Source organism: Trachemys scripta, chromosome 4 (assembly GCF_013100865.1).
Source record: "Trachemys scripta elegans isolate TJP31775 chromosome 4, CAS_Tse_1.0, whole genome shotgun sequence".
NCBI classification, from domain to species: Eukaryota; Metazoa; Chordata; order Testudines; family Emydidae; genus Trachemys; species Trachemys scripta.
The window spans coordinates 123,902,213-123,972,306 of NC_048301.1; the positions used below are offsets into that span (position 1 = coordinate 123,902,213).

At 44.9% G+C, this 70,094-nt stretch overlaps 3 protein-coding genes across 6 annotated transcripts in view; 2 read left to right on the top strand and 1 right to left on the bottom strand.

Annotated features, from left to right (window-relative positions):
- The first annotated feature begins 1,414 nt into the window (after positions 1–1,414).
- RBBP5 (RB binding protein 5, histone lysine methyltransferase complex subunit) lies at positions 1,415–20,579 on the top strand. 4 transcript variants are annotated; one of them, XM_034767189.1, is made up of 14 exons: positions 1,415–1,545; positions 3,259–3,284; positions 4,175–4,347; positions 5,151–5,291; positions 5,920–6,082; positions 6,668–6,777; positions 7,880–7,999; positions 8,430–8,583; positions 8,695–8,766; positions 9,392–9,509; positions 11,296–11,365; positions 12,075–12,304; positions 13,220–13,414; positions 17,639–20,579. In XM_034767189.1, the coding sequence occupies exons 1-14, from the start codon at positions 1,527–1,529 to the stop codon at positions 17,665–17,667; spliced, it is 1,620 nt and encodes a 539-aa protein (XP_034623080.1). In that variant the 5' UTR covers positions 1,415–1,526; the 3' UTR covers positions 17,668–20,579. The 4 variants fall into 4 exon arrangements, with proteins under 4 accessions (XP_034623080.1, XP_034623081.1, XP_034623082.1 ...); XM_034767190.1 differs by having other exon boundaries at positions 17,642–20,579; XM_034767191.1 differs by having other exon boundaries at positions 13,220–13,297.
- Positions 20,580–20,707: 128 nt separating this feature from the next.
- Positions 20,708–23,527, top strand: TMEM81 (transmembrane protein 81). Its single transcript, XM_034767193.1, has one exon. It carries the CDS (start codon positions 22,604–22,606, stop codon positions 23,399–23,401), a length of 798 nt encoding a protein of 265 aa, XP_034623084.1. The 5' UTR covers positions 20,708–22,603; the 3' UTR covers positions 23,402–23,527.
- Positions 23,528–44,293: 20,766 nt separating this feature from the next.
- Positions 44,294–70,094, bottom strand: part of CNTN2 (contactin 2) — a 54,042-nt gene continuing 28,241 nt past the window's right edge. The window contains exons 3-23 of the mRNA XM_034767194.1: positions 66,240–66,384; positions 64,987–65,162; positions 64,075–64,170; positions 63,505–63,714; positions 60,780–60,879; positions 60,276–60,451; positions 59,153–59,289; positions 58,405–58,534; positions 57,113–57,263; positions 55,554–55,681; positions 54,925–55,100; positions 54,556–54,676; positions 54,029–54,187; positions 53,752–53,901; positions 52,415–52,485; positions 51,657–51,891; positions 51,072–51,187; positions 50,125–50,311; positions 49,225–49,337; positions 48,959–49,127; positions 44,294–48,032 (exon numbers count right to left, since the gene is read on the bottom strand). Of these exons, the coding sequence (XP_034623085.1) occupies positions 47,923–48,032; positions 48,959–49,127; positions 49,225–49,337; positions 50,125–50,311; positions 51,072–51,187; positions 51,657–51,891; positions 52,415–52,485; positions 53,752–53,901; positions 54,029–54,187; positions 54,556–54,676; positions 54,925–55,100; positions 55,554–55,681; positions 57,113–57,263; positions 58,405–58,534; positions 59,153–59,289; positions 60,276–60,451; positions 60,780–60,879; positions 63,505–63,714; positions 64,075–64,170; positions 64,987–65,162; positions 66,240–66,384 (3,056 nt within the window). The 3' untranslated portion in view covers positions 44,294–47,922. The remainder of the gene's footprint in view (positions 48,033–48,958; positions 49,128–49,224; positions 49,338–50,124; positions 50,312–51,071; positions 51,188–51,656; positions 51,892–52,414; positions 52,486–53,751; positions 53,902–54,028; positions 54,188–54,555; positions 54,677–54,924; positions 55,101–55,553; positions 55,682–57,112; positions 57,264–58,404; positions 58,535–59,152; positions 59,290–60,275; positions 60,452–60,779; positions 60,880–63,504; positions 63,715–64,074; positions 64,171–64,986; positions 65,163–66,239; positions 66,385–70,094) is intronic.

A 70,094-nucleotide genomic window follows, 5' to 3' on the forward strand; every position in this document is an offset into this window, starting at 1 on the left:
AATGTCTTTGATCTTACAGGTAAGTTAGTAAAACGTACCTCCTGCCTGTGTCTGATATTAGCACCATTGTCTCGTCTTAGTTTCTCTTTTTGTATGTGTGTTTGGGGGTGGGGTAAGGTATCGTGTCACCTAGTGAGTGGGAGATCTTGCCCCTTACTTTTACTAGTTTGTCAAGTTTCTTAACTTGTCCTTCAGAAATGGCCCTCTCCGTCTTTTTAAGCAACTGGTCTGCTGGAGAGCAGAATCCTCTAGCGCAGAATCCTATAGCAACCTATTGGAGGAGTGATGTGAGAGCCACTTTACTGTATGAATGGAAGCTGCTTATCAATGTCTCTAGACGTGTGCCTCATACAGGTCCAGCTTCTCTTTCAAAGCTGGAGTTAGTGTCACTTTATCTAATAAGAAAAATGAGGAGTCCAGTGGCTCCTTAAAGACTAACAGTCTGTGGATACAGACTAACAGGACCTCCCCTCTGATTCTTTAACAAGCTCCATTACAGACCTTGTTAACCAGGGGCAGGGTAGTGCAGTGCTAGGTTGCTTTTACCAATGAGTGGGGTTAGCTATTTAGGGTGTTTTTTTTTTTTATATATATCACTTTAATAAAATTTTTAAACAGTGTAGTGTAGAGTGATATTGTTAATTGACTACGAGAAAGGGACCAAGAGGTTTTCTCCGTTGGATCATATGAACTGGAATCATTAACTCTCTGAACATTAAATCTCACCAAATGTCTGTACTTTGACCCATCAACCTTTTATCCCTAATCAGGGATATTGCAGATTATGTATTCCTTACGCCACTCGATCTTAAACCAAACTTTGCACCCTTGATAGTCTGTATGTTATTCCCTGATAACCAGAACCTTCTATGCTTAAACTCTGCGCCCTTCACTTTTTTTTAACATTATCTTAATAAATTTTTTAAATCTCTGTGCAGGAGGAGAACAGAATCAAGCTCTTGAATGCTGCTTACGCTCCTACAGCCACCCCCTGGGGCTATTGTACAAACCACAGCAATGCCCAAATCAAAAGTCTGAGCGTTAGAGAGAGCTGCAGGGCTGGTGCTGTACAGCATCTTATGAGCCCGGAGAAGAGCTTGCCCCCGCCACCTCTCGCTCCCAGCAGGGAAGAGAGGAAGCCAATTAGCATAGAGCTCCTCCCACTCTCCCGCCTCCTCTGAGCTATGCCACAACCCCGCCCCTGCCATCTCTCCCTTGTGTACCCGGAACCTCACTCTCGGCTGTCTGCTCCAGATAGGAACCTTTTCCCCGGGCACCATTGCGGGGTGGCCGCGGCGGTGCCTGACTCCCTAGTCCGCGGCCCGGCTTGCGGGGCTGTGCTTCCCTTCCACCTCGCGCTCCAGAGCCGGCCGTGGGGAGAAGCAGAGGTCTGGGTGGGAAGCCGCGAAGAGATTCGCGCGCCGGGGGCAGTTTATCAGGCAGCGCGTAGGGCGGCCCCATTCAGAGAGGAGGCCCCCGGGGTCTTTGACGGTGAGCGGCGGGGACGGAGCGAGACAGCGGCCAAGATGAACCTGGAGCTGCTCGGTGAGTGGGCGCTCGCGCTTGCCCCCTCTGGAGTCCCAGCTGCTCCCCTCCCCCCTAGGGGGCGGCTTCGGAGACGGCAGTGCGGGGCATCCTCGGTGGGGTCCCCGGGGCCGGGTCCCGCTTCTGGAAGGGGGGAGGGTCCTCCAGTGGGTGTGCGGAGTCCCGAGGGCCTGGGAGAGCTGGGGGCAGAGCGGGGGGCGGGGGGGTCCTGCAGGGAAGGGCCAGCGAGGGGGGGCACTGGGCTGGGGACAGAGCGGGGGGCGGGGGGTTCCTGCAGGGAAGGGCCAGCGAGGGGGTGCGCTGGGCTGGGGACAGAGCGGCGGGGGGGGGGTTCCTGCAGGGAAGGGCCAGCGAGGGGGTGCGCTGGGCTGGGAAGAGACTGGAGAGCTGGGCTGGGGATAGAGAAGGGAAGGGGCCCCTGCTGGGGAAGGGGCCTGCTGGGGGAGAGGGCCCAAGCCCCTTGTACTGGGGAGTCCAGGGCCCACAAGATTCCTGGGGCGGAGCAGTCTCAGCAGAGGGCCTGGTCTTTACAGTGGGGGCTCAGGTCTGGTCCCCTTTGGTGACACTGGCTGGTTTGTTAGCGTCATGCGTGGCCTGTGTTGTGCTGCTGCAGTTTGTCACTCGCTTTTACATCCTTCCCCTTGCCCAGGGAACATGCAGAAACAGCATCTGGTTTGGGTCTCACCCGGAGGAGTAGGTAGCACTCCTGTGTACGCAAACCTGCAGGCTGTTCCCATCCTCCCCACTGGCAGGGGTGTTAAGCAGGTTGAACTTTGTAGCTGTACTGCTCCCCAGAGTGTGGGGCTGTCATTCTTTGGACAGAAATAATTTCTCACCCCCCAACCCAAATTCAGTACTTCAGTTTTATTATTCTGAGAAATATTCCCATATTTGGAGTCTGCAAGTAGAAAAACAAGATTTTTTGAAGCAAAATCATGGGGCACCTGTTACAAAGAGATGGGGCGGCAGGAAGCTGCATGTTGGAGGGATTTGACAAGTGTTTGGGGGCAAGAGTGCCTTTGATTCTCCTCTTTAAACCTGGTCAAGAGGCTGGGTTGACATTAAAAAAACATCTTGCATCTGAAGAAATGAGGTTCTTACCCACGAAAGCTTATGCTCCCAATACTTCTGTTAGTCTTAAAGGTGCCACAGGACCCTCTGTTGCTTTTTAAAAAAACAGAGCATCCTAATTTTGCAGTGTAGAATGGCTCAGATTACTTATGGGTGTGGATGAGGTGTCAGCCTGATGGTGGTTCTCGTGCAAACATGCTCTTGGCCAGTTACACCAACACAGCAGTTCATTCATGTAGCCAGAGTCTGTGCAGGTTTATGAAATCTTGGGGGCAGAGGGAAGGAGGAGGGGGAAGAATCTTATTTGAAAAGTGACAGCAAATTTGGGACAGGCCTCCGTAGTCGGGTAGGTCTCATTACATCTGGGGTAAAACTTGAAGACCCACAATGACATATGCATGATTTATCTGTGTTAGCTTAAGGCATGATCCTGCTGTATGCAGAGTGCCCTTATTTCTTATTGATTGTACTGGGAGTTGAGCGTGCTTGTAGGATCAAACCATCAGTGTAATTATAAACCTAATCTATTAGAATAATGACAGCAGCCTTGTGTCTAAATGAACAACTCCACATTGTTTCCAATATGAAATATGTGATTTTCATAGAATTTCATTCAAGCATGATATTTCTGTTTTGTTGCAGAGTCCTTTGGACAGAACTATCCTGAGGTAAGTCTCTTTTTTGGGGGGGGTCACTCTTTCTTTAGTTTTTGTTGGATTACTGACTTGATTTTATTTATATTCGCTTTTAATCTGTCCCGCATCATTTAATTGTTGTTTTTAAAAAACCAAAAGCCAAACAAATAAGTCGGCAGTTACAGGGCTATATGCTTAATTGAGACTTTAAAATAGGAAAGCCGTCATGCCTTGTAAATATATCCATCCCAAAGTTAGTTGTGCTAATGGAACCATTGTATGTGCAGGTCTTGTTTGTAAACAGTCAAGTGGAGTAGGGAAGAGCTGGCTGTGTGGGTATAAATCTCTACATTGAGTATTTCAGTCTTCTTTGAGAATCAAAAAACTGTTCGTTCATGAATTGAACGTGTTACTTCTATATTATCTTCAAATCTGGCATCAGGCTATTTAACTTAGAAATCTATCAGGTTAAAATTTGTGGCTCCCAGAACTCACGAAAAGTACACTCTTAGCATAGAACTTGGATTAAAAATAAAAAGTAGTCTCTGACTGTCTTACACCTCTGCTGGCTGTTTGTTTTCTTTTGTTTGCCATTTGGCTTGGAGAAGTGGAATTTTAAATATGCTACCTTTTCCCCTTCAAAATAAATTGTGAACATATTTCTGTACTTAGTGAGCTTTAGAAAATGCCCTTTTAAAAGCAGTTTCACTCCTAATGACTGGGCTTAAACCTGGTTGAGTGTTCCTTCAAGATCTGGCTACTGATCATCCAAGCATCTGGCTCTTGGTGTTCAACTGAAATCTCGGGTGGTAGCTCATACATTTTGCACTTAAGGTTTAAAAGTAGGTAAAGTAAAGTGGGCACAAAGCTTGAAAACAGAAGTTTGGCTTCTCACAGTCTCTTCTGCCATTGTTTATTTCCAGGAGGCTGATGGGACGCTGGATTGTATCAGTATGGCTTTGACGTGTACCTTTAACAGGTGGGGCACTCTGCTTGCAGTGGGCTGTAACGATGGCCGCATTGTCATCTGGGACTTCTTGACAAGAGGCATAGCCAAAATCATAAGTGCCCATATCCACCCTGTCTGTTCTTTATGGTAAGAAGTTATCTTATAGAGGTTGAATGTGAGTTGAAGTATTATGAAATTTCTGTACTAAACCAGAGTTTATGGCAGGCTCCTAAGGGATTCTAGTACTCCGTTAATTAAAGCCTCATTCCTTATCTCCCTTCTGAATTTCCTAAGATTCTCTTTCAAGTTCAGAGATTCTCCACCCCTTTGATGTTGGATGCCACTCTTTCCTCTCTGGGTTCTTTTGCCTTCTTTTGCCTCTTTTCTCAATAGTTGTGAATGGCATGTCTTTCAAATTTGATGTGTCAAGACTACTGCATCAAGAACGCACTCCTCTAATCTAAAAGAGCTCTCTTTCTGTCAAGAGATGTAATTGGCACTTAAAAGCAAAGAATTTTAGAGGATACTTTAAAGCAACTTCATTCCAAGGTTTCACTCTATTCAGGTTTATAATCTATGTATTAGCATAATATTTCTACTTTGCTGTGAATGGAATTTGGTCAAATCTGTGCTTGCTGTGGGCCAGATACTGTGAAGTGCTGGCCATTCTCAAGACCCATTGAAGTCAACTTACAAAAGCAAATAAATGACGATCTAAGCCAGTGCTTCATAGGATCTGATTCTCTAAATGAGTTTTAAAGTAAATGATATGCATAATCAGTCTATGGAAACACAAAGATAAAAGCTACATGGAGCTGTCCAGCAGACAGTTTTATAATAGCGGCTCATAGTTCTAATAGACTATTTAAACTACTATTTTTTTTGTGAGCATAGGTTTTGTGTATTTTTTTTTTTTCCTGAAAGGTTAATATGTGTCTCTTCTCTTGCAGCTGGAGTCGAGATGGTCACAAATTAGTGAGTGCTTCAACTGATAACATTGTATCACAGTGGGATGTTCTGTCTGGAGACTGTGACCAGAGGTTTCGGTTCCCTTCACCCATCTTGAAAGTTCAGTATCACCCCCGAGACCAGTAAGTTGTATGGAAAAGATCCCTTTTTAGGAGGCTTTTATGAGCTGAATGAATGCTCTCTTCCCTATAGTTGTATAATCATGAAAACATGTTTATTAGATCTTACAAAATAATTTTTCTAAAAACCTGACTGTTGTGTCTAGTCCACCAGATGTTCTCCCTTTAATGTGTTAGCAATGCGAACAAAATAAAAATGTTTTTGTAATGACTCTAGCCTGCTGAAAAATAGTTTTGGGAAGTGGAAGAGGGTAAACAAAAGGATGTGTGTTAACAATTTATTTAAAAATTTCTTGTTGAGTTGACACACTTGATGTATAAACTTGGGAAAACATCCATAAAGAGATGTAAACAAAAAGGAAAAAATAAACACCAGATCATATTGTTTTACGATTGTTTGCAAGAATAAGTCAGGACAAGAAAACAAAGATATTAGGGCTTTCATTTAATATCTATTGCTCATGGATGCAAGAGAGAAGCCAAGGAAACAAAAGAACGTGTATCATATTCAGCTACAATACATCCCTGCTTTTCTCAAATTCCTTCAACTCTTTTCATACTTGTAAATGTGAAAATTGGAGACTCTAAGAAAAAAAGACAAACTGCTACCTCTTCCTTTTTTCCTCTGCAGAAACAGGGTTTTGGTGTGTCCCATGAAATCTGCACCAGTGATGCTAACGCTGTCTGATTCAAAACATGTTGTTCTACCTGTGGATGATGACTCCGATCTGAACGTGGTGGCCTCTTTCGACAGGCGAGGGGAATATATCTATACAGGCAATGCCAAGGGGAAGGTGAGACCACACTGCTGATGCTCAGTGAGTGAAAGAATGCAATTACTAGTCCAGGTGCCTGACTCTTCTAGGGATGAAGTCCTTTGTTTGGTCTGTGAGACATGTTCCCTGAGAGCTTCTTGAATCATTGCTACTATAATGATGCTGACCTTCCTTGGTAAAGCACTTTGACTCTATCTTTGAGATCTATAGATTAAAAAATGGTATTTAAGCACTAAGTATTACTTGTATTGCTACTGTTTTTGAAAAGATTTTTAGGGGGTCTCTTTTCCTCTAGTGCACATAAACTGCATGATAAAAAGTGCTATAGATGTATAATTCTTATCAGAGGTACTCAGTAACGTATACCTGCTGATTTAAGCCTCTCACCATGAGGTAGATATTCTCCCTATATTCCTGAGAGGCAGCATGAGTCATAGAATGGACAAGTTCCTTGTTGCTCAAGGACACAAGAATTAGTTGCAGAAACAGGAACTAGAACCCAAGAATCCTGACTTAGTCCCCGGCACTATACCTAGATCACACAACCTCACATTGTGAGTGTTAATGAAGATACTGATTATTTTCTGTTTCTTTAATCTTCAGATCTTGGTCTTAAAAACAGATACTCAGGATCTGGTTGCTTCCTTCAGAGTAACAACTGGAACCAGCAACACCACAGCTATTAAATCAATAGAATTTGCCCGGAAAGGAAGGTGAGTAGGAGAAAATTGGAGGTGAATAGAAAAGTTTTAAGATGGATGAATGGATTATAAAAACACGAACAGAACATATGTTAATCCAGAGACAGACATTGAAAGTAAATGTTTCCTTACTTGTCACCTCTAGAGTTTTGTTTACCTCTGCTGCAACAATCAACCCTTGAAGTGCAGCAGTGAATAACACTAGAAGGGATCCATTCTGCTTTAGGAAAACAACAAGGAGTCTGGTGGCACCTTAAAGACTAACAGATTTATGTGGGCATAAGCTTTTGTGGGTAAAAAACCCTCACTTCTTCAGATGCATGGAGTGAAAATTACAGATGCAGGCATTCTATAATTGTCATTATAGAATGTCTGCATCTGTTGTTTTCACTCCATGCATCTGAAGAAGTGAGGCTTTTTTACCCACAAAAGCTTATGCCCACATAAATCTGTTAGTCTTTAAGGTGCCACCAGACTCCTTGTTGTTTTTGTGGACACAGACTAACACGGCTACCCCCTGATAGTCTGTTTTAGGATTTGTGATCTTTTGGATAAAATATTCTGAGTAAAAGAGCATGAATACTTGTTGCTATGGCTCCAAAATTAGTTGCTGTGGGGGATGTGTCAACTACAAAATTCAGGGCCAATCTTAGCAGCTATACACTGTCTGTTATATAAATAGACCATATGAAGAGCTGGAAATGTGACAGAACAGTGTGTTGGTTTCACAGTTCTGGCTAGCTTTTAAAGGATAAATTTACTTTTGAATTAAAAGTGGGAGAAATAGAAGGAGATGAGATTAATACATCTCTGGCACACATTTTTTTTTTTTTTTTTTTTTTTTTTTCTGGTTAGTGTAAGTACATGTTATAGAAAATGTTTTGTTTATCTGGGGTCCAAACCTGAAAAGTGATGTGTGCCTTCAACTCTCATTGACTTCAAGGGGGAGTTGTGAGTGCTCCGCTTCTTCTAGATACAGACCTTTAATGTTGAATGTATAATAAAAATTATGGTATTTTACATGTTTAGTTTAGGATTAAAAAAAAAAAAACTTTAAAAAAGTCTTTGTTTTGATGTAATGAACTCTCTTCTTACTGTGTTCTCCTTCCCACAGCTGCTTTTTAATAAATACAGCTGACCGAATAATCAGGGTATATGATGGTCGGGAAATACTAACCTGTGGGCGAGATGGAGAGCCTGAGCCAATGCAGAAGCTTCAGGATTTAGTAAACAGGTAGGAAGCAGCAGAGAGATTGGTGGCTTGAGAGATAAAGCTATGTGCTTTAGTGTAGCATTCACTGCTCGGTGTGTTTAGACAACGAATGGATCTCATTCAGGGTGGCCTTTGGTGTAACAAGGCTTTTAAACACACTATAAGGCACGGGTTTCAAATGAATAAAAGAATTCAATGAACCTCTCACCCAAGAAAACCTAATAACTCTTTCCCGTGAAACCTTTGCTAGAATCCTGTCTTCTCCACATTGTACAGTAATGTAACAAGTTGCGTTGTTTTATGAATGGATCACTTGATGATTACCTGTTCTGTTCATTCCCTCTGAAGCAGCTGGCATTGGCCACTGTCAGAAGATGGGATACTTGGCTGGATGGACCTTTCATCTGACCCAGTATGGCCGTTCTTATGTTTTTAATTCCCTTGCATGCAGGACACCGTGGAAGAAGTGCTGTTTCTCTGGGGATGGGGAGTACATAGTGGCAGGATCAGCACGGCAGCATGCCCTGTACATCTGGGAGAAGAGCATTGGAAACCTAGTGAAAATCCTCCATGGAACCAGAGGGGAGCTGTTGCTAGATGTAGCAGTGAGTGTGTCTCCCATAATTTTTCTGTCAGTTATAATTCTAACAAACTTTCTTAATCCATTTAAAAATAAATTTTTTCTTTCTCCCCTTTTACCATTTGAATAATTCCAGTGGCATCCTGTCCGACCAATCATCGCTTCCATTTCCAGTGGTGTTGTGTCAATATGGGCTCAGAATCAAGTGGTAGGTGTTTTACAGATTAATTTCCATAGGGAATAGTAGCCAGTTAATTCTCTCTGGGCAGGTTGTATTTTGAGTATTCCGGCAGGTGATGCTCCGCAGAATTTTTCTTTCCAATATGTTACTGAATTAGGTCTTGAGTGAGCAAAATCCTTAAGCATGTGCTTAAATTTAAGCACAGCAGTGAACATTAAGGGTTTACTCATTTTCTTAAGCCTGTGCTTAAGCACCTTGCTGAATCTGGGCCTTATTGCAGACCCTGAATTCTCACATAACGGGAGCAGTGTCCTTCTCAATTTATTATTTGCAGATAACAGCTCTGAGAACATAATCACAAACAGAAATGATGAAATATAGCATGCATCCTTCTGGTTATGGGAGTCCTTATCAATGTGCAAAGATACTATGAGATTTCAAGGGATGAAGGAAATAAAAATGACCACAGAAACTCACTTTTACAGTGTTTAGTCTGCCATGTGACTATGAAGCTCAAAGAGGGGCTGGTCTTGTGGCAGTGCACATGGTTTGGAGGATTTGGGGGCGGAGCTAGAGTACAGTTACACAGCTGCTCTCATTGCAGTTGCTGCTTGTTTGCACAAGGTAAAGTTCTCTTTGAATTGCGGTTTAGGAAAACTGGAGTGCCTTTGCGCCTGACTTTAAAGAGTTGGATGAAAACGTAGAGTATGAAGAGAGGGAGTCAGAGTTTGACATTGAGGATGAAGATAAGAGTGAGCCAGAGCAGACAGGTAACATGTAATGCGAGTATGCTTGTAACAGAGACATGGCTGTAAGTGCCAATGTTTATTAAATAATTCTTATGTCTGGATAAATAGTAAAATAGAAATTAAAGATATGTGATTAAAAGCAGTGGTAGCGAGATGAGAGATGATAAAACAAGCTAGGATTATTGGTCATAGGCAAAGCAACACGCTTGGATAGCTCAGTGGTTTGAGCATTGGCCTGCTAAACCCAGGGTTGTGAGTTCAATCCTTGAGGGGGCCACTTGGGGATCTGGGGCAAAATCAGTACTTGGTCCTGCTAGTGAAGGCAGGGGGCTGGACTCGATGACCTTTCAAGGTCCCTTCCAGTTCTAGGAGATGGGATATCTCCTTTAATTTAATTTAATTTAAGGTTTATATTTAACATCCAACGCTTCATGTAAAAAATGACTTCAGCGCCTATGATTCATAAGCCATACAATGTGAAATACCTATGCACAGATAAGATATAAGTAGTAAGCAAACATGCAGTAAGCCTCTTGCAGGGGATCACTATTATTAGTGGGAGAGGAAATGTTGAATTTCAAGCAGTAGCAATGTAACTTCGCCACTTGGTGGTGCCAAACGCCCCCCCCCCCCCCAAAAAAAAAAAAAAAAAACCCACCTGAGTGAAAGATTGAAACCAACAAAAGGAGGTAGGATGTTTATCAAACCTACCCTTAAAAAGCTTCCATGCTGGAGATTCCACAACCTCCATAAGCAATTTATTCCAGTGCTTAACTACCCTGACAGGAATTTTTTCCTCATGTCCAACCTAAACCGCCCTTGCTGCAATTTAAGCCCATTGCTTCTTGTCCTATCCTTAGAGGTTAAGAACAACAATTTTTCTCTCTCCTTCTTGCAACCTTTTATGTACTTGAAAACTGTTCTGTCCCCCCTCAGTCTTCTGGTCTCCAAACTAAAGAAACCCAGTTTTTAATCTTCTCTCATAGATCATGTATTCTAGCCCTTTAATCATGTTTGTTGCTCTTCTCTGGATATTCTCCAATTTGTCCACATCTTTCCTAAAATGTGGCGCCCAGAACTGGATAATGTGGGTTTGTTGGAATTGAGAATGGAATCAAATTTGTTATGATTTTAAAAAGTTATATAAATGGCAGCAAAAGGCATTTAATGGTAGTTAAGTTATTCTTATAGATATATATTAAAAAAACACCAAGTTAATCACCTGCAATCTGTAAAATAATTAAGTCCATTTTAAAACATGATATAGGAAATAGTAAATACTTGAATTATTTACTCATATAAAGCTGCATTTTTAGCACTCATAAGATGTGGTTTATGACTAAATAGAAACAAATGTATTTTTGACATACTACCCTGTAATTTAAAATCCACCTACGGTAGGAAATGCTCTGCCACTTGCAATGGGCTTCCCCCATTTTCTCCCTCAGGAAAAAATGGTTTGGCTGCTGGTGTAGATAAGGCGTAACCCTTTGCAACCATTACAGAAAGCATGCTAGACACCTGAACATGTCTGCTTACATGGTTTTTACAGATTCCAACTTCAATCAGATTAATAAGGTAGAGGTTGGATTTTAAAACATTGTTGCTGCTGGATTACCCAGACACTTAGGGAAGAGGTGAAAAGTCTGATTCAGATGTATTCAAGAGAAATGCTCTAGGCCTTTCTGCCTAACTTTGTGATTCCAGATCTTGCATGCTAGAGATTCGGGCATCAGCTAAAGCTTCCTAAGGAGAGATCTCTTTTTTCCCTTTCAGGCTATATTGCTCCATTTCTTTGTTTTTTCAGGTGCTGATGCTGCAGAGGATGAGGAAGTGGATGTAACCAGTGTTGATCCTATTGCTGCTTTCTGTAGCAGGTAATTTTTTTAAAAACTGGAAATCCCAGATATGTGCCCAAGATTCTCTGTGTAATATATAAATTGCACTCATTCTATATATAACACGTCTGTGTTCTTATTTCCATGTGTTGGGATTTTGCATGTGTTCCCAGTAGTGCTGAGAGGAGTTACATGTCTAGAGAATAATTTACTGAGACCAGACTATATCTGAGTGTACAAAATGATTGTATTCTGCAGTCTTACATGCTAGCAAGGTATAAAACCCTAGCACTTCATGCTAAAGCTCAATCTTTAGTTGGCCTTAAGAAACAATAATTTATAGTCCTATCCCTTTGCTGTCCCCTGTTGTTTCCCCCTATATCCCTGACAAACTTCTAAAGATGCTTCTATTTCTACCTTTTTAATTTGCCTAATCTTCAAATCTCATATCATAAACAATGTAATTCCAGTCCAGGAAGACCTATGGAAATCCATTAGCACGGCTTTGTGTATCATGAGGAGCACTGTGCCTCCTAGGGGTTAAATGCTTTGCCTCCACAATGCTTCGCCTTGCCTTCTCAATCTTCTTTGTTGTTGGCAATACAAATTTTTGTTCTCTGGAATAGTCTGGTAACTGTGTAGTGTCCGTGTGTGGCTGCTTCCTGCAGAGACCATCTTACTTTAGGGACCTAGAGAAAAGTATATTAAATGTGCATGGTTTAAAACTAAAATATTTTCTCCTTTACAGCGATGAAGAACTGGAGGACTCCAAGGCGTTGCTGTATTTACCTATTGCTCCTGAAGTGGAAGACCCAGAAGAAAACCCTTATGGACCCCCACCTGATGCTGTCCAGACCTCCCTAACTGATGAGGGAATAGGCTCCGAGAAGAAGAGGCAGTCATCATCTGATGGACCTCAGCCACCAAAGAAGAAACCCAAAATGACCAACATTGAACTGCAAGGAGTGCCTAATGATGGTGAGTGAAAGTTGCCATTATTTAGTGCCCATTCTGCTTTGAAGATGGGTGTTTCATCTTTGCAGCATTCCCAGCTCCCACCAGTTTCAAGACCAGGTGTTACAAAATCAATCTCTAATCGTGCTAATAGTCAAAAACCTTTATGTTGCTTTTGATAGTAGTTGTCTTTGGCCATCACCCTGAACCAAGTTCTGTTATAACTCGTATTCTTTTAGGAATGAGTGAAGTCATTCTAAAACAATGATTTTTAGTGCTCTTTGTACTTCATTCATTCATCTGCTCATTTAGCCATAGTAAGGTAAAGTGGAAGAGCTTTGCCATTAAATAAGTCACTTCTATCTCCGCTAGCTCCCACATTGAAATAGAATTAAGAGTCTAGGCCAACGCCAACAGAAATGCAGCATTATATGGTGGTAGGTAAAGGTGGCGAAGCCCAAGTATATTAGAGTTCATAAGTAGGACCAGGAATAGCAAAATACATTTCTTCTATGTTTCTGCCACTGTATTTTGCCTCAGAGGGCCAACTTCTGCTAAAACTGAATTTGTCTCCTTCACAGAAAGCTGGCCTTCATCCTGTGGGAAAGCGTTCTCTTCAGCAGCATTGATTTAGCTGTTGGAGATGGTGACACTTAGGCCAATGGTGGCTGCAGTAATCATTACCATAATCCTAGTCCCTGTTTGCCCTCACTCCTCTGATTTCATGCAGCCAAACTGATTGGGGTGTTGGTCTTATTTCTTGAAATGACTACACTGATCCATCTTTTACAGATTTTAAAGAAAGTGTTTTCCTTCTTATAAATCCCATCCTCGGACATCAGAGATGTAAGGGGAGTGGTGGGTCAGGTGACTTCAATTTGCCACTCCAATGGTTATAATGCATGTGTGAGTATTTCAGGTGTATCTGTCTCTTTGCAGAAGTCCATCCGCTGCTGGGTGTGAAGGGAGATGGTAAATCCAAGAAGAAGCAAGCAGGCAGGCCTAAAGGATCAAAAGGTAAAGAGAAAGATTCTCCATTTAAACCGAAACTCTACAAAGGGGACAGAGGTGCTTTACCTCTGGAAGGAGCAGCGAAGGGTAAAGTGCAGGCGGAGCTGGGACAGCCTTTGACAGGTAAGGACCCAGCGTGAGCGTCGTTGGCTTGCTTGGTGGCCTTGCTTTGTGCAGACCCTGACTTGATATAGTCTTATCACTTTATCTTCCCAAATGGCATTTGCTCACTAAGTGTTTAGCTGCTGTCAAGGATAGACAAAATTTTCCTTTCTTAAAGTGTAAATAACTTTGTTTTGGTTTTATGATCAATATAATGTACAAAATGAAAACACACACCCTGTTGCATATACTGCAACTAAAGAACATACAGGATTTTCCAATATATTAATTCAATGTTATGTCAACAGCAAAAAAGGTGGTGGTGGTTTGATTCTTTAACCTAGTGCGTGACAGTTCTTACATTCATAATAAGCTTCAGTTTGCCAGTCAGGGAAGTTGTTTCTTGAAATATGTGTTAGGAAAGAATGTAAGTGCTGGAGGATTTTGAGGTGTAAGGTATTGATTGCTCCATGCCATCATCAGTAGTGGTTGATATGCCAAAGAACCTAAAATTTGCATAAGCAAAATTGAGAGAGAGGGGAAAAACTGTTCCATAATAGCATTGCTCCAAACAGTGGCTGCTTTCCCTTGGTTGCAGACACTTAACAGTGCAAAGACTATTGCTGCATTTTAGAAGCTTCTGGCTGACTTGATTTTCCTGTTCCTTGTTTTGGTATATTTTACATTTTAGGGATTATCTCTGGTTCTTAATTAAGTAGTTAGCTTTCATGTAATACTGTTCACTATACAAGCCTCCCCATTCAGTGTACACACACAGATTCTGCAAGGAACTAGCCATTTACCATGAAGGAATTTATAAATATTCAGTGGATTTCCACAAAAACGTAATTTTGTTGTTGAGGATAAAAGTATTTTCCAGTAACTTTGCTTATGAAATCTTTTATTTGCTCCACCTCTGGTAGAAACAAATTGGCAGAAACCATTTAAACACAGACACAGTACTCTGATACAGTAAGGAAAGCAAGAGTTTTGGTTGCTACTCATTCAGAAGAGTAGCAACCAAAACTCTTGTTTTCTTTACTGTATCAGAGTACTGTGTCTGTGTTTAAATGGTTTCTGCCAAAATATATTCCTGCCACTTTCCATTAGGTAAAAGCTTAATTTCCTATAAAGAAATGTTATGATCCTCCTTTTAGCAGATGTACAGCACTCTGATCTGGCAGGGGAAGATAAGCTCTACTTCATCCTTTATTTTTTTTAAAGGATATTTTAAAAAGGACACTATCAAGAGAAAATTAATTTTGCTTTCATGCCTGTGTTGGAATGTCATTGGGAGTTGTATTGCTGTAAGTGAGAGCAGGATTTGCTGACTCTACATTTTTTGGTCACTTTCTGGTTCTTGTGCACTAACATTAGGTTGTATTTGGCTTACCTAAATATGGGGGTTTAGCTACTTGACAATGCCCTTTTCAGCTGAAATTGACTGAAAACAAAGGTCCGCGTTTCACACATGCTGCGGTAGCAGATTGGGAAGCTGCTCTTCTACCTGCATATTTGGAAAGGCTCAGCTAGGTACAGAAAAGCAAAATAGGAATTGTGGTTTGCTGTGTTGTGCCCCATTTTCTAGGTGTGTTGAAGTAAGTTAAGAGTGGTGCATGGAGACCCAAAGGCATGATTGATTCATACACAAAATTTTGCATATCCTTGAGCTCAACAGCTGCTGCTATGGATTTTAGGCTGTCCAGATTTGATTTTTTTTTTTCCGCCCCCCTTCCTTCCCACACTGCTGGTCCTATGTTACCCACCTTGCTCATTGTCCTTCCTGCTCTGCTCCTGTTATGTTGCTTGTATTGGTATCAATAAGTGCTTGTTCTTGGCATATGAGGGGATATGATATCAGAAATTTGTCTGCCTTCCAGGGCAAAATCTGTCCATTGGGTGTGCAGCTTGACTGGTATTTAATCTCTTGATGTTCTGCACCTTCCAAAATGCTTGAAATTAAACTGAAGTTGTTGGCCAAAAACAAACGTGACACTATGCAAAAATTACTCCTGATGATGATGGTGTTGAATGGCTTCAAATGTCGTCCTAATTTTGGCACTTTAACATCTCTAAAATTATCCTTGATTGTCCAAGTAATGAAGCACCATATACTTTCTTTTAAAGCAAAAATATAGTGTTAAAGAGTATCTGGTTTCTGAAGATTCTAAATTATCCATGCAGGCGTCCATTGCATATCCTGACTGCACCATCATGTCATGCTGGAGGGATGGAACCAGTTTTAAAACCAAACAAATATAAGAATGAGTGTGTGCAGAATACTGTACGTTATTTTCTTTTACCACACTGCTAATTAACATAACTGTGTTCAGGCAGATATAAATGGAAAAGCATCATACACGGTTCACCGTTCACCACTATTTGCAAACAAAAGAAAAAAAAAAAAAGGGAAAAAAACACAGAAGTTGTTCAGTGCTTTTTTATAGGCAGATCACAGCCTACATTTCCTTTGCAGCTTGCCATCAGTATTACTTCCATCTCCACTATAATTCCCTTTAAAAGAAATTTCCCCGTATGTGTTTTGAATGCAGTAAAAGTTAAAATAGTCTCCTTCTTCCTTGTTCTTCCACATCATTATAAACTCCTGGCTATCAAAGCTAGATGGAACCATTATGGTATAGTCTGACAGTCTGTAGCTCCCCGGCTGTAGAATTTCACCCATTATTATCGTTGATGTTGAGATGTGCCCACCTGTATGGCTTGTGTGGAACGGTGGCTACAGGGCCAGTGGAGGACACACGCTTTTTAGAGAGCCTGAAAAATGGGGGCTTCTCTTTCCTAAAGAGTAGTGGATTTAAAAAAAAAATTTTTAGCCATTCCCCCACTAGCTTTAGCCATCTTAGTGGATGTTAATGGGCAGTGGAGCCTTTTATTTGTTTTTGTTTTTTACTTTGTGCTATCAGTAAGGATTTTATCTTTTTTCATTTAGTGCTAATTCAGATGTTCTTGAGCTTGCGTGGGCATTAAGCAGTTAATTAGTATTATTTTTACACAGTACTTATTTTCTGTTAAGATCCATTAGTGCAGTGTTTCTCAACAATTGTTCTGTGGACCGGCGCCGGTCCCTGAGATCTCCCTGACACAGTTTAGGAAGGCAGCAAGCTGGTGGTTCCTGCTATCAAAAAGGTTGAGAGACACTGCATTAGTGCACACCCCCGTGGAGTCATATGGACTTAATGGGACTCCTCCTAGATCCATGTTAGTGTATCTCAGTGTAGGACTGAGGTCAATATGAGGAGAACCTACTGGTGAATCAAGTTGATGGAGTAGCCAGAGATGCCCTGCCCGGAGGAGCATACACTCTTTCAACTCCTAGAGCCCTGTTATCTCAAAGAGAAATGTTCAGGCCTACCTTCTCTCCTTTCCCTTGTCCACCCTGTATTCATGCATGCTCCGTTAGGCAACCAGTCTTTTCTTGAGGGCGTTAGTGTATGCCACTTGTGGATAGTCACCTTCAAACTCAGCCAGTTTCCTCTCTGCTTTAGGAATCTTGCCTGCTTATGGTCTGACCCACCATGCAGAAGCAGACACTTCGCTAGCGAAGACTGATTTTTTTTTATCATACCTCCTGCTTAAAGTCACTAATTTCTTGCAGGGCTGCTTTGTGAATTAGTCAGTCAATTGCTAAAACAGCAGTGCAATATGCATACTTCCTCCGGATGCTGTTTGAATGCATCATGGCAGTGCAGCAGTCTCTGCAAGTCAGGGGCCTGGGTTGCTGAGCCCAGTACAGATGAAGCGCTGCCATTGTGCTGCCCAGTCTGATGGTAAATGCATTTTCTTCAATTTAAAATGAGTCCCAGTATAAACAAGCTCAATTGCCTGGGCCATTTTATAATTTAAGATTGAAACTGTGCAAAGAAAACTGTTCAGATCCAAAACCAAGTGGAGCTTGCGTTTGAGTTCGGTTGTGTTTTGATCTGAGTTTGGGGATTAAAGTCCGAAACTTAAACCAGGTAAGTTTGCTTAAGTTCCTGCAAAATGAGATCAGAGTTCCTCTAGTCCGTATCTGGTATTTCTGCATGTGTTTAGGATTCTGTGCAAAGACAACTTAAGTGGTGGTATAATCACCAAACCAGTGATTATGCTTCTGAAAAGTGTCGCGCTATATTGAAAATATCTGTTTTAGCCTGCTCTTCTGGCAATGTTAGCATATTTGATGACCTCCCGTTGTTTGGATTCCCTGATGATGAAATATTTTTCACCTGTCTTTGATCTCTTTAGCAGGTGGTGCAATCTCAGAACTGTTATGAAGACATTCTGCTTTCTCTTCCTCTGTTCTTTCCTGTGTTGGCACCATAATGTGGAATATGGACAAGGTGCTCAGTCAGATAATGGACTGACTTTAACTTAATACAGCAACCTGATTGCTCATGGATGCAGGGAGTGACTTTTATAAGAAGTGAATTATGGAAGAGAAAATGGCCTTCATTCCTTCTCCTCAACCCTCTCTCCCACAAACAGTGTAAGATATTGACTCTCAGGACAGGAGATTTGCAAAGAAACTGAGTGGACTGTCTCCTTATAGCATTTGCTAAAGTGAAGCACCCTGCTTTCTTCAAGCTAAGAAATCATTTTCCGTTTGTTTCTTTCAAAGATTTTAGTTCTGAAACTGAAGCATGCCAAGATTTTTATTCCCAGGACCATGTATCCTCTGACTGTGTATTCCTAAGAACTTCCATTTCATTAACTCTCATTTCAGTGAATTGTTGTGTGTTTCTTTCTTCTCTGCCATCTTTACAGTATTTTACAGTGAGTTAAAAGAAAATCTGTTAATATCTTCATACATGCACCCCTTTTGTACCACCACTGCTGGTTGTGTGCAAGGTCTGATGCCATGCCATCAGGGAAGGATTTCGGATTAGAAGCTGAGATAGTCTCTGAAGTCTGCAAAGAATGGGCACTTTATGTAGTGGTTTGTGGAGGTGAAAGATGCCAGCTTCATGACACTGTTTGTTGGTGGAATTGGGGAGGGAGAAGATAGAATAAGTCTAGATAAAAGAACCACGAATTTGACTTTGTTGCCTTTAGGCTGAGGTATAAAAGGTTGCATTTTGCTACTTTATCTCTTTTGCCTGCAGTGTTGGTTCTTTTTATATTGTCATATCGGGTGCCATAGTGTAGGCAGCTGGCTCCCTCTTTTGCTGACCTGTTCTTGCAAGTGGAGAAGAAAGAGAACCCAATCTTTATCTCAAAAGAATTCGTAGTCTAAATACTCAAGCTTTTTTTCAGTTAAATATCAAAGACCTTGAATAAGAGCCAAGAAAAGCCAATCATGAAACAGTAACACAGGTTTAAGAGCCAAGGATCCTTATATATTGTTTTAAAGTGGTCAGAATTTTTTTTCCCCTGGTGAAAAAAGGAGATGGGAAAGATGGAGGTTTGTGTGTACTTTCAAAATCTCAACCTTTTTTCTTCTTCCCATGTATGCTTTAATTCCCTTGTCCCCCAGTGACCTGTATAACACTGCCCCTGTTCTTCTGTGCAAGGAGAACTAGATGGGAACGTCTCTAAAGTCAGTCAGCATTGTTCCTTAACAACTGTCCCTGCTGATGATTAAGTGACATTGATTAATATGTACACAGAATAGCTCAGTTATAGAACATGTACACTGGGCATTGTTGATGTCAGGCTCAAGCCACCATTTGGAGTGTGCCACAGTGATGGTCAGGAGAGAACTTCTTGCAAACTAGTAGAGATAGGAAATTAGGCAGCGGATGTCTTGCAAATTATACTCCTGGTTCTTCAGTGTCCTGAGTACCCTCAGCTCTCATTGAACTCAGTGGAGTTGAAGGCTCCTAATACTTTTCAGGAAGTGCTCCGGACTGTGTAAGAAAGGACCCTACATAAATAACATCACTATCTTAGCTTGAGTAGCAAAAATGGACCGTTGGACTTGCTTCCACACACAGTCTTGCAAAAAAGGGCTTTGGGGCTAGTTTCTGTGTGCAGTCTGGGAGATCAGTTGTTACTTTAATTTGTACAGGGTTTGTGTAATATTTTTCATAAGTGCTTACTTGTTTAATACTTTTTAAACCTGAGACAGCATTATGGGATGTCATCTTTCATGGTGATATCACTTAGAATGACAAAAATTGGCAGGTGTATTCGAATGATGCTACCTTCTGAATCGCAACCCATAAGTTGTGTGGCTGCTCATTCTTTCCATTTCAGTTGTAGATGACAAACCACAGGTGACAGATACACACAGAAGTCATGGAAAAACTGACGTTTAACAGTACCATCTCCCCCAATAACCTCCTTATAGTCTCAGGATTATGTGGGCTACACACATCTGAATTTAAGGTGATCCTTATTCAGTCCCTGAGCTGAAGAAAGTCTGTTCTGCTTGAGACTTAGCAGATGGGACATTGTAGAGATTCTCTGTCTCCATCCCTGCCTACTTTCCAGGTGACACTAGCGTATTGTTGGACTTTTTATACAACAAATTAAAATAGAGCTTTCAGTTGTAGTGCCCCTCATTGCCCAGGGTGTGTTACACTTGCTCTTCAGCTACATTCATTTATTTCCTTGGCTTAGTAAATTCAACCTGTTTTCACTGCTTCTTTTAACTTCCAAACATCCTTCATACAAAAATATCCACTTGTACCAGAAGCCCAAGAGGTGAGTCAGGCAGGTACCTATGTTAGGTCTAATTTAAGCAAAACAGCCAGCAGCAACATTGGAAATAAACCATGGAAGGTGAAGGAACACTCTAAATAAATAGTTCATAGGAACAAAACCACCAGCTTTCTTAACTTGCAGTTCAGTGGCTTGCTTCATTTAATGAAACTATTTTTGATTCCACCCTCACATATACTCTCATAAGCTTTCTTTGCCCTTTGAACTCTCTGGACAGCTCATTTCATACCTTAAACTCTTAGGGTGTGTCTGAATCCATCACAAGCCCTAACGCTGCCCAAGTGATGGCTCTGAAGATTGTCTTAAGGCATATGAATTGTCATGGACTCCAGCCTTCAGTGTTGAATGCGTCTCCAATTGTACAGTATATGTCCTTGGTTTATTTTCCTCTCTCTTTTAATTCATTATTTTGATATCTCTGTAGTTTTTGTACAAAATGTGTCAGATAATGGCCAGTTATACAACAGAGCAGTGATGTTAGCTTCTGTGTTTGTAAATAAAGAGGTATGTTTTATTTCTTAAACTTGTGGGTAAGTCTTTCTCTGTGTTCCTTTCATTCTATTATTATTATTTGTGTATTGTGGTAATTGTGATAGTCCCTGGAGGTCCTAGCCATGGATCATGATCTCATTGTGCTAGGTGCCATAGAAACTTAGAAAACAACCGTCTCTGCTTCAAAGAGTTTACAGTCTTGGGATTGTTTATTTATTTTGCAGCAAGAATTTGCTTGAATAAACTTTAACAAAAACAAATTCTTAGTCTAATAAAAATATTTCCATATTCTAATAAACAAACAAAAAAACAGTGCAAGCAAATGGTCTTAATTACAAGTTTGCATTTGTGTGCAACACAAAAGTTCCTGGACAGAGAACCTGAAAGTGAAACTGACCGTAAGGAAAAGAGAAATTGACTTAATTGAATTTATGTTCCAGTACTCTGATGCTATGCTGAGCTTAGCATAAATATTGGGAGAATGTAGAGATGGAGAAAGTGAACAGCATAAATAGAGAACAGTAAACTGGATTTTAAAAATTCTTTCAGCTTTTAATAATCTAAGGTGATGGTGGGAAGAGAGGTGCAGTTATTATAGTGCTGTTCATTTTTAAGGAAAAAGTCCGTGTTCCTGCAATCTGATCTTTAGTAATATCCAATACTCAGTTTGCTGCTCAGGGATTACTTTTGTTTACTGGACTATTGTCACAATACTGTATTGCTCCATCAAAAATAAATACCGTGTTTACTTCTCATGACACACGATACTTGGCACTTTATTGCACCTGTCTTCGAAGACTTTCACAACTCTGTGAACCATTGCTTTGGAACCATTCTCTTCTCTGCCTGCACCAACACCCGTGTATCGTAAGTGGCAGTGCCCATTTTGCTAATGTATCAATTGGAATGTGAAGGTTGTGACTCTCCAGTGGTCACTCAGTGAGTCAGTAACTGAGTCCAGAATAGATCCTGGGTGTCAAATTCACAGCTAATATAAGTGGTATCTGAAATCAGTGCAGTTGCAGCCACCTCTGTTAGTGGTAAATTTAACCTTGGGCTCCTGACTCCCAGCCTTATGCACTAACACTGATACTGTCAGCTCAAATGGGGCAGCCTGGCTTTACTAACTTCAGTATTTTAAGGTGCTGTGGCCTTTTTGGAGCTTTCTTCATCAAATAATCCATTTAAGATGCTTGCCTGGATGTGTGCGACGTTCTTTGTGCCATCATCCTGCCTCGTGGAAGGCTAGCTTATGACATCATAATTGTTTCACAGTAGCATGTGTTATGGAAATTTTAGAGACTTAATTGAGCCATGGAAGGAAGTGAAGAAGCAGGTCACCTCCCTGCATATACAAAATGTCTGCTGTCCTATTTGAAAGGAAAATAGCCAAGCATATAAGTGGTTATATTAAAATATTTACCAGTTTGCCTTTTAACTCTTGATGTGCTGATGGCAATGAAGTCAAAAGCTTATCTTCATGATCTTGGAGATTTGGGGAATGCTTTAAATTTCAGGGTCCAAATATGTAAGACAGTACTCCTCACGTACATGGTAAGTACTATTTTCCTATTGTTTTGTTGGCATTGTATTGGGGTTTCAAGATTTTATTATGGATTGTGTTTTATAGTTTGGGGTTGGAGAAATTCAACTGGAATAACTTCTCTTTGCTCCAGAAGTTGTTTTAAAATCATTTTTTGAGTTCTCCTTCCTGTTCCCTGAGAGTTTAAATTAAAATATTTTTGTATCAAAGGGGGTTTCCTGTTGTTGGAGTTGAGTAGTTTAAAATGAGATGTGAAACGTCTGTTATAGAAATAGGAACCCACGTGATGAACAAGGACTAACCTATTAATAAGTTGCATTTTCTTTAGCAGCGTTTCACTTCAAGTCCTTGTTCTTGGAGGATTTCATGTATGTGGGGAATTAGTTCATGAAGGTGCTGCGGCTGGAATTTCAATAATATGTAGGATGAACACTTATGAAGAATGACTTGCACTTGTTGGACTACTAACTGCCAGTGGCTTAGAAGTGACTTATAAAATTGACTATGCAGAGATGAAGACCTTGGAAAACAGCTTTATCTGTGGGACATTAGCTTTTGGTTTCTATCTGCCTTTGTTGGCAGCTTCCCTTGAGACAGTTACCATCCCAGAGCAGCTGAAGTCAGCAGTTGCTAAGGTCTTGGTCAGCACCACATCCTGCAGTGTCACCTGTGGCCTGGGCTTCAAGGTGGAGGAGATGTGTCAGATTGATCCGCATGGGAAAAGGAGTCATTGTAACTTCCGCAGGTCAGACTGCCTGACCAACTGGATCTGTGGGTTACTCCATTTCACTGTCCCCATTGGCAAACCATTTAAGCTCAGCTGCCTGACCTCTGAGATGATTGGTGTTGGCAGCCAGGCCTTTATCTACACCTGGAGGCTTGCCAGAGGCATAATCACCACAGATGATCTGCTTTTCAAACCTTTCAAGACCCCAAGCTATGTCATCAAACTTTCCCCTGCCAAAGAATCTGATGCAGGGACTTACAGGTGTGATGTGCAGCTGATGAAGACATTCAAGCTTGTCAAGAGAATCTACTTTGGGCTTCGAGTGATCCCTAATGACTTAGTGGATCTGAACTTTCAAAAATCCTTGACTCTGGAACAGAAACTAGCAGCAAATGAAAAGGAAGGAAACCAACAGAATGGTACCAGTGTCGTAGTACAATGGCATCAGCAATCTTGGCAAAGAAGGGCCTTGTTGGTGTTCCTGATAGGAATTGGAAGTGGGGTAGCAGGAGGTGTGTTGGTGGGCACAGTTCTCTACTTTTTGCTGGAGGCTCGCAGGAAAAATAGAGCCACAGAGGAGTGAACTGCTTTTTAATGTGGTCTCTTCCGACAGAGGGATAATCCGCTTACTGCAATACTTATGCTGTCTTAGTGGCAATATTCCAAACTGATGTAGGTGTGTGATTCTGATAAACTGAGATTTAACTATTAAAGCAATAAAATAATCTCTCATGATGTGCTTGCTTTTAGTTTCATAAGTCTGTGATAAGTCACCACAGGACTTAGGCGCCAGGAACTCCTGAATCGTAATGTTAGCCCTTGTGCAAACTTGGGCAAGTTACGTAGAATCTACATTTTCAAAAGGGCCCATTAATTTTGGGTGTCCAACCGAGCCCCCGAAGACTTGAACTTTAGGAGGGTACAGATGATTGCAGATAGAGTAGACTGCTCGTTGCTCACCAGTTGCCGTCCGGCTGCCTTCTGACTAGTTCAGGACAGTGTTTCCCTAACTAGTATTCATTCCACTACTGGCTTTTGCAACTAGTTTGCTGGGTTCCCTCTCCCTACCTTAATTGTACTGCAGTAGTGCATATACGTCCTCCCTGAGATTGGAGCTCCATTGTGCTAGATGCTGTGCAAACACGTAGTGAGACAATCATACAATCGTAGGACTGGAAGGGACCTTGAGAGGTCTTATAGTACATAGTACAGTCCCCTACACTCAAGGCAGGACTAAGTATTGTCTAGACCACCCCTGACAACTGTTTGTCTAACCTGCTCTTAAAAATCTCCAATGATGGAGATTCCACAACCTCCCTAGGCAATTTATTCCAGTGCTTAACTATTCTGATTTTCCTAATGTCCAACCTAAACCGCCCTTGCTGCAGGTTAAGTCCACTGCTTCTTGTCCTAGCCTCAGAGGTTAATGAGAACAATTTTTCTCCCTCCTCTTTGTAACAACCTTTTATGTAGTTGAAAACTGCTATGTCCCCCATCAGTTTTCTCTCTCCAGACTAAACAAATCCTATTTTTTCAATCTTCCCTCTTAGGTCATGTCTTCTAGACCTTCAGTTCAATCATTTTTGTGCATTGTCTACCTTATCGCACTGCTTTCAGTGCTGGGTCTCCACTGCCTTCTCTATGGGTGTGTATGCACTCTCTTCCCCACTGGACCTTGGGCAGCTCTAAACCCCAGTCATGCAACAGTTTGGAGCCACTCAAGCTTCCTTTGCAGGCTAGAATGGGAAGGCTGAAAGCGTTAGCTGGCACAACCACAATTTTCATCTAAGTTGGCACAGGTACTGGGATCCAACCACTTTAGAGTATGGATGAGCCCTTCTTCAGCCATTCAAAAACCAGTTTATTCTTAAGGATTTTTTTTTAAAGGATTCAGTGCTCTTACGAGTCTGCTGAAGTCACTTTCCCTTGTGTTGAGAGAATAAATCACGTAGCAATCAACAGTAGGGAACAGTGCTCCACTGGTAGTAAGATCCACAGAGGTCTTTTCTCACTCTAGTCTCTGTCTCTGGTTTACTATAACAATAGGGTTTACTGGGTCTTTCACTCTCTCTGCGAAACAAATTAGGAAAGCAGAAAAACCTCCAGTACATCTAATTCAGGGAAAAATTATGACAAGCTTTAACATTTTGAAATGTATTATGCAAATCCCCACAGTTACTTCTTTATAAAAATGTGATATTTTATGGCAGAGGGGGATGAATACAAAAGTAAACAAGTTCTCTGCAGAGCATCTTCTACAAAAGCCAGTATGAAATATGTTGTTTAAATACACAGGGCCAGGTCTTCAGCTAGTTGGAATTACACAAGTCAATGGAGCTGTGCCATCTTAATTGGTAGTCACTGAGAGTGTGCATGCTGCAACCTCTTTTGAAAAGTCAATTCTTTGATTATACGGTTATAATAAATGACTGGCCGTTACTACTTTGTTTCAATTGCTGGAGCAAATTCCTACTTACTCCACAGATGTATTTGCAACAATGCTGCTTCAGTTTAAAGGCCTTCTCAGAAAAATAGGGCTAGAACCCAAGCTCTGGAAAATTAAAAACTGTCTTACCAGGCTTGGGGAATAATAGGTGTGAGGTTTCTTTAATGTACTTGCAGCATTTCCTCTCTTGTGCTAGCCCTGAAAACTGGCCCTGTGGGACTATGGTAGGTCAAGGATTTATCCATAGTCCTCGAGGGTAGTGATGAAAGTAAGACCTGTGAGTTGCTACCATTTGGCTATATAAATGAATGTAAATAGAGAAGAGGAGGAATTCAGGGTCCCCACTGGGGGTAGATATGAGATGCAAATGAAGGCAAGGAAGACTTAGGCTGAGTACCAGGAAAACGTTCTTGTCTGTGATGTCCATATTGTGGTTTAATCTCCTGGGGGAAGTCTCCAAATCTCCGTCACTTAACTGAAAAATCAGTAGATAACACATTGTAGGGAGAAAAGTCCTGCACTGGCAGAAGGGAGAGGGAGACTAGACGCCTCTTCTGTATCTGTTTTCTAATAGTCCAGGGCTGTGCATGCATGCCAGTGTTACTGAGAATACAGTGTACTTTGTTGGCTTACTGCAGGGCGTCAGAGGCATGTGGAGCTGGTCACAAACCTGTGATCCACATTTTGCTGAGCACTGTCGGATATCCACTCTGGAAAAAGACATTGGCGCTCTACACTGTCGTGACTGACAACAAAGGGCTATACGTTGTCCTGCCATCTAGAGATTTGGTCCCATGAGATAGAAGTTCCTGGATGGTGATCCAGTTGTCCAAGACTCTCCTGCTTCTCTTCTTCATCAGCTTCTTCTGACTCAGCTCAATAATACTAAGATCTCTTCTGCCCTCAGTCCCTGTTCTGTCATCTTCCTTCAGCTGCTCCATCCGGCTTTGCACCATGAAGTCCTTCCTTTGTTTCTGCTGCTTAGACAAGAGCAAGTGTTGCCTCCTCTCAGCCTTGTTCCAGTACTTCCCAGCCTTCAGCTCGCTCAAGGCATCATCATCTGTTGTCATTCCACTGCGTTCCTCCATGATCCTTAATGCCCTGTCCTTTAACAGTTGACTCTTGTGCTGTTTATTCAACAGTTGTCTGCTCCTTTTGCAGGTTAGGCTCCACCTGTTCCCCTCATCTAGTTTGCCCTGGATGCCTTTGCTGCATTGATGTGAGAGCATTGATGGACTAGGCTGGTTGCTTAAGCACTCTGCAGAGGCGTCTTCCTGCACTAGGTTCATATAGCTCACGTAACGGCGTGCGTGATACGGAATCACAAGTGCTTTTGGCCCAGTAGCAATGTTCACAGGTGTAAGAGAAACTGGTTCTGGGTCCTTCTGCCCTTCTGTTGATTTATCCACATTTGCTTGTTCTCGGACTCCATTCATTGCATTCTGAGGATGAAGTCCAGCTTTGTGGTTTGTCCCTTTTTCTTTGCTCGTGGCGCTGTCTCCAACCAGCGGAGGGCACTCTGCGCGAGACTGGCCCAAAGGATACTTAGCAAGCCATTGGTCTTGCAGTGTGGATTGCTCAGACCCTTCCTCCTGAGCTCCTGAAGCATGTGGCGTTCCTTGGTCTGTATTAAGACTCTTAACCAGCTGATATTGGTGGCATTTTCTTTCCAAGATTTCTTGAAATCTCCTGTACTCTCCTGGGCTTACCCCATAGAAACTGGAATCACTTAACTCATCGTAGGTTAAGAACTCCTCAGTAGCTAGCTCACTGCTTGCAAGTGTCCTGCCAGCACGGTGATCTGCCTCCTCCCTCTTCTGGACATAGGGGTGTTCGGCATCCAGATCAGGTCCTGAATTCTCATCCAGCTGGGCGCTTCCATCAGTACAGCCAACTCCACTGTCCCAGTCGCGGGGGAGCGGAAATGTCTGCTCTCCTCCCTTTTCATCCTCCTCCTCTTCCTCTTCGGTCTAAAAATGAACACACACATCGTTTTTAGTTTTTCCTAATGCAGTTTTCCTCCACAGCTATGCATGAGTCCCTAAGCCAGCTATCAAGAAATGGAAACACAGCCCTCAGGAAGCTACTGTAGATGAATTGCCGACTTCATGGGAGATGGAACGTTTCCCATCTAATGCATTGCATCAAAGGCAGATTATAATAACTGTGTGACTAGGGAAATACAGGATTAATGGAGTCTTGTAGCCAATTATATTTGAATTTGTCTCCTCACTCGCTTCCATGTTATCTTCCTTGCGTCTCACTGAGCAGAATATTGTTAAACTCTAGAGAAATGCTCTGAGGCATTTTTACTGTGACTTGCTTTGGATACATTTCTTTTCCCTTGAGGAAATACATTGCAGTGTGCACACACACATTCAAATCCTAGCCCTCTACACAGCTCTGCGTGTGCCTCCCAGGCTGGGTCTACACTACCCGCCTGAATCGGCAGGTAGAAATCGACCTCTTGGGGATCAATGGGACGCGACAATCGATCCCCGAATCGACGCTCTTACTCCACCAGCGGAGGTGGGAGTAAGCGCCGTCGACGGGTAAGTCGGCTGCGATACGTCAAATTCAGCTACGCTATTCGCGTAGCTGAATTTGCGTATCTTAAATCGACAGCCCCCCCCCCCCCGGTAGTGTAGATGTAGCCCCAGTCCTAACCCACAACACCTTTCTATATCAGGCACAGATCTCTACGGAGCAGAGGTTGACCAAACCATAAACTACAGCACACAGGACAAATATGTGATCAAATTTCATCCCTCCCTGAACCCAGGGCTTAGTACGGTCCTCCAGAAATTCGAGAGTCACCCGTCACCCTCTTCAGTCCCCAAATTTGCTGTATAAATAGGTTTGGGCGCGTGCTTACCAAGCTCAAGCAGATGCTATAGTTATCTTTAGGGATAGTAGAACAGCTGCTGAAGCTCAGCTCGTTTTGACGAACGAGGGCCAGTTCCTGAAAGAGAGAGAGACAAAATGTTCCATGTACAGAGAACGTTAAGTCTAGTTGAGCAGCCCTGACTCAGGATAAGGCTGAGGTGGCTGAATAAGATTGTCAGAGCCTGACTTCTCCAGCTCCCTTCCTCCTCAGCCTAGGAGAGGAGTCTGATTTGATTTAGTTATTTAGTATTTATATTAGCTAGGAGCCCAGGAGCCCTAGTCTAGTCACGCTCCAGGACCCTGTTGTGCCCTCAAGTCTCTCTATGTACGAAGGCAAATACGAAGAGGGAGAAATGCTACCTCATAGTCCAACCATTCTTCGTTTTCCACGTCATGAGGGGCAGTCGGCAGGTAACCGGGTTCATTGTCACCATTCCGGTCTTGGGGCAGCAAGTAATTGTAGCAGGACCTGCGGGGAGTGGTGAATAAAAGACGGACAGTGATCCCCTGGGAGGATGGGTGTGGCCCAGGAATCGGAAAGCTTCCCTTTTCAATGTCATACGCTGAGGCAGCAGTAGTGGCTTGCTCTTATGGTGTGATTGGCCAAAACTGAACGGGCAGGGCAAAAGCTGGATTGGGCTGTACTCAAGTGACAGGACGTCGCCCATTAGAAACCCGCTCAGGTTGACAGGAACCAAAAATGAGTCAGCAGTCTGCGTGGGAAGCTTGCATTGTTGATACCCATGTGACGCGCACATCTCTCTGGCAGTAGCACTTCAGTAAAAATGGGCTTTGTGTAAATCAACACAGCATTTACTAAGCTTAAAAGGATTCAGATGGGGAAATCGTGGTCTTTCAGCTATCGGTAAAATAACCAGTACTGGGCTGTCCCTTTTCTAGTGTTCACTGCTGGATCTTTAGTCACAGAATAATGCAGTTGTGAACCCAGCAAACCTTGTGGCAAGGCTAGTACAGTGGGATGGCCAAGCAAAGCATGAGCAGCCTTTCCAAAGAATTCATAAACTTGTTGAGGCACAGGGAGTCTAGCAGTAAGATTCATATGTCTATTGCAAAGCTGTTCAGTGCCGGTCCAGAGGTGACAGACGGATGATTTATCCGATCTTTGCTTCATGGAAGACCCCCAAGCAAAACCATGCACTTACCTGTCAAGGAAGAGATTAAAACCCGATGGGGTGAAATCCTCCCTGTGTGGGCACTGCTTATCCCACCAGCTGGAGTCAGTCTGGGTTGCAGCATCGGATGTTTGGGGCGCTTTGCGGGAGGACTTCTCTCTCTGCACCTCCAGCGTGATTTGGTCGTCCGTGCTCTGGAGTATTTCTAGAGCCTCCTGCATGGTGGCATTGGAGATGTCCTTCCCGTTGACCTGGTGGAGGTTTATGAAATGAAATATTAAACTTCTACCTTAGCAAGTAATATTCTGTAAGTGAAACACGTTTCAAATTTGTCAGTAACAACCCGTCCTCCCTGCCGCTGGCCGTTCCCCGTCTCAAAGCTGTACAAGCTACTATTTCTGCTATGGCGTCACTATTCAGAATGCATCTGTTTCTAGGGGGCACAGAAATCGATCCCATTTTAAGAAGATCATCGAAGGTAAGGCTTTTAACAGCTGCTCTATTCTACCGCAGAAGTAGCAAATGAAGTGATCCCTATGTATCTGTAAAATGCTTTTGGGATCACTATGAAAATATCATAACAATAAGAAAAAGGGTTTGTCTGCACACAGTCTTGCACTGATTTAGTTAAACTGGTGAAAACCCTCTTTGGACACGGTTCTTTTCAAAACAGGCTTCTTTTGGTTTCGCTTCAGTCTGTTCCTAATTGACTTAAACAAAACTGCAGTAGGCCTGTTTCAAACTGAGTTAAATATGTCCACACAGCAACAGCCTTTTGCAATGATTTAACATGACCTTTCCAATTAAACCAGCACAACTCTGCATATGCACAAGTCCTTAGATTCCTGTTTCTCACTTCCCCCAGAATTCTTATCATCCAACACACCGTTCTGCTCTTGCCACTGTTTTTGACGCGCAGCATTTTCAACAGTGTCCTTAGCGTTAAAAAACTCCGTAGGAGCTGCTTGTTTGTTTGCACTTGTACTCACAAGTGCAATCCAAAGCACTGCTGTGATGGTTGCCTTTGCCACTGATTCCTGTAACGCACATTCCAGGACGTACAAAGGTCTCTCACCCACCCTTTTTCTCATATGCAATACACAAGAAGGCAGATCTTTAATGGAAAGGAACAAGAGGGGCTTTGTAACTCAGATTCCCTCTATAAAGGCTCCTGCCATGAGGGGATGGTTGCTGCCAGCAATCCCATTGCATGAGCTTGGCTTTTCACAATGCACTGTGCATCAACAGAAGGAACAGGGTGAGTCCAATGCTGGTTGTATTTGGGGCATGCTGTCTGTCTGTGCCAAAGAATTCTCCAAAGAGCAGGGGCAAACTCATGCTCAAGTTGGAAGCTATCTCATCTGGACAGGTCTCCCTGCCCTTTGTAACCTAAATACAGAGCTTACCTGCTATGGTGATGGTGATTTTAGAAATGCTGATAGAGATTACATTGAGGGGACAGACCAAACCATTATCTCATTCCCAGGTTGAGGAGGTGTCATGGTGGGAAAGGGAGAATAATGGCACTTTGCCTCTCTGTAGCAACTGAATGCCTCAATTGCTTTACAAAGGTGTTCTCCCCATTTTAGAGATGGAATAACTGAGGCCTTGGTATGTGAAAGCCAATATTTTCCAAAAGTGTCCACTAATTGTGGGTACCCAGATTTGGGCATGCTGGTTCTGATTTTTCAGATGGGATGAGTCTACTGTTCACCTTGAGCAGCCAGTATGTTAATTGCAACTTGCCCTGTCTCACTAGAGATCTAAAACATGCTAGTTAAAATATGTAGGCTAACATAGTCTAGCAGACTTGCTGGGAGAAAGATCCCAAAGTCTGTACTGAGGGAGAGGTGCAGTCTGACCTCCCTGAACAGATCCAAAGTGGAGGAAGTTCTGGAGGATGCTGGCACTGTCTAATCTTTATCTATCCCTGCGTTTGTTAATCCTCTCTTCCTATCATGCCCATTCATACAAGCAGGCCATCCCAGCTCTACATGGTTGCACTGCAGGAGAAAAAAAGTTTTCTGCCCCTAACTTATAGTGCACTAAAAGAAATCCTCTTTCCCATTGTTATCTAAATCCCTTTCCCCTGCTGATGCCATCTGTCTCTCACACACATGCTCAGGCAGAGCTGGGTGAGCTGCTGCTGTCTAAACTCAACTCTTATGTGGATTCTTGGCAGGAGGCCCTTTGTAGCACAAATGTCCGGTCCCTGCCAATGGTCCTGATAATTAGGAAACAATTATCTTTGCCCATTCTAAAATCAGCCAGATTGCATGCAGGAAGGAAGTCAGATTTGCTAATGGCATTACCGTGTGCATAACAGAATAATGGGGCAGAGGCAGCTGTTTAAATCACTGTTTGCTATTGAAGTTTATCTACATTGAATAACCAGATTGCTTTAGCTTCTGGAATTTTGATGGTGGTAAAGAGGAAAATAAACCCCATATGCTCCTTATAGAGCAGAGATGTGGCTGGTTAAGGTCCCTGTTCCCTGAGTGCTGAGTTTTCTGAGGTCACTGCTGATCCTTCTCTGTTTGTCACTCCGGTACTTCACTCATTTGAACTAAGGTCATCAAAGGGAAGAAAATACCGTGACAAATCTGTGGCCATCTAGGGTTTTATGGATCCCTCTGTCCCTCACGTCATAGCTGCTCAGAACTTCCAGGAGGCAGTTGGGATAGAATTGGCTCTTCCTTCTCCACAAAAACATAAGCTTCTACCACTGGAGCCTCAGGAGAATCTCTGTTCACCATTTACAGGATTTATGACACAGATGAGCAGTTATGATTTCATCCAGTAGAGGGCAGCGGTATATGATGCAATATTCTATAGATACCGATTTTTGTATTCTAGGTGGTAAAGAGGGTGTTTTACACTATCTCTTGATTTTGGTTCTCCTGAACCACAAAAATAGAGTAATTCATCTGCTTAGCAGAGAAATTGATTGGGTGTTTTTATGTGCTTGGTACCTACCACAAGAGCTCTTGTTCTTTCACTTGTTCCTGCCTTGTGTGGACCATTATCTCGTTCCCAGGTTGAGGAGGTGTCAGGGTGGGAAAGGGAGAATAATGGCACTTTGCCTCTCTGTAGCAACTGAATACCTTGCGCACTCCCCTCCACTGCTGGAATAAATGAAACAATCCAGCCTGAAGAGTACTGCACTTGTGTGTTGCATCTCTTTAGACATCTCAAAGCACGTTACAAAAGAATCATGACTGCTGTGAGAGCAGCAACTGTGCGGATGCTACTAGGTACTCAATCCACAGATCATGGACAGCCTTGAGGATTGATTGTGCAAACCCTTAGCTCCCAGGGAGCCATGGGGGAAAGTGTGACATATGCTCTCGAGTGCCTGAAGTACTCATGAATACATAGAATATCAATTGGCTAAAGTGCATATATGTGTACCCCTGCCCATTAGGGGAAAGGACCATAACTGCCCAGTTATGTGTGTCAGGCCTTCTCCTGATACTGAAGATTCTCTTTTCACTCAAGTAGTAGGGGCCTGGACTCTTGGAAAAGCGGGGGGATCATTTTAGTCTCTGCTGCCCTCGGTGCCAAATGGCAAAGGTGGAGAAATCAGTCGGGAGGCTTGCAGGGCCTGGTCTGGTACGTTAGAACTTGTTTTAGAGAGGGGGAGAGAATGTTGGCTGGTGAGGATGCTCAGATAATTGGAGTTAGGCAAATCAGAACCTCTTAAATAGCAAGAGTACACTGGGGTAGCTATTACAATTGTAGCATTTGCCAGCAATTTCCCTTTCTACTTAGAAAAGGAAATAACCATCTGAAATAACTTCCTGACTTGTATGGCAACTTCTGTGGATTAACTTCTGAATTTATTGACACTCTTCTAGTAATAACCGTTTATGTGTCCGGAAGGCTTGTACGTAAAGAACGATAGGTGCTAAGAAATATCATTCTGTTCCTCTTATCACATTTGTCTTAGATACTATTGTCCATAGTGGATCTAGTATTACAGCATTTATTCTAAACAGTAATATTTATATGAACTGTGTTAAATATACTGAATTCAACCGATTATTCATCTCTTAGTTATTATAGCAGCAATTGTACAGTTGATATGCTGTGAGTATGCAGCAAATTAAATACCAAAGATGTAAATAACATAAATCGATTATTACAAAGTGACTATACATGTCTTCCACTTCAGTCAATTTTTAATTTTGCTCCTCTGACTTGATCACAGTCTGTGGAATCAAATCATCTGACACTAAAAACAACCCAACTTCCACCTTTTACTTTTTTTGCTCCCATCGATTTCAGTGGGAGTTTTGCGTGTGGCTTCAATGAGCACAGGCAGACGTTACTGCAGAGTTCAACTGCATCCACAGAGAGCTGCCACTCAGCTCCTACGTAGACACCAAAATAAATGGCCAGATTCTCAAACATTGGGTGCTGAGCTCTTTTGAAAACTTGGCCCCTGTTGTGGGTGCTGGGCCCTTGAAAATCTGGCCCTGAGCTCTCTCGAAAAAACACGAATAAGGAGGCAAAAATTAGAAGTTAAAAAACAAGAAACAAAAAAGCCCTGGAGGAAAAATCTAAAGACCCATGTGATGTTTTTAAAATGCCATTCACCACTGTTAATAATATAAGCACTCCCATGTGATGTGGACACTGGTGTCCACAGAGATAATGAGATCAAGTGCTAATGTTTTAATAGGAGTCTTTTTGGAAACTGCAATGTCTGATCACTTATTTCAGCCTCCATGATAGAAATGCACTTGGCTGAAATAAGAGGAAGGGTCCCTCTATGTTGTTGGTGTGAAGCATCACCAGTGTAGAGAGCAGATTCGACCATCTGTTGCACCTCTTGGCATAAGGATTTACTTACATGGAAGCAAAAGAGAGTTTCTCTGTACCTTAATTTGGTCCCAAGAGGAGAAGAGAAAGATCATGTTCGAGCCGTCACTTTTTCTTGGGGCTGTTGTTGTTGTTGGCTTTGAAGATTCTGCAAGTCCTTGTTCAGTTCTCTCCCTCTGTCTCTGCCCCAAACTTTTGAGTTCACTCAAATGAGCAATGGTCCCATTCTTTCTCTGTGCCTTACATTTAAAAGGGTTGCACTTGTTTATGTTTCCATGGGGCGAGGGGCCTTTCATTACTGCCCTTTGACCAATCCCAGGGCTAGTTTGTCTAAGCCTGTTGGCTTATTGTGGAGACGAACTGTTTCTCCTTAATGCTTTTTCAGTATGGGGTTTATTTATTTATTTTGTTCTCTCTCTGCATCCTGCTGAGGCAGGGGGATGGGTTGTGTGATCCCTTTTTCTTGCCCATTTGGAATTCACAAAGTGAAGCAACAGTTGTGTAGGAAGTGATTAACCAAATCTCTTTTGAGAAGCTGAGCCTGGATATTAGCAATCTCTAGGGATCTAGTGGGCAGTGTCCGGTGTTGTGTCCACAGCAAACATTATAGAATCAAAACAATCAAACAATGCAAAAGTTGGAAACAAGAAATCCTCTAAAATGTCCTTGAAGACTTGAAGTGGTGAATTTTTTTTTCCAGATGGGATACAAATCATGGCTCTTGATTTCATGACTGCAAAACAGCCTCCTCTCGACTCTTGGAGTGCACTGTTTTGATGGCTAGTTACCAAAGGCGTTTGCTTAAATCATCCTTTTATTGAGCATTGGAGTGACAGCTTGTCACAGCTACATTTCACTAATTACCTTCCTGCTGGGATGATGTATCTGTTCAGATCAAGCAACTACTAACCCGAACCTTGAACTGAAACTTTTGTAAGGATGACAAAAGTTTGGCTAACTTTTTTCTCCTTAGTATCAGAGGGGTAGCCGTGTTAGTTTGGATCTGTAAAAAGCCACAGAGAGTCCTGTGGCACCTTATAGACTAACAGATGTATTGAGCATAAGCTTTCACCCACGAAAGCTTATGCTCAATACATCTGTTAGTCTATAAGGTGCCACAGGACTCTTTGTTGCTTTTTGCTCCTTAGTCACTGTAGTTACTGGATCTGAATTGTGCTGGGACTAGACATGCTGAAATGTCACAACAAAGGCTGTACTCATGGTATTCCTGGCCTGACCCAGATATCCAGGCTGTCCCAGATGAGTGTTTTGTGGTGGTTCCTAGAAATATCTGAACTTCTGGAATTTATAATATTTTGCAAGTCTTTAGTGCTTTGGTCTGCTGATCTGAAATGAATATGCATTAGTGATGTCTAACAACACTGGGGTATTGTATTGCCATTTTATGGATAAGGGAAGTAGCTTCCCAAGGTCAGTGGTCATACAGTGTATCTATGGCAGAAGCAGGCAGAGTCGTGGCTCACAGTCATGTATTTTAAATACTGGACAGTGTTCCTTGAACCAAACTTTGGGATCTTTTTGAGGTTTGTGCATGACTAATGGATAGAGAAGACCATGGTAGTAAAGAAGGTAGAATCCCCTAGCAATTAGAGCTAAAAATGGTTTTCTCCCTTGCCGAATGCAGGTTGTTCCCGTCGTATTCTCCAGTGCTATGTTTAGAATATGCTATACATTCAGAAGTTCCGCCAAAGACTACAGGATTTACCTGTTGCTCTGAGAGGATAAATCTGTTTGCTCGTGCTGAATTCTGCTTTCAATCAAAAACATCATGACCCCAGGCATTAACGGTTACAGTTACTAAGAAAGCAGAACTGCCATCTCAGCCTGGGAATGGGGGATTTATGAGTTCTGGCTGATGCCTGCTGATTTTCTTAATACCTCCTTTACCTTTACGAAATCTCTTTGGAATGTAAATCTCTGATTTTACATCAAACTGGGTAATGGGCCCCACCAATTAATGCCCCAGCCCATGGATCTCAGCAAACACAACACAAGAAACAATAGGAAAGGAGGTAGTGCCTTCAAAATGAGCCTGAGCTTACATTTGTGTGCCTTCTTGGGAGGTCGTTTTAGACTTGCTGAGTCTCCTTTGACACTGGCATCTGGGGCTGCCTGGACAGCACCTGGTGGCCTGGATTTTGGAAGCAGTTTGTACAGCAACCAACTATACTTTTTCAGGTTAGCGGCTGTGACGGGAAGAAGGAACAGCTGCTGTCTTTGTGTCCAATCGCACAGACTTTGATGCTGAGCTGGATCGCTGCCCTACCCACTGGCAGCCACCCTTTTTTACCATCCCTGTGGAAGTACTAACTGGAGTGAGGACAGTGAACTGACGTTCATTGGAGAGGTGGTGCCTCTGGCTCTAACTGTGTACATGAATCTAGGCTTAATCTGGCCAGTAGCATTAGTATAAGGTAGCATGGTCTAGTAGTTACAGCAAGGGGTTCTGTTCCCGCCTTTGTCGCTGACTTTATATGTCGCCTTAGCCTCTCTGTGCCTTAGTTTCCTCATCTGTCATATGAGGATAAAAATACTTATCCGCCTCTGTAAAGTGGTTTGAGATCCCTACATGAAAGGTGTGGTGTGTGTGCCGTATACCCTTCCTGATCCAAATGTCCTGGAGTCATTGATTAAGTTAGAATAATGAGAATTATTTACAATGTAGTTCATAGACAACAGGGAACATGACCCTCTTTGGGTGGTGGGGAGTTTTAAATAGATGGGGTTTGGATAATTGAGGCTTTACTGTGTAAGGTGTTTTTCTTCTAGGATCTGAATGTCATGATAATGATGTTGATGCTTTGGAACATAAAGCACAGGAGGGATGGGAAGCCTTGTCTGAGCGGGTTTGTAATCCATGTTACTTACATAGCATGCTAAGTGTGCACGGTGCTCTGCAGGCCACAGGAAAACACCCAGGTCACTCCTCAAGGTGAGGATGAGGAAAGAGAACCTTTCCTGCCCTCTCCATTACCCCCTCCCTGCCCTCTGAATCTTTCTTCTGGCGTCCCTTCTCCAGTGGAAGGATGCTGGGTGCGTGTGAGATCTAATAAATATAATAATAATAATAGCAGTTAGCTCTTATAGCGCATCCATTAGGAGAAGAAGGTTCTCTGTGCGGCTTGCCCCTTGGTTTTGCTGGGGCAGAGATGAACTCTGAACCACACTCATGGCTGCATCTCTTCCCTCCCCCCCCCCCCCCCCCCGCCCTAACCAAGACTCTTATTAACTCTTGTCAAAGTAAACTGACCTGCCATACGATGGGCACAGCCTAACTCACCTGATGAGTGGGGCCTCTTCTCTTTGCAGCTCTAAGAAGCAGGCCAGGCCCTCAGCACAAACCACTCTCCATCCAGTGAAGGGCTGGCTGTTCTGAGGTCACTTAGACCAGGCTGCTTCGTGATTTACAGAGTCCAGGCCTCATGCAGTGTGAATAAACGCAGGGTGTGTCTACACTGCAATTAGACACCCGTGCCTGGACCGTGCCAGCTGACTTGGTCTCACGGGGCTCAGGAATATTGGCTCTGTGACGTCCTTCCTGCTCCCCCGCCCAGTTACCTATGTCCCTCTTCCGCTCTCTTGTTTTCCTTGTGTCGCTCCAGCATTGCTTGGTGTGCTTCCTCTCTTGCCCATTTTGAGTTTTTGATTTCCTTGGTTTTGTTTAATTGTCTATTAGTTACTTACATGGCCCCGGTAGTGCAGCGTCTGAACTCCTCACCATCTTTAGTGACTTTATCCTGACAAGACCCCTTGAGGAAGGGCCATTGTCCCCATTTTACAGATGGGAGCCGAGGCACAGAGAGGCCAAGTGACTTGGTCAAAGCCAAGGTCACACAGGGAATCTGACAGAACAGGGAGGTGAATCCATAGACCAGAAGCTAGTTGATTGTGGGTATTGGTGAGTTCATTGTAGGTAAGGAGAGTACAAGCACATCCTGCTTATTCCGTGTCTTACTGCAGAGAGAGTGGACTCTCCATCAGAACTACCCGGAGGAGTCCCAGGGGTGACCCTCTAAAGACCACAGAGCTTCTAAGATGCTTGGGTCTCCCGGGAGATGGGGAGAGAGCTTGGTAGCCCTGACAGGCTGCTGTGATGGGTTGGGAGTCATGCCACCCAAACCAACCAAGGGAGATACAGAGAGCGTCTGTCTTGGAGTTAGCCATGTGATCACTTAATGCACAGGGATGAGAAAAGGCCAGCAGCAAGCAAGGCACCAAGAGACTGGCATAAATCACTCAGCTTTTGGTGCTGCTGCAGCATTGAGCACTTATTTGTATCTTCCCATCAGACAGGCAGGAGAGAAATCTTATTACCTCTGTCCAGACCCCCTGAGGAGTGTCACTATGTTGCTAGGCCACACAGCTGGGCACTCAGCCATATGCTCCAAGGGACAAAGTTGAGTGTAACTGGGGGATGTGGTGTGGCTGAAACAACAGTCTCACCAGTGTCTGGTTCTGGACTCCCTTCCTCAGAGCAGCCTTGACTTGCTGTCAGTTTTCTGTTGTAATTTATGTTCTTCCAGGGTGTAATGTAAGTAGCACGTCAGTTTTGTCCCGACTCCTCTCCCCCATTTTTTTCACATCACACCCACTGACTTTGGGATTCTGCAGATCCTCATGAGGATCCGCAGTGCAGCACCATTTTTCTACGATATGGTGCTCGGGCAAGTCGACCAGACCAGCTATGCCGTGTTAACTGCTGTTTAGAATGTGGAGGCAGGTCTTTTCCTAAGAGACTGAGTTTTTCAGCACGCACGCCACTGCAGCATCTGCCTGTGGATTTGCAAAACATTTTGGGATCTGGATGAAAGGAGATTAATAGATTTTTAAGGCCAGCGGGGGACTATTGTAATCATTTAGTGCAACCTCCTGCATAACACAGACCAGAGAATTTCACCCACTGGTTTCTGCAGGAACGGAAAGGATTGCCTTCTGTGCAAATGAACATTAAAGAGCCTGATAGTTTGTGGCTGAACCAGAAACATCTTTTAGCAAGGCATCCAGTACTGATTTAAAATCTCCAAATTATGATGAATTTTCTACGTCCCTCGGAAAACTGTTCCAATAGTCAATTACTCTCCCTGTTAATAAGTTCCCTTTTATTTCCAATTTGAATGTTCTCATTTCAACTTCCAGCTGTTGGTACACTGTCGCCAGATACATAAACATGATGTGAAATCTTCATTCAGACCCCCAACCCCAGCAGTTTCTTGCTTTGAGGGCAATGAACACAGTTCCAAACAGCCCCTTCTCCGCTCACTCATCGCCTCTGCCTTGGAATGGGATTAGGGCTTCCTCTGTGCTGATTGAATTTCCTTCTGCTGCGGAGTTGAGCTACCCACTGGTAAAGCCCCAAGCTTTCCTTGTTTTGTCAGTATGTTTAATTGGCAGCCGATAGGAAAAGCATCAGCGCTGGTGTGGGGATCTCTGGGGCGGTCGGAGCAGACGTCCTTCTGCAAAGCTCATTGAATTGTCTTACACCCCTTAGATCTACTGCCACCCAATTCCTCTTCCACCAGAATGGCCAGGAGGCTGTCACAGAGATAAATGGAGCAGCAAAAGCTTTTAGGAATACCCAGCCTCTGGCTAGGACTTTGATTTGATCTGTGTCCCATAGAGGGGAATGCATGACTGAGATGGGAACGTTTTAAACCCCTTAGTGCCCCCAGAGTTGAACAATGTAAGGAGGAGGGACTAGCACAGATTTGTAGATGCCATCGGTGCCTTCATCTTTATATGGTTTGCAAGGGAGAGTCCCTTGTGAGCCACTGCACAAGAGGGGTTAACTTATCTCTGTTCTCACACAGTCTTAAACATGCATGCCACAGACAACAACTGTGGCATGTAGGAGTGAATGGCCAGCCAGCTCTGGCCTCCTAGCTGGAGAAAAAGGCACAGGGGGTTGCTGGCTACATGGGGTTCTTGTTCCTCACTAGTTAAGAAGCGGAAAGGACTCTGTTTGCCATGCTTTAGTCCTCTTAAAAAATGTCAGATGCATTGTGCTATGTTTGCTCCCCTTGGAAGGATCCTGTTTTGAAACAAAGGAAAATGCCCTTTCCCGTCCATCAGACATGCCAGCGGATGATCACTTTCCCTTCCACAGAGAAACAAAAATAAGCAGTGGGCTAGTAAAAATACCTCCCTGAGGAACAAAGGGTGCCCCAAACAGCGGATGACACTCTGTAAATGGTGATGGATTAGGGATAGATGGGGTTTTCCTGTCTCCTCAGCTCAGCGGGGCAGCTGCTGCTTTATCATGGGGTTGTGTTTGTGTTTGCTTCACTCTGGGGTAAGGAGCAAGTGACACTAAAACTGTCAAGATCCCCACCTCCTGCTGGAGACTTTATCAGAGTCTCCTTTGACACCATGACTAAATCTGCAGCTGATGCCCACCAAAGCACTAGATGTTGCTAATTGACTGCAGTAACTAGGGGTAGAGGTGGGCCTGAGCTGAAATGTCTGGGTACAGATCTAGAAAATTCTGGGGTGCCCGAATATGAGTTGAGCCTTGTTTCTACCGACTGGAAATCTTCAGAGTAAAAAACACAGTTGCCAGCACAGAAGGATAGTCTCTCTTGGGGGCATATTTTCAAATGTGGTGTCCAGATCCTGCACGTAGGAAGTCAGATGGGCAGGCGGGCACCCAGTTAGGCACCTTCGTTCTGAGCATCTGAAGGAGACATTTGGGAGGGTTTCACTTAGTTGCTCTCCTTTTTAAAAAGGGTCCCTAGGGTCTTCCTTCACCATTTTAGCAAAGGTGTATTTTTTCAGGGATACTTGGAAGTATCTTGCACTTTTATAGGGCCCTTGTTCCAATGATTCCCAGAATGCTTGACAGACCCTTGACCAAATTCAGACTCCATGTAAGTAACTGCTACAGAAGTTCGTATTTATGTTCAGGCTGAATTTGACCCTCGGTATTTATTGTGGATCTTGCTGCATCTACCTCTAAAATGCAGGTGCAAGTCTCTGCCACCAATCTTGGAGAAGAATTAGAGGAAGTGTCCCTACATCCCGGGGTAGACAATTACCTGAGATGGAGCTTGGCCAGAACATCAGCACAGTCCCATTACTGGACTGTTTTTTGGTGGAAAAAGCCAACACTATCTTTCACAAAGTTGTTTGCCAAGTGACAGTCATTCTTTCGTTTTGTGTGAGCTTAGTACTTTCAGATGCTCTTTAACTTAGCCACACAACAGATCCAGCTTTCCCTGCAAGCTTTCCGATCCCATTCTCAGGTCTCTAAACAAGCCATTCTGTCATCCTTAGCTGCGTTTAAAACGGCATATAAATCCTTCGGACTCAAGCAGGTGTCTAAAGCCTCTGAAGATCTTTATTTACGAACTGCGTGCTACTGTAGCCAATAAATAACTTTAATTACAGTAAATACAGTAGGTTTACAATGTTACCTTTTCATTTTTCTTAAAAAAATAGTGTACAACAAAATGGAGAAGAAAACTGCCCCTGTTCCTGTATAGTGAAGTCGGATTAAAATATTCACAGCAGAGGGTTAATACAGGCAGGGGGAGCCTTGCAAGTTATGTGCAGATGGGATCTTAAAATAATTAGTGGAGTGTGATTCGAGTACCATCCGAACGATTCCCTGGCCAAAGTACGGACCCGTTCTTCTCTGTTCCACTGAAGTACTCCAGATTTACACCCATGTACTGGTGTGCAGAATTTTGGCCAGAGGACATAATTGGGAGCCTAACGCTTGGTGTTGAAAATCGTATAGTATCAGTTGGAAGATTATATCATGTTACCTAATTTAAAATATCAGCAAGTCGCTGCTGTGTAACCTGTGTCACTTGAGGATATCCGAGAACTTCACACCTGTTACTGAAGCTCACAACTCCCCTGTGAGGTAGGTATTACTGTAGATGAGTAAAACAGACTCAACGAAGTGACTTTTCTCATAGAGCTGGTGGCAGTGCTGTAACAGAACCCAGGAATCCTGACGCCTCATCCCGTGCATTAATCCCTAAATCACACATCCATGCCAATTAAATGCAAGGGATTCCTAATGAGGCAGGAAATTGGTTTGCAGCTTAATGCCAGGGTGTAAAGTCAACACATTCATTTAAACTACTTTGAAGCCAAGTTGTTTTTCTCTCCTGGCTTTGAACATCTCTTCCTTGAACCCCACCCCTGACAGCCTGAGGCAGCCCTGTCCAATTTCACACACTCTCCTTTGTTCCTTTCCTCCCTTTTAAGGGCTCTGGCTGAGCCTGTTGCGCAGTTTCACATAGTTAGACCCTGTTTGAATATCCACCGGTGCTGCTTTGGCCTTGTCTTCACTAGGAAAAAATGGTGCGGGTTTACCACCAGGTGTTAGCTAACTGCTAATAACTAATATGTGGTTAAAACTCATTGTAGTTTTAACACATGGCAACAGGTTTACTAAAACTAGAACGGCGTTATCCACAGTAGGCTTCTACTATGTGCTAGCTAACTCTCTGAGCTGGAAGTTGGCCCTTGCCCTAGCTGAATGCAAAAAGGCCATTTTTCTCCCCCCCCCCCACTCTGCTTCTATCTTCATCCACAATATTTCAGTGACATCTTGCTGCTCTGTCACTCTTTAAACCATCTGCTTCCTCTCCCTCTCTGCCGCTTCCCTTCTTGAGATCAAGAGGGAACAAAACCCCACAAACCAACGGAAAGAAACTGCGGGGGAGAAAATACTCATTGATTTAAAAATCCATAGATAAGATGTAGCAGTCACAATGTATTGTGTTTTCAATCTGCAAAATTCTTTGCAAATGTACACTAATGAATCACCTGTGCTGTAGGTAAGTTTTTAAATTATCCCACAACTGACGCACAGAGAGGTGAAGTGACTTGCTCAGCGCTACAAATGGATGCAGTGTTGGAACAAGGATTAGACCTTGGGAGTTCCTTGTTCCAAGTCCTCTGCTCTGGACACTGGATCACAAATTTCTATTTGTGTGTACAGTACAGTCTTACATATACTTAAGATATTACAAAATTGTTTAAAAATCATGCTGAAGAATAATACTTAATAATTAACATAGCGCTTTACATTTTCAAAGCACTGTGCGGACCTTAATGAATTAAAATTGAGGACAATTGATTTTCAGGGGGACTTAGCTGCATTTGTAAATTTTACCCACTGTATTTTAGATATTAGAATGTATTCCCTCTATTTAGAATCTAGAGCCACATTCACGAAAACTGGTAAGTCTGTAACATTTGAAATCCAGTTCAAATAATTTGTCACATGTTGCATAAAATGTGCCTGTGATACAGTTTAACAAAAATGTATGGAAAAATGCATTAACCCCCACGGAAAATGCTAGGAGTTGCTACTGTTTAAAATCCATTGGTATCTCCAAGCTATAAATTTTCATTCTCTAGACCCTGTCACACTCCGATACTTTGTCTCTGACCAGGAGTATCAAGTCCCTTATTTTCCTAAGGCCATAAAATTCACTAAAATTGGCACAGCTGCAGGTACAGACAGTGGGGTTTGCAAGCACTTGTTTGGGACCATGACTAGATACAAGTGCCATTTAAATAAGTCTCCATTAGAACCGGACAAAGATGCTGAACCTCAGTTTAACTCTCTTGGAGTAACAAGCTTAACGCTGTTCACCAGTGAGAGCACCCCTCAGCCTAAAATGTAGTCAATGAAAACACATTCACATTCTATACAGATACCTACTGTCACATGCTTTAGTTTAGCTACTCTAAACTAGCCAGGGGGATGCAGACATCTCAACCCTCTTGGTGCCCTTGGAAAATAGGCCACTTTCCTCTTCCCCGGAGGTGCAACAGCCAGTTTAAATGCAATGGAAATAACTCACAGGCCAATCCTGCAAGGTGCTGAGAACCCTCAGCATCGGCCTCTTGAGACATGGGAGCCTAGAACTCTTGAATTCTAATCTCAGCTCACCCTTGACTCTCTTGGCTGGTCATTTAACCCCTCTGCCCCAGTCTCCATCTGTAAAGTAGGATTAATATTTATTTACTCCAGCTGCACTGGTGCAAGGATTGTTAGTTCACATTTGTGCAGTGCTTTGAAGCTACACAATGCCATGTTTGAGCTAAGTATTGCTGTTGTTACCGTGGCTATAAATAATTCTGTGGTATTTCCACCTGGCCAGGTGGTTGATCAAGCATCAGGACTGATCCAGCTCCAAATCTCTAAGCTTTCAAGTAAGGTTTTATTCCTAAATTCCCCTTTGCCCCAGCTCCACTGGGACAAAGGATGAAGGCCCAGCAAAACTGTGATACAAGATAACAAAAGTGAGGCATTATTAACAACACAAAATAATTTGCAAAACAAAAGCAAAAGAAACACGTCAATAAAATAGGTTCAGATTTTTAAACATAAAATGTACAAAAATATAGATATAATAATTTATATTTAGACAACAGCTGTCATTCATAAACACTGTAACAATCCACTAGGGGGAACCAGAAGGTAATTCATTGCTAAATAGATTATGGTGCAGAAATTCAAGCTGCATAATTAAACAGAGGCAGCGATGAGCAGGGATCCTGGTGAGGCTATGGCCTTGTTTTCACTGCTAGAAAAGGTAAATTTATTACCATGGGATAACTGGCAGGCATGAGCTATTTCAATGTAAAAACACTTTAGTTTTACCGTATGGTGAATAGCCCTGTACCCCTTTCAGGGGCTGACCTCTCATGTTTACCTCATGGTAATTCTAAATGCCTTGTCTCCACTGTGTTTTTAAATGCACAATAAGACCCAGGACACACAATAGCTTTAAAAATGATTAGTTAGTGCAAGCCATCCCCGCCCCCTTTATGACACTGAGGGCGACTGTGGTGTTTAGCCACAGCCCACATCACCCCATGGGGAGCACTGGAAACAGAATATCTCCTGGAGCCCCCTAATTGCGCTTTGTAGATCAATTTAAGGGCTGCAGCATACTCCCCAGTTGGCCTGCCAGCTGTACTACTTTCCATCCCTTCTTGCCCCCTTTTGGGAGAATAGCACATCTGGGCCCTGGAGGAACGATAGCAGTAGCAGCTCTTGTGTTCCCTCTAGCTCAAGGGTTGCAATTCTGGCCAAACCTTACACAGACTGTGTAAGGAAGGGCAGGGGTTATTTGGTCCCTCCTCTCCTTACCAGCCCCCTTCCATCCTCACTGCACAATCCTGTGAAGGCCAGACAGAATGTAGACCCTAGTCTCTGGACCCTATCTGCATAGTTTATGAACCAGCTAGGATGGGGTGGGAGGATGGGGAGGGGAGATCCAGCTAGCAATCTTCAGGAGAAAATCATTTTTGCTACAAATCCAGAAGGAAATAACCTGGAGTCTTAAAGCCTTCCCCAGGCCCCTAAATTTTCACAATCATTCTGTGAAATGTTCTTTAGCAGTGGTTTGATCCTGAGAGTCCAAGGGAAGTGTGGATACTCAGAATTGGGGCCTAGATGCTGGATATTCATTTCACTTCCCCAGTCTGTACAAAATATGCTGCCCTTAAAGACAGGAGCCCAACCCTTCAGTCCTTACTCATGGACAAAATTCCTTTGTCTGAACAAGAGCTGTGGGTACAGATCCAATGGGCTGGATTGGGCCTCAGCTACTGAAAATTAGAAGATGACCTTTGGAGTCCATGGAGCTATGCCAGTTTACACGAGCTCAGGCTCTGGCCCATATATTTGTGGAAGTTTACTTCACTTCAAATCCACACTAAAAACTCCCCTTAACTTCAGTGGCAGATCTGGATACACCAATAGTGGCAGGGTCAGGTTTAGATTTTAAGGGGGAGATGTTCAAAGGCACCAAGGTCTGTTGGGCTTCTAATTCTCATTGTGCCTTTGAACATCTGTCCTTAAACCAGATGTGTCTTCTGATCTGAATACTTGAGGTATTGACCTGCATAAACCTTTATGCATTGAGAGGATAGTACGTGGTATACTCTGCCATCTTATAAATCAAGTGTACTATTTGTTCACCATAGATAATGACTTTCTAGTCTCATGGGATCCTTGCAGTGCTAGTGCCTCTCAGAGGCATTTTATGAAGATACGTAGCCTTCTGAGACGCAGTAGGCTCAATGATGCTGGTAGCTGGGATGCCAGAGTCCCTTTACATCATGTAGTTGGGATTCGAATACCCTTATACTGTTGGTAGTAGCTATTCCGAAACCCCTTATGTTCTTGTAAAGTTTTAACAGAATTTTGTCTAGTAAGTTTTGTGAAGAATTTAGCAGGCAAGAGGAAGGAATTGCTGCTAATGCTGATATGGTGCTGTTACTCCCCCCGGAGAGATCCCAGCACTGAAATCTGCAGGCCCATCATGGATCAGTTCCGTACAGTTATTGCAGGAGGGCATGTGTGCATGGCAGAGGGGCATAACAAGATTCCTCAACTAGCCTCATTGGTTCATTCTCAGCAAAACTGGAGAGGACAAGGAACTGGGTGCCTAGCACAGAAACTGTATTTCAGTCCTCCTCCTTCCCATTGCATGGTGTGGCAAATGTAATCTCCTGGTTAGGTAATTATGGAATAAGGTTGGTCAGGTAAGCAATACCGTCAGTTATGAAGAAAGAACATATGGGCAAGTACCCCTGAAGACAGCCTGGGAAACACCAGAGAGAGCAGCGAAACAGGTGGTTGATTACTCTTAACATGCAGTCTTTTCACCATCAAACTTCTGGCCTTACAAACTTTTCTCAGCCAGACTGGTCGCTGAAACAGCTGAGCATCCCGTCACATGAGCATCCCTCTGTTAGCTGGCTGTGTGCATCCTGCACGTGAAAAGCCAGACTCTCGCACTGGTTAGACCTTGATCTTCCAACTGTGGGGCATGGCTAATACTTTGGCTAGATGGGAATCATGGTCCCTTTCCCCCTTTAAAACCCCACTCTGTGAGCTGAAGATGAATTCCTCTGAAGTCGCTTTAATAGGTTGGATCTATCTCCCCAAATTTGAGATTCGAGAAAAGTATTGGGGAAAAAAAATAACAACAATAAAACACCCAAAGGGAAAACAACAACCAAACAATCGCAGGATGTGGGTAATACTGAAGGTTGCACCTCTTATCATAACGGCCAGGGTGACCCGTTGGACAGGATTGCAAGTCAGCCCCAGCATTGCCAGTAAGAGGCAATTAAAACAACTTCCATTTCACCTATGATCGATTATCTCTTTCTTTTTTTACCACCTAAGTACTGAGCTCTCCCTCTCCTTCAGGAGAGGGCAGGGCACAGAGATTCCTTTCTCTTGAGGCTTTTTCTCCTTGAGCTGGTTGCTGCAAAATAGCTGATTTTGGCTCGGCATCTGGGAAAAGCTCCTCCAATAATATTCTCCCTTATCTTTGAACACCAGAGCTGTCGGTTCAGAGGTGGCTGTGGGGTTGATATGGAGCATGCTGATAACGTTGAAATCCTTCCCCTCAAAAGCTAATGTACATATTTAAAAAAAAAGTCTAGTTTAGCAGTCTGGTTATTTTCGTACATGGCTTCGTAAGGCAATAAACCTACTGGATAAAGTACATAAGACAGCTGGCTCCCAGAATTCACACAGAATTCTTCCTCTTTTTGTGTTTTGTTTTTTCTTTTAAAAAAAATCTTTGATTGGTTAAAGACCCATGTCTTGTATGAAGTGTTCTATTTTCTAAAAAAATGGGTGTTTCTTTTGTTTTTTCCCCCCCCCTTTTACGTTGATTTTGACAAACCCCTTTTTTGTAGCGCTGTTGTGGCTCAAACTTGTAGTTGCAATGGCCAAATGTCGAATAGTTCCACGCAGGCTTAGGAGGAATTGTGTCCAATGATCCTCAATTGGATTGGCCAGCATCAGAGCTCCAAGTAGCCAATCAGAGCCAACATCACTAGAGAGTTAGTCATAATAATGACAGTATGTGGTGCTGGATTGGCTGCAGAATTTTCCACCATCATACTTGTGCCTGAAAGAGAGAAAAATAAGAAACAACCATGATGAATGATTCCCTTGTTGTACTGGTACCACCTGTTTTCTTTTTTCCCCAAGGAACCAGTGAGGATTTGGTGAAATGTTACTCCTTGGAATGCTGGATGCTGCTGCTTTATTTATTGTTGATGCATCTTCAGGGAATAATTGTGTTTACAAAGAGAATAGAAGAATATTTACTATGGGCTAAATCCTGAAGGACTCAGGCAAAACATTGAACTTAATGGGAAACTCGCCTGCAGCTTGTCGGAGCTAAGGGTGAAATCTTTGCCCCCTTGAAATCCATGGGAGCTTTGCCATTGATATCAGAGGAGTCAGGTTTTCACTGTAAATGAATATAAATTGAGTACAGACTTCAAGGAGTTTGGCCCACAATGAATAACACCAGCTTCAGAGTAGACTAAAGGGAGGGCATGATAATGGTCTACCTGTATGTGAAGAATTCAAACAGAGAGGCAGGAGAGGGTTAACTAGGATAACCCATCAGCCACACCTGAGCATTGGAAAAGCGTACTTGCAGAAAGTACCCTTAACTAAAGCGCATGTGTAAAAATAGGTCAGGTTACAGACCAGGGCTAGAGCTGCCCCCGCTTTCCCACCCCATGTGCTCGATGGAAGAAGCGGGATCTGGAACCAGTGTTCATTCTGCTCTATGGGCCAGAGTTGGGACAAAGACACAGACTGAGACCTGGTGCAAAATAGGGTAGCGAAAGGAATGATACAGGATTAGCTCCTTTAAATTAACATACCACCTCAGATTCACCATTGTTTCCAAGGATCAGTAAAATGTTATGGCATAATGGCCATTTGGTGCATGACTAAGGTAAATGAGTATCCACTTGTGGGACATGTGCAAGGGAATAAGGCAGGGAAGGGAGAAAGAGAAGAGCAGAGCAGACGCACCGCCATTTCTGAGGATGTGAACCTCTGCTGGGACTCCGTCTCCTCCTGGCCCTGTTGCCCTAATCTGCACCAGAGCATGAGTGGAGTCTTCAGGCACTGGGATCTCAATCCGGTTCTTGCTGGCCAGGTACAGCGTGGGAGTGGAGTGCGAGTCCTGCCGGTAGAGCATCTGTTGGGAGATACGTTTGAGTTTAGTGTCATGGGGTCTTTCCTTGTTTTCTTCAGCACAGTATGAAAGAGGAGAACTTGCTATGTGCTGCCTGTACCTTGTACCCTGTGACAGTGGACTCATTCGCCTTTGCAACCACAGGGTCCCACTTGACGCTGACACTGGAGCCAGAAAATGTCCAGGAGATGTTACCAGGTGGCCTCCTTGGGGCTTGGAGATAAAAGATGATTGAGAGTTCAGTGAGGATGAGAAACAGAAGAAAGCAAAAGGAGGCTGCTCTACCCGAGACCAAGGGCTATCAGGTCACCTTCTGAGACCCACTGGCCAACCTGGAGGGTAGGTAGCACCAACATAGCTAGGAATAACAAGAGAGCATTTCAGCTAGAGTCATCTGAATAAAAAACAACCCGATATAACTGGCAACAAATCATGTTTTCCCTTTGTTGGATTTGAAATGTTTCTTTCTGATTGACTCCCAGCACACAGCTGGGAACAGTTCTCAGCCTGAAAGCATTCTTGCTTATTTGTCTAAACTGTTTCTAGACCTTGTGTGTTGTGAGCTTTCACACCTTACATTCACCTCGGTCTGATTATCATTAGCTGTTTGTTTTATTTAATTGGCAACGTATTAGTAGCTGATGTCTCAAAAACTAGCAGAGTAGGTGAGTAATAATTAATTCTAGAAGTTAGGGATTCCCGGGCTGTCCTAAGGTATAAAGCATTGGTGCCTAGCTTCAGCAGTAGCTCTCCAGATAATAGCTGCTAAATTCATGCTAGAATTCAAATAGAGAGAAAATCAATAGCAATGGTTATTCGAATGGTATGATTTGAGGACCAACATCTCAAAATCTTTCTGAACCAAAACCAAATGCTCTATACCAGTGGAAAGCTCAGATTGGTACATTTTTGTCTGAGCAGATTCTAAACTCTCAAACCTTAGAATCAACCCTGATCCAACAGGGACAGAATAGAGCCATTGTGCCTGGCGCTCACTCACGTGGCTTTGTTGTTGTGATGTTGGTAGAGGGACTGGCTGGCCCCGTTCCAGCCCGGTTGTAAGCTCTGACTGTCACGTGGTACTTTGTGTTGGGGTTCAAGCCTGTCACGTGAGCTGAGGTGACAAGACCTGCTGTCCTCACTCTGTCTGCTGCTGCCTCTTTATCGCCATCCTTCCAGTACCGGATCTAAACAGATGAGTACACAGAGGTCTTAGCACCTAAGCCTTTGAGCTGTTTGCACATGTGGCTACCAGACCCACTCCACCCAACGCAGGAGACCTGGGTGCTGGAGCAGTTGCCTCGGGAGTCCCCCTCTCTGGGCCGGAGGAGCTCAGGCGTATCAGGGCACAGATGAGCTGGTCTCTGGGTGGGGGTAAGTGGGGTTAGAGTACTAAGGTGAATGACTCTCTGTATGGCAATGCCATGCTGTTGGTTTCCACATGATGCAGACTGCGGGCCCTCCTGACTCCCCTCCAATTCCCTGTATGTTTTTAAAATTGTACCATGATTGATGCATTTTCCAGAGAAGCCCTCGGAAACTCAGGTTGTCGGTTGACTGTCCTTTTCATACAGGGGATTATTAGCCAAGCCCTGGGGTTGTTACTCAGATTTTTACTCGCACCAGCTCCTACTGGAGTCATAGCTGCCCTCGGTATTTGGCCCTGTGCATCTTGCTTGGCCTGTGACCAGGATCAAAGCCACTGGCTGTGGATTGGCAGGTGGCAGGAATGGGAAACCCTATCATGACAGTTTCTCTAGTGGCTGCATAGAATCAGCATTGCCTACAGCAGAGTGGATGCTGGAATCCCCCCTTCCCTTGAAAATGGAGGCCCTACGACCATCTTATTTGCTTTCACTTCCTGTAGCCTAGGGAGATAACTAATTTGCCTCATTGTATGCTCCAGCCTGAGTCTCAGTCCTTGTTCTAGCCCTTCCATTTTCTTACCTCGTAGCCCAGAAGGACTCCATTTGTGTCTCCCTGCTCAACCGGCTCCCACGACACGTCCATTTCCGAGGACAAAACGGCCTTGGCTGTAACCCTGGAGGGAGCCACTTTTGGTTCTGGCAAAGGACGGAAGAAAAACCCAGCAATAGAAGTCTTTCATGACAGCAGGTGACAGAGTCACTGCCCTGGAAGGAGTGGTTTCACTGCCAGAGGCCAGCTGTATGTCTATAGGGTTGCTATAGCAGGCACTGCTCACTGGAGGCAACATTAACTGAAGCTGTGAATGTGGGTTTTGTGTAACCAGGAGGGAAGCCTGGCTTGGGGTGGTGTGTGACAGGAGCTCTTGGGAGCTGAATGTCTCTTCTTCTGCAGTGGGTGTATGTTTGTAGGTGCACTTATGAGAACGTGTGTTTGTATTACAAGGCACTATGTGAGCAATTCTAGCCTGATCCTCAAACCACCATCAACTGACCTTCTAGTAACAGGAAACAATTCCTAGCAGTGATACCTATTAGACTGCTACTGCTTCTTCCGAGAGAAGCTATTCCAGACACATCAGACTGAGTCACCACAGTCCCTCCTTACCTTCCTCTGCAGAGTACACGATGGCAGTCAAGCTCTCCGGTCCCTCCCCCTTCCTGTTGTATGCTTTGATTTTCACTTCAAATGGGGTGTAGGGCCCGATGCTCTCGTTGCGGTAAACGTAGTGCAGGGATTCTGGGTGGGGCACCTGTGCGGTCTTCCACGCCTGGGTGCCTTGCTTGCGGAATGACAGGATGTATCCAAAGCCATCCCCGTTCTGGTACTCCCGCAGCATTGGCTACGATATGGGGCAAGAATGAAAGGACAAGTTGGCCGGGCGCTTGTTTTATACCCATAGTGCATGAAATAGATTTGATCTATACACTACAGTAGACAGAATTCTGCTCTTGGGACTGTGTGTGCAAATCCTACTGAAATGGCTTTGTAGTACAGCATCAATGCCACTGCAGTGTTACCACAAGTCTTGTGATATTTTGTGTTTTCTTATGGCCTCTGCTCCTGGAGGCTTGTGATATTCACAAGAAAATAGCCCACATCCCTTATATACTAGCATAATAATAATATTTTTATAGAGGGGCCCGTATTTGCTCCCTCTAGAGTCTGCAGTGGAATCAGGATCATATCGAAGTGGTAGTCTGCATACCCCCTTTTCCTTCCATCTTTGCTTTTGTCTCCTTTTCACCCCCCTTCTCTGTTTAGTCTCCCTTTGTAGCTTCTCTGTGCTCCCTTTTCAGAGCCAAACCTGTCTCCCTTTCCCTTTTTCTGCACACTTTGTTGGCCTGTGCCTACTGCCAACTTACCGTCCAGTTGATGATGAGCTCACCGGGGGCCCCTCCTCCTCCACTGAGCCCAGATGGTGCCACAGTAGGGGCTGTTGTATTCCCCCCCAAAAGAGAAGGAATGTGTGAGTTTAAAAACAAAACAACAGTGGAAAGAAAAGCACCCATGCTTCAAAACCTGGGAGCAACCAACTTCCATCAACTCTCAAACCTGCGCTGGCCCATCTGGTTTTAACCGTTAATACTGAAGATATTTTAGGTGTGATTTTCAGCGGTGCTGAGCTCCGACAGTCCCTACTAAATTCAGCTGGAGATGTGAGTTTTCAGAGGCTGTGAAAACCAAGCCCTAAAAAGCATAGTGTGGGTGAGATTGAGTTAGGGGTGAGCTGCCAGTTCACCACACACATTCAGAGCATTTTTTGTGCCAGTCTTGCACTTCAAGCTCCTCTGCTCTTGGCTAAGACCCAGAGTAGTATTGACTTAATATACAGTTAGTTGTCCACAGGGGACTTCACCCTGTCCTCACAATGGGTTGGACGATGGTTCTCAACCTTTCCAGACAACTGTACCCCTTTTAGGAGGCTGGTTTGTCTTGCATACCCCAAGTTTCACCTCACTGAAAAACTTACAAAATCAGACCTAAAAATACAAAAGTGACACAGCCACTAGTACTGAAACATTGCTGACTTTGTCATCTTTACCATATAATTATAAAATAAATTCTGACACACACCCCTGATTGAGAAACACTGATATATTATAAACAAGTCAGTGTCTGTGTGACGTTTTAGTTTGTACTGACTTGGCTAGAGCTTTTTGTGTAGCCTGTTGTAAAACTAGGCAACTATCTAGATGAGTGGCTGTACCGCCGGAAGACCTCTGAGGACCCCGAGGGGTACACATACCCCTGGCTGAGAATCATTGGACTAGATCTAATAGCTCTTTTCCATTTCTTACCACCAGGATCCTATAAAGTTCTCAGAGTGTCGAATACTCAGGGCTGGGACTGTCTTTATTTTGCATATTGCACAAGACTCAGCTCATTGTCAGTGGTTAACATATGGTAAATAACACTTGTGAAGCAGTCATCCAGCACTGTTGCGCCTTTATCTTTGGCATGTAAAGGGGTAAGGAAGAAGGCATATTTTGTGTCATCACTATCTCTAGGAATACTCAGTGAGATGATGAGCTTGTGGCAATGCCTAAGTGAGCATGAAAACCATCCTGTTCCATTGCAGAGGGGTAGGGATAGATGACCCCTGATGTCGCCTTCTAACCCTGAGCCTATCTGCACCTACCAGCTTCTTTGGTGCGGATTTTGCTGGAGGGCCCACTAGGNTGAGCCTATCTGCACCTACCAGCTTCTTTGGTGCGGATTTTGCTGGAGGGCCCACTAGGATCCCCAGCTCCAAGGATGTTGCTGGCTAGGACCCGGAATTCGTAGTCCATCCAGGGGATGAGGTTCACCACCTGGGCCGTCTCCGCGTTGCCCTCAATATTTGCAGGATCTATAACCCAATAACATGAGAATACAACAAATAGAGCAAGTGGCAGTCAGAAAGCAAAAAAAAAAAAATTCCATCCCAGAGCAATCTGTGTGGGTAAAGGCCGGGCTGCTGCCATGAAAACACTTACTGGTGCGCACTTGCTTCCATTTGCTGGAGAGTAGGGTGCGGGCTTGGATGGTGTATTTGGCAATAGGACTGTGGTTATCGAAGCCACGGCTCCAGCTCAGCTGAATGGCTGTGTCGCTGATGTCCACCACCACCACGCCCCCAGGGGGCCCCGGAGGTCCTACCACAGTGAGAGAAGGACAGTCACATTAACAGCCCCGGGGGAGGGGGGGATCAGCTGGGCGTGTTGCTCTTCAAGCAACATCCACATGGTAAGTCATAATCAGGCCACTGTATCCTGAAGGGTAAAAGTGTAGCCTCAAAATTTGTCCTCCTTTAAAACATTTGGGATCTGGCGTGGAACCTCCTCCGGATTCCAATTCCCTTTTCACAGTTTAAATGTGTGTCGCACACCATGAGGAATTTAAATAGCTGTTGGTGGGAGGTTTTCGGGGATGAGAGCGTGTTGGCCCCGGCAGGGAATCCAGTTTGTTTGGGCTCATTATACACTGCATACAGGATGTGAGAAGGAACGGCTAGAAAAATTACCTCTTACAACCAGCATGGCCGACTCAGATGCGCTGTCCACAACTGTCTGGGCTGTGCATGTGTACCGCCCGGAGTGCCTCAGCTGAGTATTCAGGATGGCGAGGTCCCCAATAGCCTCTTTCTATGCAAGGAAGAGAGACGGCAATGGGAGAAATATCAGAGCAAGCTTGGGGACTATACAACATATGAGATGGAGAAAGAGACACGGGCATTAAAACCCAGGGCTCTCCCAGCAAGGTCAGGAGGATTGGCAAATTGGACACATCCTAGAAGAGCGAAAGGCTTGGTGGCAAACGGGACTCAGGATGTTTTGTTTCCCCTTTGCCCCAGGTTTCTGCACAAATCAGCACAGAACCCCTTGATACTCACCCTGCTAGCTCTCCTGTAGTGCCCTTCAGACCTGTCAAAGTCAATGGGGAAGTCCTCGAGGGACCAGGTGAAGGTTAGGTCCATAGTTGGGTCATGGGAGGCATGGCACTGCAGGGTAATGTTTTCGCCTAAGTTGATGTCCGCACTAGATGGTGCCAGGGTGATTTTGGTGGCATCTGCAGAGGGCGAGAGGGCTGTTAGTTGCAGATGTAACCTCCATACACCAGTCATTGTCTGACTAACAACACACAGGCTGATTTGGGGTTTGACTTTGCAAAACTAAAATCTGATCAGCGTGGATTTGCAAAGCCAAAGCCACCCCTGTTTTTGTCTCTCTCTAACTAGGAACCATCAATAGTTTTCCAAGGGGTAGAAAAGGATTAAATTAGATGCAAAATAGAAATATTTTCTCAGGGCCAATTGCTCATGGTAACCTTTGTGGAAGGGTGGTGGTGGGTGGAATTGAAAGATTGTCCTGACGAATGAAATGAGTTAAGGGTGCGATTCCCTCTGAGAACTGGATGGTTTTCTGGGAATCGAAGGAGAAGGAAATGTGTCCCCCTTCACATTAGGGCACTCTTAGCACCCTTCTTGCTGCATCAACCCGAGTACAAGCCAAATATCTCTACCTCGAACTGAGAGGATTCCTGTGCTGTTGGCTTTTCCCATGAAATTCTCAGCAAAGCATGTATACTTCCCCTCATCAGATTTGCTGATATTCCGGAGGATCAAGGTGCCGTCTGGGGTAATAGTCACCCTGGAGAAGGAAAAGAGCCTCAGCAAGAAGTGAGATTAAAATGGCATGGACAGCAGTCATGTTCACTGTGTGCGCCCACCTCTAGATGGAATTCCCAGATGCTGCTGACTTCTCTAGGGATGCATGTCAGAAAGACAAGACTGCAAAAACTAGGTAAGACTTTTTAAAAGAAGCAGCAAATGGAGTGCAGCAAACATCAGTAGCTTTTATAAAGAGGGGATCTTTGATGTTCAATCCTATGTCATGTACCCTCCGTGGAAGCTTTGAAATGCAAGGATGTGAGCATTCCCTAAAAGAGAGTACAGGTAATCGGTCCTCCATGCTGCTCTTCCATGTTGATTAGCTGGAGGGCTCAGTGCTTCCATTTCACCTTGAACTGTCTTTGGTTTTTACCATTTTTTGGTTCATGGGGAAGCAAACCTACACCACTTGTCTCAGCCTCTGGGGACAGCCAACCTACGTGGGCCTTGATGGAGCATGATGGGGTGTGTTCCCTGCAAGAGCTGAGTTAGGCCAGGTGGGCCCAATCAGCTAACTAGGCTGCAAGCAGGGGAGCCTTAGGCTATGAGGAGGCCACTGATTGGGAACAAGCTCACTTGTGCAGGAACAGGGGGGCTGTATAAAGCCAGGTAGTGGGCTGCAAAAGGGGGCTGCTGCTGAGAAACACTTCAGTGAAGTAGGCTGCCGTCACTCCCTGAGTGGAGGGAGTTGGAGACTGGCAAGGAGAGAGTGATGTAGGAAGAAGACCAGAAAAGCAGCAGCAAGGAGTGGGACTGTGGCTGTTTGTCATAGGGTCCCTGGGCTGGAACCCTGTGTAGAGAGTGGGCCTGGGTACCTTACAGGCCACTGGGGAGTAGCAAAGGGCATTGGAGACACCAGCCAGACAGTGGGTCTGGAAAGACTGTGAATTCCTTGGAAGGGGAAGACCTTAGTGACCTGCCTGGAGGACCAAGCCACAAAGAGGAAACTGCAGTGCCTGGAGTGAGAGAGGCCGCACGGCTAGATGGGACAGGGGAAGACGCCACTGGAGGGAGAATGCAAGACTGGCAGAGCTAATTCCTAGAACAGCCAGCAGGAGGCGCTGCGAGCGGTGAGTGCGCCCCGTGACAAGGAGAGGCATTTTTTCAGAGGGTTTTGTTCACCCTCCATTTCTTTCCTGCAGTTTGTTCCTCCCATCCCCCAAGACCCTCCATCTGGCTAAGGAAGGCCCTAATGCATGTAGTCCCTAGATCTGCCAGAAGGCTTGCTGCAGAACAATACAAAAGGTTATCACATTCCCAGGGCCTAATAAATGGACCCAGGTCTTGCATGATAATCAAGGGTGCTAACTAGAGGGCCGGGCCACCAATTAACAGCTGAGTGGTCTTCTGCAAGGAAGACATGTTTTTAGCTGCTATTGTTCCTAGCTAGAAGCAGACTTCGTGCTAGTACCTGCTACTGTTGATCAGGAGTTCAGTTCCTTTGGTCCAGAGCACAATGGACTTTGGTGCTGCTCTTGGCTGGCACGGGATAATGACCTCCCCACCTCGGGCTGCTGGTATCAACCGCTTCACGGGGTTTAGCCGAAAATCTGGCGCTAAGGCTAAGAAGAAAAGAGGATTAAGGGATCTTCTCAAATACTGAACTCTGAGCATGGTAAAGCTGCAGCATAACTGGATTCTGGTTTGTCACCAAACTGCATGATGATAGAAGTATAACAATAGCATGATGGATGAGCAATACCTTCACTGCTCAGTGACTGCTGGATTGTGTTGGCTGTTCCATCATCAACCAGGAGAGGTCTACCCGGTTCCGATGTATCACAAATTGGCGATGGGGATATGCAGGGCCGGCTCCAGCATTTCTGCCGCCCCAAGCAAAAAAAAAAAAAAAAGCCACGATCGGCGGCGGCAGTTCAGCAGCAGGTCCTTCCCTCCCAGAGGGAGTGAGGGACCTCCCGCCCCCGAATTGCCGCAGGTACCGCCCCTCTTCCTTGGCCGCCCCAAGCACCTGCTTGTTAAGCTGGTGCCTGGAGCCAGCCCTGGGGATATGACCTTAATGCTTGCAAGGTCTTTGCTGAGACACAAAACCAGCCAATTTCAAAGAGGATAGGGATGTTCGCTTCCGTGTCCTGAGCAAATTTCAATTGGTGTAAATACATAATGTCCCCTAAAATTTCCCCTTTCAACTGAATATGAAATTCTGCTTTACTTGCTGTTAAACAGCTGCTGCTTAGAGCATTTCGCTTCTAAGCTGATGGTTCAAATCCAGTTCGGGCTAGTACCAACACAAAGACATTATCATGTGATAACTGTCTGTCTCTGTAAAATGAGTTTTGGATCTGCCCAGTTCCCCTTTGCTGCCAGCCACAACAGACTGACTGGGTCATGGATACTGACCTATTGTCTCAGCCCCAGTTCCTAGGTCAAGGGAAAATTGTGTAGTGGGGGGAAACTTGAGGTGCTGCGGTCTGTGCAGTACCTGTTCTGAGGCTAAATAGAGGAGTTAATGCTCCAGAACTGTCTCTTTTAGGAGTACTACATTTACACAAAAATGTAATTGATGTAGTAGTTGATGTGCCCTACCCCAGAGGTGCTGCATTTTTGTGGTGGGTAAGTGGTTCTCGTGTGCTTGGAGGACTGAGATGAAAAAGGTAGCGTAAATATATTAGGATTATATCTACAACACTGCAGTGTCTAGATAGTCCTTGGAAACCTGGGACCCTTGGGAAAATGATGAGTTACCTTGCACGGTTAATTCAGCACTTGCATACACTGTGCCGTGTTTGTTCTCAGCTACACACTGATACATGCCAGAGTCTTCCAGGGCTAGCTTGGAAAGTCTCAGCTCTCCGCTGCTCACTTCGATGCGGTTCTGTGCAAACAGGAAGAGCAGCGGATTAGATGGGAACAAAGAAAATGAGACTCAAGACCCAGGTGTTCAGAGCCAGGTTTCATTTCCGCTCCTGTGCCAGTTTGTTCCAAAGTTTGTATTTTTTTCTGTCTATCAAATGCCTTCCTAGCCAAGCATTTACAGGGCTCTCACCACTGTGGTAGCTGAGTGCCAGTGCAGTGAAGTGTGTAGGTATGTACTGACTGATCAGTGACTGGTCTGAGGTAAACACCACTCTCTGGGGAGGTTTTCCTGGCCTGAGGACTGGGTGTAAGGTCCCAGGGCTGCTGGTAACAGTGGAGAGTGACTGGAGAATGGCATGATGGGAATAAACATACGAAATGAGCTTGGCAGTCTCAGCAACTTCCCTTGCGGGGGTGGGGAGGGAGGGTAAAACTACCACCCATATCACTGCAGTTGGCAGACTGCTGGGCAGGGTCATGGAACCGAAAGAGGAGGGGATGTTACAGGTGAGGACTGAGGTGAACTGGCAGAACTACATGGGGTTCTAGGACTGGAACGGTAGGGTCAATTGCAGGTCAGGAACATGTGCGCGGGTAGAGGTGCAGCCTTCACTGTTCCAAGCAAGGGCTGTGGTACCTGAGAGGTTAGCGGCTGCCCATTCCGGAGCCATCTGATCAGAGGCCGTGGCTTGCCAGCCGCTGCACAGCTCCAGCGTAAGTCAGAGCCAATGTCTGCTTCCGTGTCTGTGATCACCTTCAGCCACTCCGGCTGAGCTGCAAAGGAGCAAGAGTGATGTAGGAGCCAGGAAGATCAGATGGGAGGCGGCTCATGCCAGGCCCACAAGGTGGCACTGGCATGGAAGCGGAGTGATTTATCACAGCACGTTACCCCATAGCAGTAGCCTTTGCTTCCTGCGTGCAGAGGCCAGGCCGATTCTTCTCACTGGCTGCATCTACAGTATGAGCGAGGGCTGTGATCCCCCTACATACGTCCACGCACTCGTGTAAACTCTCGTCCAGCTAATGCCAGTATAAATAGCAGCATAGCCACGGTAGCACGGGTAGCAGGAGTGGAGGCTGGGCCGAGTACGAACCCGCCCCAAACTAGTGGGTATGTACTCGGCATGGCTCAGCCATGCCTTGGCTGCCACTAACCGTGCTACCTCGGCTACACTCCTGCGTTGAGCTGGCGTGAGCGTGTGTGCATGAGCAGAGGAATCGCACCCGTAACTCCTAGCGTAGCCGTAGCCTGTGGGTCCCCCAGCCCACAACCCTGCATCCAAACTAGACCTACTGCATTATGGGAAAGTCCAGATATGAGGAAGAACCTGGTGACTTCTCTCTAGAAATGAAATGGAGCCCTAAATCCAATCAGCACTGAGCTACGGGGACAGCTGGATCTGGATTGGAGGATTTGGGTCATGATTATAGCTCTGTCAGACCTGTAGAGTGGATCCAATCTGTGACCCTGGATACAAATATCCCTGTGCCTTGGGAGCGTCTGATACTCCCAACTGGGGTTCTAGCTCTGTTATCTCACCTCTTTTATTAATTGCTCCAGGGATAACTCTTGTAAGTTTTCATTCATCCCTAATGTGTTTGAAAGAAAGGAAAAAGCAGAAACCGGGGCATGTGTTTAGTAGGGTTCTGTTGTGGATGTGATTAGGGCTGGTTCAGATGCGACCAGTTCCCTCTCCAAGGCTCAGCTCACTGCCTGGGGCTCCTTGTGCTTTGGGAAGGGACCTGTTTAAGGGCCTTACCCTGAATAATAATGCGGCCCTGGTAGGTGTCTCTTCCCTTAGCATTTTCAGCCTCACACTCATAAGTGCCTTCGTCTTCAAAGTCAACGTTTTGGATCTGCAGGAGGGGCTCATTGGAGATCCACTTGGAGGGCTGCGAGCTGTCCACCTTTCGCCACTTTATCCGAGGGACGGGGCTATGTAAAAGCAAACGCAGTGAAGCAAAACTGCGGGGCCTAATGCGCAGTGCAACATATAATCCAATCCAGTGCCACAAACTACCGTGCAGCGCAATTGCCTTCCACAGCTACCCCCCGCACCTTCAGCATAGCGGCCAGGACAAAGAGTCTGAGTCTCCACCTTTTGAAATGGTGGCTTGGTCCCTCACCCTACACTGCATTGGGAATTAAAGCAGCGAGGCTGTTCTTTCTACCCATCATTATGAAGGCCCGAGGGACTGTGACTCTCTTTCAGTGCTGCTGCCACCCCCAAAGGGTGGAACAAAATGGACCCAAGAATACTCACTTTCCAAATGCGAAACACTCCAGAGTCACCAGCTGCCCAGCCAGGGCGTAGGTGTCGGCAGGAAACTTGGCTTTAATGCTGGGTGCATACTGTCTGGCATCTGCTGAAAGAAAAACATTGGTAAGGAGGTTGCAGGCCTTTCAGAACTGTACACACAAAGCATTAAAAGGCAAAGGCCCCTGCAAGGCTTCACCTCCTAAAAGCACATATTTAAGTCTCAAAGACATCAGCAGCTGCACTGTCTTCCAGCTATCATCCAGAGCCTGCTCCAGCATTGTCTAGTAGTTAAAGCAGAGCCCTGTGGTCTATTCTTGGCTTCGCCACAGATTCGGTGCATGATGCTGGGCGAGTCACTTAACTTCTCTGTGCCTCAATTTCCCACTTGTGAAACGGGGTAATTGTATTTATTTAGATTTAAAACGATAAAAAGAAGCCTATCCCAGGGGCTAGGTGCCCTGACTTGTTGGTTAATCGTACAATTCAGTGAAATCCCAGAAGCATTAAAATAATCATTACAACAGGAACTCAGTCAGCCGGACAGCTCCAGAGATCCGCTCCTCATTATGGGATACATACCCTCAGCCCCCTGCAAAACCCCTTGCAAATAGATGTCCTTTGCAGCCTGCCCACAAGGTCACCAAATTCAGCTCCTCCTTGGGGGCGGGAGGAGGGATGTTGTCAAGTTCCAGAGTCCCAAAGCCTTCACAGAGAACACCCTGCCAGCTGCCCCCTCTCTTTTATAATGAGGGGGAACCAGCTTTGGCACCCTGTTGACTGAGCTGTGGTAATGCAGCATGGGGAGAGAGGTGGTCCCTCAAGTAGGCTGGTCCCAGCCATTTAAGGTGTTATAGGTCATAACCAACACCTTAAACTCCACTCGGAGATCAATGGGCAGCCAGGGCGGATCCTGGAGCACTGGTGTCATATGCACTCAGCGAGTCACCCCGCTAAGTCAGCAAGCTGCTGCGTTCTGCACCATCTTCCATCTCTGATTGCTTCTAAAGTGTAGCCCAATCCCTACAGATGCATCCTGCTCAGGGAAACAGAATGAGCTCTTCTCACCCTATGCAAGACTCCTAAATTCTTAATGATGAAACACTGCAGCTGGCGATCTCAGTGGCTCGCACTTTTCACTGTGGGGCTCGTGCAGTTTGTTTCGTATCTTTAGGTAGTTTGGTAATTTTGCTTTTTACGTAAAATGGGAGCCTTAAATCTGTTCTGAAAAGAAACGACATCCTGGAACTTTCCTACCATCACCCAAATCCCTGCAGATGGTAAGCGTTTTCCAGGGGAAATGTTCCAATTCCAGAGACTCTCTCCTTCCACTTTCTCTGCCCCAAGATCTCCAGCTGTTTAAGCAAACTAAAGGCCTGATCCAAAGCACATTGGATTCAATAGGCTTTGGATCAAGCCGTAAAATTGTCCCCATTGAATCTTGAGCCAAAGACCTTGTTTCTGTGACAACCACAAGTGCCAGTGCGTGTGGGAATGACAATTGTTGTCACTGTGAAACCACCTCCAGGATTCTGCAGCGTATCCTACACTGGCTCCCCATTCATTTCTGGATCCAGCTTAAAACTGTTGTCCTTGATTTTTAAGACTTCCCTCTGGACTTGTTCCAATCAGCCACAAGGCACCTGTTGCTCTTTACTTCCTATCCTGCTCCTTCACCTTGGTTCGCCCTGGTTCCTGCTCTGTAAGTGCACATAGCCTCACCATGGCTGGGCAGAGAGCCTCCTCCTCTGCAGCTCTTGCCACCTGGCACAGCCTCCCTGTATCTCCTCCTCGAATCTCCATCTGTTCTCAAACCTCTTTTTCTTTCTCATTTATGCCTTTTAATGTGTCTGTCCTTCTGCTACATTGTGGGTGGTTTGTCACACTGTCAGCGTGCTTGGTATAAAACCCTCTGGTGCGGTGCAGCCAATTCCCCCATGTGTAGCTAACCAGGCCGGCGAGCATGTGTGAAGTCAGGGTTTCACGTCCGCGTCCCCTCTTTCGGGGCAGTGAGAGGTACCAGAGAGGGGTGGGTGGGGGGGAGTAGCCCTTGCAGTCCTTTGAGCAGCTGCAATTGTGCATGACCCATGAGAAGGTCCCTTGCAGGCCAACCCCCATTGCTGCCTGGGAGAATCATAGAATATCAGGGTTGTAAGGGACCTCAGGAGGTCATCTAGTCCAACCCCCTGCTCAAAGCAGGACCCAATCCCCAGACAGATCTTTACCCCAGTTCCCTAAATGGTCCCCTCAAGGATTGAACTCACAACCCTGGGTTTAGCAGGCCAATGCTCAAACCACTGAGCTATCCCTCCCCCCTTGGTGGTGTTGGAGGTGGAGGCAGCCAGGGTCAACAGGGGTTGTGGGCTGCAGGGAAGAGTCTCCTGCTCCTATAACTGCAATAAATGAGAGGTTCTCAGGTGCCATGACTGTTGGCTCCTTGGCCTCTCTGTTGGGACTGCGAGGTAGTGCCACCGTGGTGGTGCTTTTGTGTACCAGCAACCAGCTTGAGACCCACTAAATGCATTTCTGAGAGGCCACTGAGCAGCAGATTGCAATAACCATCAGTAACTACTGACTGGGCCAGGATTTGAACCAGAGACCCAGAGAGGAAAGGCTTGAGCCATCCAGTCCCCCTCTTTCCTACTTTATCTTGGAGAGCTGTTCCCTCTCTCTACAAGAATCAGCTTCTAGGGGGCACCATGTTCCCACTCAGTAGCCCTAGAGTACTGACCCTCCGCAATAAGGGTGAGTCCGGCAAACTTGCTGAAGACACTCTTCGTGATGAAGTCGATGTGGCTTGTGACAAAGCAGGAGTAGTTGCCCAGGTCCGACGGCTCTGTCTTGGCAATGTAAAGGTTTCCTGTCATCTGGGAGACAAAGCGCCTTCCATCTGCTGGGATGAAGTTGGGAAACTCATTCAGGAGCCATCGATAGGACAGGCCTGCGTGGGAAAGAGTTGAGGGTGAAGTGTGAGAAATGCTGACTCACCTGGACCACCTCCAGAGCAGGCTGAACCAAGAAGGTTACTTCCCAAGCTGACACAAGCCTGACCCTAAGTTGCTTTATGGATGGTGTTTATCTTCTCCAGGTCACTAGCCCCATCGTGACTCCTTTGATTCGCAGGACTTGACATCAAAAGTAACTCTTGAAAATTGGCTCCTCTAGAATTCTCAAAGGCTCAGCAAGAAAGGGCCAAACCTATGGTCTGGTCCTGTTTCACCCCATGAGGCCATTTCACACATCACCTGCGATCCCTCAAACCACTGTTACTTGTGACATCCCCTTTGCTCTACTGCATTACCTGGGTAATGTGGAGGGGGGCTGCAGGTGAACATCGACCCCCAGCCCTCTGTAATCTTCACGGGGTCTCGTTCTTCTGTGGAGAATTCCTGCAAAACTAAACATGCACAGTGAAACCAGCAGGTGAACAGCCATTGCAGCTGCAGAGGGGATACGTTTCACTGGAATCAGGTTTTGTCGTGCCCTAGTGGGAGGCGTGTTGTGTGGTTCTGGAGTGAGCATTGCTCATGTCATTTCCAAGAGAATTAAAGGGGGAGAACTGCACTGTGGCAGGGCAGTGCGGCGTGTTGCTCACCCAGCGACCACCGCCTGCAGGGAGCCAGGATCATTAGCTGTCTTTGCAAGAACGCAGCCAGCACTGCCCCATAGGCTGGCCAGCAGGAGGCACTGGAGAATGATGCAACTCCTTCCCAGCCCCCTCCAGGCCCATGCATTCATCTCTTCAGCAATACACCTGGATTTCCATTGGCTTTGCAGATGGAGGTCCAAAGACCATTCCCGACACCCCTTTCCTTGTAGTGCATTGAATTCACTGCACCACCAAGCTTGGCCTGGTCCTTTCCCATTAGTGGAAGGCTCTATAAGATTTAATCGAGGAGATGATATTAGGTACCATGTGATTTCTAGCACTGAAAAGACAAAGGTGGAAGTTCATGCATATTTTACTAGTCCCAACAGAGGCATAAATGGCCCTTGTGTTGCCTGCCCTCATGGCATTGGATGAACGTATCTTGAAAAGGAAAAGGGGGTAGAAAGACAGGCATGGAAGCCTTTTGCATCCAACCCACTAACAACAGGGGGCTATGGAAACATCTCCCTTATCTTCCTGTGTTAACAGTGGGAGATTTGATTTACCCCCTGTGCTAGTGCAGCTGCGTTCCATTTGCACTGTGGAGATGAACAGGTGACTTACAGCCAAAGCGAACGTAGGCGTCTCGGCTCACGACCGTGCCCATGGGGTTAGATGCCAGACACTGGTAAGACCCAGCATCCTTGGCTTTGACTGGGTTCCTTATCTCCAAGTTGCCCCCAACCAGCCTGTAACGGGTATCCGGCTCCATCTTAATTTCTGTGCCATTCATCTTCCACCTGCCCAGAACGCGGTAGAGGAGTCGGGGGGAGAGAGCAGGAACCAATAATCAAAGTGCAAGTTCACATCTGGCTGATATCAATGCATACTGACCAGCCCCTGGTATGAGGCACACACCACTTTGTGCATTGGAAGGTCAGTTGTATCTAGTCCTAGATAAGTCAATATTTACTATGCTAGGGTGGTGCTAATAGGAACACAGTGGCTTATCTCTCAGCTGCCTCTACTGCTGTGGGAAGGAAAGAAGAATAGAAGCCCCAGAGTTTCAGAAAGGCCCATAGTGTCTGCCCTTTGTCCCTCTGATCCCAAGTGAATTTTAGCTGTAAGTTTTGGTGGGATGGAGTATTTCTGTGTCATGAGTGGCTGACTGGGTTAGAGTTACACTGAGCCTAAAAGGCCCACAGTGATTTAGGATGGATGTGCTGGGACAACACGCAGCAGGGCAGGAGAGGCAGCGCCTGTCCATCTTCATGCTTTTCTGTTAAATAAATGATGGTGTGTGAACGTAATGCTGGTGGAAAATGCTGGGTGGGCAGCTCTGGGGAATTTGTAATGGACGGCTGCAGGGCAAGATGCCCTGCTACCATGCCCCCATCCTGACCTAGAAGGGTGATAGGATCCGGGCAGTGGCTCAGTCACTCTTCATGGCTGAGAGAGCTTGACTCTATCCCTCTCTGCTGAGAATGCCAGTGGGGGGGACTTCTTGTGATACGAACAACCATCCATTAGAAAATGCCACCAGTTCATTCTACATAGTGGCTACAAACAGCCATCAGGTGGTAACAACTTGGAGTCATTACCAACCTGGGCTGGATTCAAACCAGTGACTTAGCAGTGCAAGACTCCGTGTACTAAAACCAGTCCTGCAGGGCTCTTCATAACTACACCCCACAACACAATGAGGCAGCTAGTACGGTCTAGACATGGGAGGCCCCTCTTCTGCTGCAGTTCAAACCCACTGCAATTGTGTAGGTGTTTCTACAATCTGTCTCCCTAAGGCATATATAAATGCCCATCGCTGCAGTAGCTTGGCATTTAAGGATACAGGACAGACAAATGGGAGCAGGTAACCTCACCTGTAAGTTGCAGGAGGGCTGGCTCTTGCTTGACAAGCCAAAGTTATCTTCTCTTCTGTTGAGCCTTCAGGAAAGAGGGTGTTGACTGGTTGATCTTCAAAGATTGGCCCATAGTTCCTTATGGTACCGTGTACCGGGCACCGCCCTGCAAAGGAGCAGCATGAGAGAAATCCAGCTGAGCTCAGCTCCTCCAGGAGGGGTTGTGGAACAAGCTTTTGTCAAACAGTTTTTAAAAGGGAGACAAGTCTGGCTAGAGAGGGGGCCTGTACCAGAACCCCACAACCAAACTCCTCTGGACTTTGGAGAGTTCAGCTCCGGGTTAGAACTTTGCATCTCAGGCTCCTCTCTGGTCCAGATGTTGGGCTTTTCCTACAACGTTAATTTCTGGATTCCCATTCTCTCCCCTGATAGCAGGGGAGCCATGCAAAATAAAAGCCGTTGTAACCTAAAAACCCCAGCCACTAGTTAGCACGGCCCAAACAAATTTAGCTCCAGAGTTGGGATGGTTGTATTTTGATATGGGTGTGCATCGTCTCGCACAGGCTCCTCTCTCTCTCTCTCTCTCTCTCTCTCTCTGCGCCAGCACCGTTTGGGAGTGGGCAGCATGACTTAGGAAACAACAAATGGTTAACACGGTTAGATTAGCATGCAAAGAGCAGTAATGACAGGCTAATGCAGAGGCAGCATGGAGCAGTGGACTGGCCACAGGACTAGGAGCTGGGAACCCCTGAGTTTTATTCTTGGCCCTGACACTGACAATGTCAGCTTTGTGATGGCAACTTAACATCTTTATATTGTTGTATGAACATTCCCCCCCCACACACACACACACCCGCCTGAGAAGTAGGTAAGCAGGACTGTTGGCAGGAGTTAGATCGGGGACCAGGATTCTATTCTCAGCTCTGCTTCTGACTCACTTTCGGGCACTGGGTAAATCATCTTCTCTCTTTCTGGAACTTGAAACCTGCCATTCCCATCTGCCAGGCAAAGTGACCCCGCAGTCACTAAACACACAGTAATTGTTAGGTCTGTTTTGCCAGCAGGGGGTGGGTGTTAAGTTTCTTGGCAGCATTCACACCCAATGGGCCGGATTCTGATGTCACTTACAGCAGCATAAATCAGGAGTAGATTTTACCACGTAAATTACCCTGGTGTAAAAAACTAGGTGAGATCAAAATTAAACCATTTGCTCAGTGGAAATAAATTGCGGGTATTTTTTGACTTCTGATCTTGATCAAACACTGGACATTTTTGAGAAAGAAACAGTAAATCTCAGAGGGACGCTCTTTGAGCAAAGGTAGGGGCGAGATTTTTAAAGGTAAAGATTTTTACAGATGCAGATAGAGGCCTATTGAAATCAATGCGAGTTAGGCATGTAGGCACTTCTGAAAACCCCCCTAGGCACCTCTCTGTATCTTTAGGCACCCAAACACCTGTAAAAATCTGTCCCATGGTGCTTCATGAGATTTGCAAGTTTAGTGATAGGTTACTGGTGTAGCAGTGGTGTTTGCCTTCCTTGGGACAGCACCTGATGCTTCCTGCTTTGCTCCCTTTCCCAGCTACCCTTTACATAAAGAAATGCCACTTGACTTGATTTCTGCTGGTTTCCCCCTCTTGCATTCTGTCACCTCTTTGTTTCATGATGGGGAGGGGCCCTCTCTATTAGATTTACTGTAGGTCTCATAATACTTCTATATTCAGAGACTGAGTGTGGACTACTGGACAGGGAGTTGCACTGGTGACCTGTTTTCTGTGCCCAGCTCTGGGCAAGTCAGGTCACTGCTCTGTGCCTCAGTTTCCCCCTTCTGCAAAATGGAGGTGATATCTCTTACCCTCCTTGGCTGAAAAGCGCAAAGTATTATGTCATAAGTGAGACGGAGGAATTCGACCTTGTTATCAAGACAAATGGAAACAATGACAGAGCCACCCGCCGGGACATGCGTAATAAAACCGGTCATATAAATAATAATAAAAATCAGCCTGAAATATGTAACAGCAAAAGCAGCTGGTGAGATAACCATCAATTTTCTCTCCTCCCCTCCCCCCCGTCACCCACCCACCAGCTGAAACGGACAGCGAGCTCCTCACTGTGAAGCCCGTCTGTCCCATAACTGATAAGCCAGGGAGAGCTCGGCCACCCCCGCCACCTGAATGTGATTGGCGGAAGCTCTTGAGGGCTTTGTGTTTGAATTAATAACTATCCTATGCTATCTCACCAGCCATCAGTCTGTCTCCTTCCCTGCGGGATGCAGTGGGACCACTGTTTCAGTGAAGCGCCTCTGATAAGTGTGATGTTTTATGCAAGAGTGAATTCCAGCTGGGAAAGGCCCGGCAGGATTCGTCTGGGCTTGGACGCCCTTTACCTTTGGTTCATAGGGTTCTTGTTTGATGTCCAGGCTGCCATGGCACAGGGATGGGGGCAATAGGGGAGAGCGGCTCGCTAATTGGCTAAGTCCTCTCTGAACAGCTGGCTGCTTACTGCTGTGTCTGCTGACTGGTGCCTGGGCATTAACCAATTAGCTGAGTCCCCCCCACGGAGCCTCAGTACAGACGTGCCGCTGCAAGTGAGCTGGACTCAAACCGGGCCCTTTGTGGTGCATGGGTATCAGCGGCCAAACACACAAGGGCAGGTTGTGACCCCCACGTTACTCACATTGGTAGCAACCCCACTGATTTCACAAACTGGCCCATAGATGGTGAAATCAGGGCAGTGGTATTGTGGGGCTTCATAGGCCTTCCCCAAATCTATGTAGATACCCCCACTTTGCTGCTGGAATAGTCCTCTCCCGAAAGTGAAAGTCTCTCCTCCTGGCCACGCCAGCAGCAGACACACGGAGCTGGTCTCAGCTAGAATTGGCTCCGTGCTGATCTTAACACTGCTGAGTAGTGGATAAAGTAATCAGGGTTTAATGCAGAATTAATGAGACTGTTGTGTGTTAATCCATTCCAATAGTAAAAAGCAAATGTACTGAGGCGTAACAACTAAGCAACCAGATTTCCATTTAAGTCATTAGAACTTAATAAGTAATGAATGGCAGATGATTTCTATTTATCTATCACCCGAAAGCCATGGTATTAATGCTCAAATGCATTGCTCCGTGTGTCCATGCTACACAAGACAAGCCTGGCTAATCTTTTCTTCTAATTCCACCCGAACACTCTTGCTGTCCTCTACTGCCCTTCTCTGCAGTGGTTATGGACTGCAGCTGTCAGGCATTGATTTTCTATACGTCAACAGTGCAAGAAGGTCAGACAAATTTGTGTCCATGATACCCAGGTGTCTGGGTGAAATGGCCAGATCTCACTTGTTCAGCACCACAAGCAGATCAAGGTTAAAAAATAAGGCGTTGAAATTCCAGATGGGTTAGGGCGAAGGGCTGGGAGCCCAGGAGAACAGAAAATTCTAAGCCTGCCTGAGCCACGTTGACTCTGTTGTAGGACCCTGGACACATCACTCCACCTTAGACCTGTCGTTTGTAAATCATGGTCCTTTGGGGCTATGTTATCTTCTCGCAACAGCAGGAGGTTGCATTGCTAGGTCATGATGTCCAGTTGCAAATTTTCAAGAGCCCTGAGGATATTTTGAAACACATTCATGTCCTGCAAGCTTAATTTGCAGGAAGCAGGATGATCCAATCAAAACTGGGAATGTCCCATGAAAAATGGGACAGCTGCGACCTTACTTGACCTCTCAACTTGCTGCCCTAGGCCATCCAGTTGGTGAAATGAGGCAAGAAAAGCTGTGTCTTAAATGCTGCATCTGAGCAGAGTGGAACTCACTTGAGGAAATAAATCAGACGTCAGAATAAATAGAAAAAATGAAAACTAGAGCACCCAAGATTCCAGACGCTGTTT

Bases quoted from the DNA above. Each gene is read 5' to 3' on its own strand.
- RBBP5 (XM_034767189.1), top strand. The intron at 4,348-5,150 runs GTAAGAAGTTAT...CTTCTCTTGCAG, and splicing joins CACCCTGTCTGTTCTTTATG to CTGGAGTCGAGATGGTCACA. The intron at 11,366-12,074 runs GTAATTTTTTTA...TCTCCTTTACAG, and splicing joins ATTGCTGCTTTCTGTAGCAG to CGATGAAGAACTGGAGGACT.
- TMEM81 (XM_034767193.1), top strand. From the start codon at position 22,604: ATGAAGACCTTGGAAAACAGCTTTATCTGTGGGACATTAGCTTTTGGT.